The sequence below is a fragment of the Vicia villosa genome, linkage group LG1 (assembly GCF_029867415.1).
Source record: "Vicia villosa cultivar HV-30 ecotype Madison, WI linkage group LG1, Vvil1.0, whole genome shotgun sequence".
Classification (NCBI taxonomy): domain Eukaryota; kingdom Viridiplantae; phylum Streptophyta; class Magnoliopsida; order Fabales; family Fabaceae; genus Vicia; species Vicia villosa.
Window position 1 is genome coordinate 183,444,179 of NC_081180.1, and position 72,089 is coordinate 183,516,267.

Sequence of the window (72,089 nt, forward strand, 5' to 3'; positions counted from 1 at the left end):
GGATACGTCAGCCATACAGGTAGCCATGAGTATCACCAGACCAGAGGACTTTTACCTCCCTGACTGGGCTAGAATGTCTTCCCTCCTCTCTCCTCACAGCCCATGGGAGTTCTTCCTGTCCGCCATGGTTATCTCCGGGGGAGGATTCAGCAAACTCATCGTCGGATCTGTAAAACGGAAGTTCGACGAGCTAATTTTAGCGAATTCAAGTAAAGCCGCTACCCTCGACCTCGCTAAGGGAAGCTCCTTCCCCATAGCTTTTTACCGGGAAGAACTGTCGGGTGGTGCTCCCAACGCAACCATCCCTCTCCTCATCCGGGCTCGAATGACCAACTTCGACGTACGCCGCATTATGGTCGATCAAGGGAGCTCAGTGGATATTATGTACACCCAGCTATTTAAAACGTTGCAACTGGATGACCGCCATCTCACCCCCTACGTAGGCTCCGACCTACAGGGCTTTAATGGCACTGTGACGAAACTGTGGGATTCGTCGAACTTACCGTCTCGGTTGGGTCAGCAGAAACCGCAAGGGTCGTCAAAGTTTCATTTTCAAAAATTAAATTTTTACTAGCATCGAAAGTTTCACAATATCAACAAATTCCAATTTCAGATACATTAAAAAAAATTAAAAGGGAAGAAAAATGTATCTTAAATAGATGAACAAACTAAACTACTACACACCATAAATTTGAAGTTCCTTTTGCTGCAAAATTTGACACCTTTGGATAAATAAAAATGTACATCAAACAAAGAAAATGAAAAAGTATGATTAGGTGAATGTAAATTGAAAACAAATAGAAAAATTAAGTTAAACGCGAAAACTTATCTTAAAATTGATTACAATTTTGTTGAAGATTTGAGGATGAAAAAAATGAGATGGTGTTGTTTGAAGTGAGAAATGAGGAAAATGGATAAGGAAAGCATTTATGGAAAAAGGGAAAGAAGCATGTATTTGGAAGTGGAGCGATGTGAATTATTTAGGGCTGAACTTGCGACGGCGCCCCCTTAGCAAGCTAAATGGTCATAATTGGCTAAGGGCTACCCCTCCTAGATGATTAACAACAATAGACGAATCTTAATACAACTAACATGTTGAGTGATGATTTGACCTAACGATAGATGGATCTCAAACGTTGCGATAGGGCACCCTTCATACGATGAACGATAATAATTAACTAGATGCTGCCCCTTGCAAACACACACTTTTGTATTCCCAATAAAATAAATTAATAGTGTCATTTCACACCGCGATGGGTGACCTCTCACAATGCTCAATTTCAAAATTAAAAAAAATTCCCTCTATAATATTTGGAGGGTGTTTGCACAGATTTCTGGCAAACAATCACCAACCTCTTATTGAAGTTAACTTGCAGGATCGGCTACAAAATCCTAGAACTTAGTGTTACGTTTCAAATGGTTTTTTGTGTTTGCATTAGATATGGAAGCTGGGTAAAAACTAAAAGATGTAGATAAAAGAAGTAAAGTAAAACAATTTTGACAAAGTAGAATGCAAGATTAAAGATTGAAACGTAAATTGCTTTGAATTGAAAGTGGAACACATGCATACATTTTCAAAAGTTACTCATTTCTCATAGATTGCAGATACTTTGAGCTTTTCTCCCAATTCGACTACTCACTTCGACTCTCTAAATTCCCGGCTAACATAGGGGTAACCCCACACAATGTGATTTTATAAAAAAAAATTGTTTTCTACATTGCGAGGGATTTAACCCCAAATAATATATAAATTTAGTGAGGGACTTAACTCTAAAATTTACCCTAAAAAAAGGTTTTTTTGTGTGGTTGGACTAATATCTATTAGTAATATGCAATATTTTAAAAAAAGGACTGAACCAGACGGTTCAACCGGTTGGACCGTGAACCGAAGATGAATTCGGTTGTGTCAATCTTCTAAAATTGTCAGTGGGTCAAAACTAGAGTAGAACCAGAAAAACCGGATTGAACCGTCCAAAACCATTCGAACCATAGAATCGAAGTCGGTTTTGTAAAACGGTCCGGTTCAAAAAAATGCATTAAATTGGTCTTTTTTTTAAATTTAATATGTAAATATCAAAACTTAAGATACATTCTCCAATCACAACAAAGAATTATGTGTTTTTATTACAAAGATATAAATTTTTAAATTTTGTCATTCTGTTATAGTTTTTCTTTCAAGTTTCAACCACACTCCATATATTCGTCGTAACTCAACTCAAATTTGCCTTTTATTGATCAATTAAATATGTTATATTGTTTTTTTTATTCTATCTTTTAGTTTATGTATTATTAATGGTCTGAACTTTATTTTAATTATTAATTATTATGTTGTATTACTTTACTTTTTGAATTACTTTACTAATATGTTATATTTTATATTTATCATTAAATTGAATTTTTCAAAAACTTTCTTTAACTCAAATCTTGAGGTTTAAAATTTTAACTTGAATGTTTAACTTCCACCCAACACATCAAATATCTCTCTAATTTCTAAGTATTAAAATAACAATAGTTGTCTATTAATCTAACTTTATGAGAGTAGTTGACCTTTATAACATATTATATTTAGATCAATATCTATAATTAAGCATTAACCACCCAATCTGCCACAATCACAACGTGCTCTTCCACTAAAATCTTCCCCTATTAACAAACTTAAGTTAAATTAAATATATTCATCATGACATATTCCCACACTAATCAAACAACCAATCACACATGGCCAAATTGCCCTCACACAGGTTCGTGTCCAACCACCAAACCATGAATCCGTTTTTCCAAACAAAACCAACCCTAAATTTAAAGAGAATCACACACACCCTTTCATTAATATTCGGTCTTTTCTAATTTTCTATAATTATACAAAAATAATAAAATATTTATATGTCATTGAGCATTTGTGTTGCCTCTGATTAAAGGCTTCTTTCAAGAGAAAGAGAGAATCAGAGGCCATTTCTTTCAAAAAAGAATAAACCTCGTTTCTTTCTAAAGAATAATAAAAAACTTGATTCTGTAACTTTTCATCTCAAGTTTTTGTTTGGGGCACCCTAGTTAACAACACCACATAGGTTTGTTATTCGGGTGCCTCTTTTCATTCTGAGACTCAGAATCTTGTTCTACAGCGACAGGTAATCATGTGATGTGATGCATGCAACTTTTTTTTTTCTTATTCTCTTGTTTTTATGTTGTTGAAAACGACAATTTTCTTATGATAAAATCCAACATGGTAATTTTTTACATTTTTTATTCAGAATCTGATGGGTTAATTAATTGTTTGGTTTTGTTTTCAGGTTTGCATAGTTTGTGGTTGTGTATATTATAGCGGTTGAAAATGTTGGGGGATTTCATCAATCGTATTCTCATGTATGTTTAATTAATTTTCATATAATATGGAATCAATATTTTCCCGTTTATTTTTTGAGTTATTGTTGTGTTATATATTTTTAATCTTCAATTTTGAATTGCAGTCTTCTTCTTGGGTATGCTTACCCGGGATTTGAATGCTATAAAACCGTTGAGAAAAATAGGGTTGATATCGAAGAACTTCGATTTTGGTGCAAATATTGGTATGTAATAATAATATACATCTTTTTTCAAATCAAAATTTTTTAAGATAGATGACATAAATAACTGCAATAGCAGCCGTAATATTAGATATTGTTAAAAATTGTCGTCAAGTATTGATGACGCGCCTCAATCCTTTGTGGGGATGTCGTTATATCGCGTCTCAACCCTGTGTAGACACATCTATATCGTGGTTTAGATTATGTTATGTTATGTTGTAATTTGTGTGTGATTTATTTGTAGGATTATTGTGGCACTCTTCACTGTATTGGAAAAGTTTTTGGATATATTTATTGCATGGTAAGTATTGAATTTTTCAATAATAATTATTGTTGCATTCTTTAATAATTTAACTTCATCTTTTGAATTCAACCTAAACTTCTATGAAGGTTGCCAATGTATGGAGAGGTGAAGTTGATATTCTTTGTCTACATGTGGTATCCTAAAACAAAGGTAAGGCCTATTCTTTATATGTCGCCGATCTAGGGTTCAATCATTGGCTGCTGTAGTATGTATTGTAAACCGTTGGTTCAGAGTAAAATTGTCTAAAGTTTTAGAAGGTCGTTTTAGAAGGTTCTGTGTAAATTAATCACGAATTGAGTGTGGCAAATAAAATAGAGGTTCTATTTTGTGGTGGTTTAACGCTGACAAATAGTTTATGAAGTCTCTTTCGCCACAGTAAACGTGTCAAATTTTGAATTATGTGCAGTAGCCCACTTTACACGACTCTGATATGAGTTCAATACTTGACTATTAATTGTTATAAATGTGCAGGGAACAAGTTATGTATACGAGACAGTCTTGAGACCATATGTATCAAAACATGAAAATGACATTGATAGAACATTGCAAGAATGGAAAGCTAGAGGATGGGATTATGTAATATTTTATTGGCAATATTGTGCACAATTCGGACATTCTGCATTTGTTCAGTTTCTTCAGCAATTGGCTTCTCATTCTTCTAAACTTACCCCCAAGTCCACTATTCCGGTAAATGACATCAATATTTTTTTTTTTGTTATTAGTTACTTACATTAGACACATTTTAATGTAACAAATTTACACTAATCAATTGCAGAAAAGTGATGAGCAAGGTCAAAATGTTGAACAAATATCAACAATGCAATCATCCTTCATGAAGCAAAATAGTTCACTAAGCAAAAGCAAGAAATGGCCAACAAGTCCACCATCATCACCGGGTATAATTAACCGTCACATCTCGGAGACAACCAAGTCGCAAACGACACATGTCAACGTTGATGCTCAAACCGAATATGTAGATGAAGAAGGAGATGAAGCATGGGAGACTGAATCCGTCTCAATAGACGAAGCTCAAGATGAACCGCGCGCAAGTGTGAGCGTTAAGGATAGAATCAACCGAGCACGCGCAAGACTCAGACGATTAGATACTCAAAATCCTCGAACCCCTAAGACCCCGCAGCGTCGACAACTGTAAAAATGTACATAACTACTATATAGTATTTACCTTAATTATTTCCAGCAAAAACAAGATAATGAGGCAAAAGAACTCAAATAGATTCTGTTTCTCTTTCTTATACATGTATTTAATAAAAATTCATTCATTGGCCACTTTGCAATAGTTAGTTAGTTACTTTAAGTTGAGTTTTCAGATACTCATGAATAATATACTTTGATCAAATAAGAGAAGCATGTGTGTGTTTCAAGTTAGGCATAGAAGCAAAGAATTAGTACTTGACTCCTTGTTTGATTGCGGGGAATATTTAGTGGGTTCAAACGACAAAGTTTTGGTGAAATGACAAAAGTTTTGTAGGTTTTAAGCACGACATATTTTGTTAAAATTAGTTCTTTTTTTTTATAAGCAGGATAATAATGGGGGACTATGAGGATAAGAATACTTTAACCTTTTATAGAGACCAGAGAAAACACGTATCAAGTTATTCTCTTAAGTTCTTGCTTTGCTCTTGGATGTGAATGATATCTTTTAAATAGAATCTAATATCTAGTGTTCCACATCATCCAACAAGTTCTGAACCATATTATAGCCTAAATTTGACATCTTGTTTTTATGGAAGAAATTCTCAAAATTGTAGAGATGATTGAACCGAGAGTTATTTATTACCAAATAATTGTTGAATATTATGAAATTCTTTGTGTCGAAACAGTATTCAACAGAGTGTAGTAATTGTATTCGACAGAGAGTCAAATATAATAAGTAATTGTCGAAGTTTGTAATTGTCAAAGGAGTGTACTTTGACAGAGTTGAACTTAACAATTGTTTTGTGTTAGTGTTGAGTTAGCTAGTTAGTTAGAGTTTGCTTGGTGAACAAGAAAACTCAAATATAAATAGGGAGATACTCTATCATTGTAATAATGAGAAATTGATACTTGCAAATAAAAGCATTGAGTTACTCTACAGATCAATACAACTTCTTCTTCCCCTTTTCTCCCTCTCTCAAAATCTTAATTTCTCGTTTTCTTTTCTTCTCAAATCTCTATGTAGCGAAATCATCTTACAACCAAGGTGTGGTTGATTCACTCGAGTGAAGAGTGAAGAACAAGAGGAGTGATCAATTAGAAAGATCGATTAGTGTTCATTAAGATTGATTCAGATTATCTCCAAAATTGAGGTTAATTCCAACATATGGTATCTAGAGCATTGACTGCGATTCTCGGGATGCAAAGCACAATGAATCATCCGAACGGGTATTTTCCAACAAATCTTCCAATCCTAAAAGATAAGAATTATAAGAATTGGTGCAAGTTGATGAACGTTTTTTTCAAAAAGAGATTGTGCTTGCTTGTTACTTGTTCACAAGATAGGTGATTAGTCAAGGAGCTTAGTCAAATTAGAGTTTTGTGGCTCACAAGGTGGCTCAATCTTTCTTATATGTTAAATTGATTTCCCTCATCAATATCCAATTCCAAGTGAGGTTCAAATCAAGATCAACAACTTTCAAATTCATCTGGTACACAATTAGGGTTTTTTTGACCTAATTCTCTGTAAAGTTGACTTTTGATCAAGACAAAGTCTTATGGCTCAAAACATGATTCAAAGATCTCCAAGCCTCATTATAATCCACTCGTAACATTTATTTGGCTAGAAGAGCTTGATTCAATTGATACTTGAAAGAATGTAATTCAATTGGAAAAAGTCAACTGTCTAAGATCACCTTTGACTTTTGAGAAATTTGGTCAACCATAGACTTTTGAAGATCAAAATCATGAATATGAGATTATTGAAGTCATTTTATCAAGAATAATCAATAAAATCAACCAAGGAATCAGAAGTCAAAGTTAAGGTTTTGACTTTTTCATGAAGAAATCACATGTTTTATGCTCAACTTTGAATGCTCATAACTTCTTCATTGAGCACTCCAAAGCTCAAATTGAAGAGGAAGTGAAGATTTACAACCTTTTTCCTTGTGAAGAAATTTCCAAAAATGAAAGGATTTCAAGTTATGAAGCCATGAAGTTGCTAACTTTTTCCATCACTTAGAAAAAATTTCATGAAGGAAAATTTGTTCTTTAAAAGTAAGCAACTTTGAAGCCAGCATGAATGAGTCAGAACATAGAATATGTTTCAGAACACATAATATGTATCAGAGCCATATAGAATGTATCAGAACAAATAGACATAATGTTTCAGATCATATTCTATCATCAGAATATCTGAACATTCTTCCTTCTTGCTTCTGATTCTGAAGCTTCATAGCACTCAGCTTGCTTCAAGAATCCAAGAGCTTGATTCATCTTGTTGCTTCTTATGTTGATCTTGAGTCTTCAATTCCTGCAACAACACAACTTAAAGTATAGAACTTTGCAAGTTCTGTTAGTAAAGCAACTGATTAAATCAAATCATTTATCACATATTTCTCCCCCTTTTTGTCATAACATCAAAAACATAAAAGACTCAGATGAAAAAACAAAAAGAAACACATGGAAGAAAAAGATAATTTTCATTGAAGTTCAAGCAGACAAAAATACAGAAGTACAAGAAGATAAGGAAGAGAAGATGCACAAAACAGATGCAGCAAAAGCAAAAACAAAACAACTAAGACTCAATCTAAGATGACCCTAGCCTCGACAAGATCCTGGCCAACATCTCTTGAACCCCATTGTTGTGCTCATTCTGCTTCTCTATGAAAGCTCTAAACTCAGCATTGACTGAGCTTTGCTGATCCTGGTTCTTCTGAAGAACTTCCAGAGTCCTTGCAAGACGGGAAGGTTCATCAGAAGAAGCTTCATAGCTTCTATCCAACGGGATGGCATTGTGATCTGTAGCTTCCATTGATAGATCATTTGCATGGATTTCCTCAACAGGAACTGATTCAGCAACATGATCTTCTACATCTGCTTCTTGCATAGAAGCATCTCCATACTCTGCAGCAGGAACCTCAGAATCTCCATTCTCAAGTGCCTGAAGAATGGCAGCTAGATTCCTGGGGGCAGAAGGACCTTTAACTTCTGGTGGGTCAACAACTTCTGGAATGACCAAGCTTGGGTCTTCCTTAGAAGGGTTTTCCCTCAAAAAGTCAAAGAGAGTCTTGAAATCTCCGAGCAGAACAGGATATTGAGGTATCCAGACCACAATCTCCCTGCAAGGGTTAGCTTCCAATGCAGCAGCCAGTCTTGCTTCTTCCAATTCATCCACAAACTGCTTCTCTTCCAGGGTATATCTCCCTCCGAGACGAGCAAACCAGAAATCTTCATAACTTCTCAGAATTCCACGAGGCCGTGGAGCAGCTTCTACACAGGCTTCCTGAAGTTCTAAAAACAGAGCATCTGATTCTCTACGTAAGATCCTCCAGAACTTCCTCATAGCGACGTCATTCAAGCCATAACTTTTAGCAATTCTGAGGGTATCAAAGATACTTCTGAGATTCCTCTTTACTTTTTCAAAAATTACACCAATAGGGTAGACAAGGCGGGATTTTATTTTGGTTTTTGAAAAGGCAGGGTTGGGGATGAAATACGGTTGAGGTTCTCTATCCAACCTATAAGAAGATTTTGCTTCATTATCGGACTCTAACACAACCAATTCAGCTTCAGGACGAGGCTTTGGAGTGTAATTGCAGTCACGGAGCAGTTGCTCATGTGATGCAGAGGTTGGAAGATCAGAACCACTATGGTTGTTTTGAGAGGTGGAAGGAATGTGTTCAAAGTTGGCATGAGGAGGAGGTTGAGAGATGGAGATATTTGAGTGAGGTGGAAAGAGAGTTTGAAGAGGTGGTATATCCAAAACAGGATTGATGGTGGGTGGAGAAGAAGGAATGGTTACAGGAGAAGATGGAGGTGTAAGAACATGGACATTTATAGGTGATTCTGATGGGGCTTTTTCTGGTTCAGGGATAGGGGTAACCGCTATTGGTGCAACTTCTGAAATACCAGCAGGAGTAGAATCAGGTTCAGAAATACATATACCTTTGGATGCTTTCTGAATAGCTTTGACCACAGCCTCAGTCTTCTTCTGTTTCTTACTCTTCGGCTCTTCAACAATCTTTGTTTTGCCGCTAGAGATCTCTTTCCTTCTGACGCTCGCCAGAACTTCCTGCTGATTCACAGGCTCTTGAACATCAATTTCTTCATCGGAGTCTTGAATTATTAGCTTCCTTTTTCTGGTTTTCTCCTTCTCAACAACTTCAACAATCTCAACATTGTTATTTGACTTCTTCTTCTTCTTCTCAGCTTCCTTCTTATTCTTCTCAAAATCAACAGAAACAGCTTTAACAACCTTCGCAATGATTTCTTCCGGAACAACTTCCTTCTCAGTGGTAGCAGCAACTTTCTGAACTACCTTCACCTGATTAACAGAAGGATGATCAAACTTTCTTTTGGTTCTTTCTTCCTTCTTTCGATTTACTTTAATAGGAGCACCTTTCTCTTGATCTTTAAGACTTTTATCCTCTTTTTGTGACTTCAGATACCTAGTTCTGACTTCTGGTACCTCACTATTGAAGAAGGTTTCAAATTTAGCTAGAACAGGTTCTCTTCTGATTCTTGTTCCAGCAAGAGGTTGGGGAGTGTTGATGATAGTCTTAATCACCTTCATCTTCTTTAAAGTGAAAGCATTCAAGCAGGCCCCAGAGGTGACAGCAAGGTCTTTGATAATACCTTCAGTTTCCAGGTTCTCAACAATCTTGGAATGAACCAGAAGATTTGTGATAATTCTACCAAAAGGAATGGTGGTACAACCTTTTTCTCTGAAGGCATTTCTGGAATCCTTCACAGCCTTCCACATATGGTTGAAGATAATGTAGATAGCATCAACCTTCTTCTTAGTGGCAATGCAATACAGAATGTATTTTTGCTCATTGCTGACGAAGTCAGAAGCATGTGTCCCTTTCCTATGATAAAAACACCCAAGAAGAATCTTGGTCCAGATTTTGTAGAGGTGTCTCATGTCTTTGACATTCTTTGTTTCATTTACGTCTATGTAGAGAGTAGATAAAACATCTTTCCAATTAGCCCTTTGATCGATTTCAAAAACTCCCTCAGGGTTTCTTAGATCAAACATCATCCTTAGTATATTCTCAGTCACTACCACAAACTTTCCATGGACGAAAGACAAGATTGATTTGGGGGCGACAACTGCATGTACCCAGAATTCCTTGACAAGATCTGGGTAGACTGGTCCACAGAACTCAGCGAACAACGAAGTCCATCCTTGAAAAATTATATCTTCTTTGAGATGAAATTGGTGTTCTTCAATGTTATCAAAATCAACCATGAGTTCACATAGAACTTCTAATTTATCCTTAGGAATGGAGCACGCAACGACTGGAGTGAGTTTCTGATTTGCTTCATCTTGAATATGGAGAGGAGCAGATGAACCAGCATTTTGAGATGAAGAAGCAGCCATTGAAGCAGAATGAACAAATAAGAAGAACAGATTCTGGGTTTTCGGTTAGGGTTTTAGAAGAGACTAAGAAGTTATCAAAAGAAAGTATGCAAGAAGAAAGAGATAATGGGAGCGAAAAAGATAAATGATATGATTTGAAAAGAATATATAGAGACGGATTTAAAACAATATGCAATAAAATTTTGAGAATGAACAGTTACAGAATCAAAAGAAATCAATTACATTAAATGGTGAGTGACGTTAGGTGAGAGAACGTGGTAAATGAAATGATTTAACACAGATACCTAGATCGGCGTCTTTTCAACTGCACGCTTTTTACTAACCGTACAGACACGCGTTCACCATCCGAAATGTATTTTTCTGAAAGAACTTCACGCCTTCTAATTCTGATCACTGCTTCTGATTGTCATTCTTTAGAAATGATCTTGTTCTGATAGGATCATCTTTCTTTCCAAGGATCACATCTTCTGAATGAGCTGATGCAAGTCTAGGTGATCTTCTGACTGTTGGCTCTTCAGAAATCCTGAGATTCTCTAAAGATGCAGCAACTTGATCTTCTGATCCATTGCTTCTGAGACTATCAGCTTCTGCAGCTTTGCTTCTTGGTTCTACTACTTCTGATATATCAATATCAAAATCTGCAAAATTCTCAAACTGCTTTGGTTTTTCAAGACCAAGCTTATCATCAAACCTGATATTGATTGATTCTTCTACAATCAATGTTTCAGTATTGTATACTCTGTAGCCTTTAGAGCGTTCAGAATATCCAAGAAGGAAACACTTTTGTGCTTTAGAATCAAACTTACCAAGATAATCTTTAGTATTCAGAATAAAACATACACATCCAAAAGGATGGAAATATGAAATGTTGGGCTTTCTGTTCTTCCACAATTCATAAGGAGTCTTATTTAGAATAGGTCTGATAGAGATTCTATTCTGAATATAACACGCAGTATTTATTGCTTCTGCCCAGAAGTGCTTAGCCATATTGGTTTCGTTGATCATGGTTCTGGCCATTTCTTGTAGAGTCCTATTCTTTCGTTCTACAACTCCATTTTATTGTGGAGTTCTAGGACAAGAGAAATCATGGGCAATACCATTTTCTTTGAAGAACTCCTCAAAGAATTTTTTTCTCAAATTCACCACCATGATCACTTCTGACCTTTATGATTTTACACTCCTTCTCAGTTTGGGTCTGAGTGCAGAATTCAAAGAACATTGAATGAGACTCATCCTTGTGTTTCAAGAACTTTACCCATGTCCAGCGGCTATAATCATCAACGATGACTAATCCATATTTCTTCCCTTTGACAGATGCTGTTTTGACTGGGCCAAACTGATCAATGTGCAAAAGTTCTAACGGCCTTGAGGAAGAGACAACATTCTTAGACTTGAATGCAGGTTTGGAGAACTTGCCCTTCTGACATGCTTCACAAAGAGCATCTGATTTGTATTTCAGATTAGGGAGTCCTCTGACAAGATTTAGTTTGTTAATCTGAGAAATCTTTCTCAAACTAGCATTTCCTAATCTTTTGTGCCAGACCCATTGCTCTTCAGAAACAGACATAAGACAAGTCACCTTCTGATTCTTAAGATCCTGAAGATCTGTCTTATAAATGTTGTTCTTTCTCTTGCCTGTAAATAGGATTGAGCCATCCTTCTGACTTACATCCTTGCAAGACTTTTGATTAAAGATTATGTCATAACCATTGTCACTTAATTGACTTATGGACAGTAAGTTATGAGCTAATCCATCTACTAGAAGAACATTAGAAATAGAAGGAGAGTTACCAGACTTTATAGTTCCTGAGCCAATAATTTTGCCCTTCTGATCTCCTCCAAACTTCACTTCTCCAGCAGATTTAAGCACCAGGTCTTGGAACATAGACCTTCTTCCTGTCATGTGTCGCGAGCATCCAGAGTCCAGATACCATGACATGTTGTGCTTTTCCTTCTTTGCAGCCAAGGATATATGCAATAGGAATAATCTTTTCCTTAGGTACCCACATCTTCTTGGGTCCTTTCTTGTTAGTTTTCCTCAAGTTCTGATTGAACTTGGGTTTAGCATTATATGAAATAGGAGGAACAGAATGATAGTTTATGTTCTGAGTTCCATGATATTTCTTAGGTTTTGTCACATGCTTCTTGGTGTGTGTTATGTGAAAGCTTTGAGTGTGTGATGTGTGCCTAATATCATGGGAGTGGCCAAATTTAAATTGGTTATACAGAGGCTTGTATGATATTTTCATATCATCCACAGATTCAAGCTTGTATGGGATTTCACCCTCATAACCAATGCCAGCTCTTTTGTTTCCTGACACAGCATATATCATAGAAGCAAGTTGACTTCTGCCAATACTTCTAGATAAAAACTTTCTGAAACTTAAGTCATATTCTTTCAGAATATTGTTCAGACTTGGAGTAGATTTTTCAGAGACAGAAGGAGATCCAGTATTTTTGGATAAATTTAAAACTTTTTCCTTCAGTTCAGAATTCTCCACTTCAAGCTTCTTAGTTTCAAATTCAAATAGCTTTTTCAGCTTCTTGTATTTGATACTAATCTGAGACTTGAGTTCCAGAAGTTCTGTTAGACTGGAAACTAACTCTTCTCTAGATAGTTCAGAAAATACCTCTTCAGAATCTGATTCTGATCCGTCGTCCATTGTGGCCATTAGTGCCAGATTTGCCTGCTCATCTTCAGAGTCTGATTCTGATTCTGAATCATCCCATGTTGCCATAAGACCTTTCTTCTTATGAAATCTCTTCTTGGGATTTTCCTTCTGAAGTTTTGGGCACTCACTTTTGAAGTGTCCTGGCTCATTGCATTCATAGCACACGACCTTTTTCTTGTCATTTCTTCTGCCTCCAGAGGATTCTCCTCTTTCAGGCTTCTTTGAGCTTTTGAAGCTCCTGAACCTCCTTTGCTTGCTTTTCCAGAGTTGATTGACTCTTCTGGAAATCATGGACAGTTCATCATCTTCTTCTTCTGATTCTGATTCTTCAGAATCTTCTTCTTCAGCCTGAAAAGCGTTAGTGCATTTTTTAAAATTAGATTTTAATGCAATAGACTTACCTTTCTTCTGAGGTTCATTTGCGTCAAGTTCAATCTCATGACTCCTAAGGGCACTGATCAGCTCTTCCAAAGAAACTTCATTCAGATTCTTCGCAATCTTGAATGCAGTCACCATTGGGCCCCATCTTCTAGGCAAGCTTCTGATGATCTTCTTTACATGATCAGCCTTGGTGTAGCCTTTGTCCAGAACTCTTAATCCAGCAGTCACAGTTTGAAATCTTGAAAACATCTTCTCAATGTCTTCATCATCCTCCATCTTGAAGGCTTCGTACTTCTGGATTAGTGCAAGAGCTTTGGTCTCCTTGACTTGAGCATTTCCTTCATGAGTCATTTTCAAGGACTCATATATGTCATGAGCCGTTTCCCTGTTAGATATCTTCTCATACTCAGCATGAGAGATAGCATTCAGCAAAACAGTCCTGCATTTGTGATGATTTTTGAATTCTTTCTTTTGATCATCAGTCATTTCGCTTCTTGTGAGCCTTACACCAGTAGTTTTAACAGGATGTTTGTAACCATCCAACAGAAGATCCCATAGATCAGCATCCAGACCAAGAAAGTAACTTTCCAGTTTATCTTTCCAATATTCAAAGTTTTCACCATCGAATATTGGTGGTCTAGTGTAACCATTGTTACCATTACCATTGTATTGCTCAGTAGAGCCAGATGTAGATGCAGATGTATTTGTTGGAATTTCACCAGCCATATTTTACTGAAGCGTTTTTCTCTTCCTGAATCTTTTCTAAACACAGTTAAGTGCTTGCACCTTAGAACCGGCGCTCTGATGCCAATTGAAGGATAGAAAAACACTTAGAAAGGGGGGGTTTGAATAAGTGTAGTCTTAAAAACTTGAACGATAAAAACAAATTGCACAGTTATTTTTATCCTGGTTCGTTGTTAACTAAACTACTCCAGTCCACCCCCACGGAGTGATTTACCTCACCTGAGGATTTAATCCACTAATCGCAACAGATTACAATGGTTTTCCACTTAGACAACTTCTAAGTCTTCTAGAGTCTTCTGATCACAACTTGATCACTCTAGGAACAGCTGCTTAGAGACCTTCTAAGACTTCTCTAGAGTATACTGATCACAACCCGATCACTCTAGTCCTTTACAATTTAATGTAAACAAATTCTAAGAGTATTACAATTGCTTCTTAAAAGCGATAATCACAAACTGTGATATTTCTCTTACAGATTTAAGCTTAGACTCACTAAAGTATTACAACAGCAATGTAGTGAGCTTTGATGAAGATGAAGTTTCTGAGCTTTGAGTTGAACAGCGTTTCAGCAAGTTAATATTCACAGAAATTGTCAAGAATTGGTAACCTTGCTTCTCATCAGAACTTCATTTATATAGGCGTTTGAGAAGATGACCGTTGGGAGCATTTAATGCTTTGCGTATTCCGTACAGCATTGCATTTAATGTTTCACTGTTTTGTCAACTACCTCGAGCCTTGTTTTTGCTGTGACTACTGACATTGCCTTTAGTAGCTTTTAACGTTCCTTTTGTCAGTCAGCGTAGCCTGCCATCTAGTACTTGATTCTGATTTGTTCTTTGTAAATACTACGTTGAAAATCATCAGAGTACAAACAGCTTGGTGCAGAGCATCTTCTGATCCTTTGATCTTGATATGCTTCTGAGCGTGATTCCATGACTTCAGTGCTTCTGCTTCTGAACTCAAGTTCTTCTGATGCTTCTATAGACCATGTTCTGATTCTGCTTGACCATCTTCTGATGTCTTGCCAGACCATGTGCTGAAGTTGCATACTGAACCTTCTGAGTCAAAGCTTCTTAGCGCTGATTTGTGCATACTCTTTATATATTTCCTGAAAAGGAAATTGCATAGGATTAGAGTACCACATTATCTTGAGCAAAATTCATATACATTGTTATCATCAAAACTAAGATTATTGATCAGAACAATTCTTGTTCTAACATTGTTGATAATAGGTAGCTGCAAAAAGGAGATCGAAGGCTTCAAATGTGATATGAGCAAGGAGTTTGAAATGTTTGACCTTAGAAACATTTCATACTTCCTTCGTATCGAATTCTACAAGAGTAGTACATGCCTGATGATGCATCAATGAAGATATGCAAATGAGATTATCAAAAGATTTTAGATGGAAGACTGCAATGCAACTTCGACGCCTATTGAACCAAGATTCTAACTGTCGAAAGACTCATTTGAAGATGATGGTTATCCAACATAATACAAAATATTCATTGGATCATTAGGACAAAGCCTGATCTAACATACACTATGGGTATGGTGAGTAGATTAATGCGAAAGCCAAAGGTATCACACCTTGCAGCCACAAAGAGGATACTAAGGTATCTCCAAGGAATTCTCGACTATGGCATTTTGTTTCCTACAGTAAATGAAGGAAAAGAATGCAAACTAATGGATTACATTTACTCAAGTTGGTATGATATTGATGATGATGATGATGATGATAGAAACTCCACAAATGGTTGTGTGTTTATGCTAGGTGGTGCACCAGTTGCTAGGAACTCAAGAAAAGAACCAGTAGTAGTGTTGTCATCATGTGAGTTTGAGTATATAGATGCCTCTCTCTATGCATGTCAAGAAATATGGATATTAAATTTTTTCGAAGAAATCACAGGGAAGAATCATGAAGCAATAATCATGAAAATTGATAACATGTCTACTATCAATGTGGAGAAGAACCCGATAGCACATGGAAGAAGAAAACACATCGAGATTAGGTTCCATTATCTTCGAGAGCAAGTAGCAAATGATAAGTTGAACTTGGAACACTGCAGAGCTGAGAATCAGATTGCAGACTTCTTGAATAAGGATGTGTGGGTCGAACTGTTCAAGAGATTGAGAACTATGATGAATGGAGATAGCTTAGACACAATGAATTAGGTGGTGTGTTGAATATTTAACTTATTGAATTAGGTGGTGTGTAAGAATTATATTAATCCCCTAAATTAGTGTGTCTAAGTTATCTTCTTCGCCTGGTGTGTCCATTCGCTCTTGTTCGATACTTGGAGAAACTCCATATATCATTTCATTATTATCTCATATTTCCTTAGCGGATTAGCAATTATAAACATATGGAGGAATTGATTATCATCCAATGACATAAGTAAAACATTCTTAGTTTTGAAATCAATTTTCAACTTTTTCTTTTCCTCTATGGTCCAAAGGAAATTGGATTTATCTACTACTCCATTTATATGGTGAGTAGGGATAAAGAAACCATTGATTATAGTTTCTCATAACTCAAATTCAATGCTTTTGAATGAAATTGTAAATCTAGCTTTCCATGGTCTAAAACTATTACCAATAAACAGTGGAGGTATGTTTAGGAAAGATCTCTTGTTAGAAATGGAGTTGGAAGTAATCCTCCTTCTAAGACGATTAGTCTTTGAATAGAAGTTAGGCTCTGGTTCCGTTTGTTGAGCATGTGACTCCACAAACATGAGAGAGTGAGTGGTGGTGATTTGTGGGAGTTTGAAAAATGACAATTTAAAAACAAATTGTTTTCTAAATCATAGTTAAAAAAGACATTTGAATAAAATGTTTGAATATCGCAGCGGAAAATCAATTGAAGGAAAATAAACGAAAAGTAAAAAGATGGGAGTAAAGAGATGAAACCAAAATTTATAGAGGGTCGGTCTAATTGAAGTGAGCTAATCCTCTCCCCAAGACTTGATCTTTAGAGCATTCAGTAATGCTTATGAGCTTTTGTATTTTAATCTCATGAGCCCCCTTATACAAGGAAAATGAAATTCCATATTAACTTTCAATCAAACAGCGAACAATGGACTGAAGCGGATGTTTTGAACTAGTTAGTCTCCCAACTGAACTTGGGTTTTACACGGGATGACCATGAAATGAAACCCTCTTGAAGTAGTTCCATGTTAACTTTAATGAGTGTGTTATTCAGCCAAAATACTTTACAATAATGCCCTTATGTTTTTACAAATTATTGATCACTTAAATACGATCAAGTGAGCTCTCACACTTTCTCTCTTTCACACTCTGAAACTTCAAGACTTTACCGAATATACCAATCATATAGAACGTGTTTGAGTCTTCTTGGCGATGATACTTGATATATCTTTAAGTCGAACACCATCATCGATGGTCATTAAACACTAACTCTTCAGCTTTATTCGAAGGAAGAGTTTTGAACAAACTGTCTTATGCATCTTTGACTACTTGACATGCTTTCTTGGATTTGTGATTTAAGATCATATTGAATCTTTATAATTGTCTTCAAAGGTTGCATCTTCAAAAGTTGTCATCATCAAAACCAAATCATGATAGTCATGACTTGCTTTAGCTTTTGATCCCTTCTTGATTAAACTTACAAGCACATAGTTCTGCAAGGATAATATCTGATGAGATCTCTCTTACTCTATCTCTTTATTTATGTCATTTATATTTTTCGCTGCTTAATATCTGCTTCTACCTTTTTCATAGAATCAATCCTTCTTAAAATCAATCATTTTTTTAAATTGAAACCCAAATATCACAATTCACTCTCCAACCTCCTCTTATGTTTGAAATCACTTATTCGATAATACTTTGATGACGGGATAGTCCAAACGGCCTACAAGATTCAAAGAATCCAATTTGTCTTATAGAACCTTGTTTTCCTTAAAAAAAAAAAAAAAAAAAAAGTAGAATAATGATGAAATTATGCAATGGTTGGCTGAGCATGAGGAGACGTTATGAGAATAATAGCAAAACTAGAAATCCACTCATATATTAAGTAGTTAACAAATAGGTGCATATCAAAACTTGTCGCAATTAGTTATCACTTGCATTTCAAGGGAGGCAAAATTTATGATTTTTGTAGGGTGAAGATCTACACTGGAAATTGTAGGAAGCCACAACAAAATGGTGCAATGGATGTCGAGTTAAAACCTATAGCACATTCAAATCAGAAGGATTTACAAAGATTAAAAAACATTGGTTATAATGGATGAAGTATTAGACAGATTTAATTGGTGTAAAGATTTCTTTTGTTTTGGGTTTATTTCAAGAGTTGGAGTAACCTTTGACTAGAGTATGATTTGTACCTAGTCATTCATGCTTTTTGTAACCATCTTTTGGGTACTAGAAGACTTCGTGACAGTTGCAATGAATTATTTTAGTCTTGGAAGAAATTTACATTTCACATATTTATAAAAAGTAAAATATCTATGACAAATAAGTCTAAAAATTGTATTTTAGATGTTGGGGAATTTTGTTATGATTCAAAACACACACCAATTTGACTAGGAAAGACTCTAATAATTGTGATAAGGACGATCTTTATAGCTTCTACTTTCATTAATTGTCTAAATGTGTTTAGATATTAATTTAATTGTCAATCTTGTTTGGATGTTTGTCGGTAGCTCGATGTGTTTATATGTCTCTAGTTTATGAAAAAATAAAAAGAAAATCTTAATTACAAACTTATCATTTAAAAATAATAATTAAAAAATAATTTTGGATTTTAGTGTTAGAAACATAATAATATTATTTGTATTATTACAATTAAAAAATAATTTTGGATTTTAGTGTTAGAAACATAATAATATTAATTGTATTATTACAAAAGTTCAATAATTGAAAAATTAAAAAAATCGGCCCATGCAGGTCTCGAACCTGCGACCTTCGCGTTATTAGCACGACGCTCTAACCAACTGAGCTAATGGGCCATTTGTTTTAATTTTTGAATTGGACATTACTTGTCTCACACAAACTGGTAGAGAAACACTATGAAAATCCTAAAATGTCTTTACGAATCTGGTAGTATATTTCTAGACGCACTCATTTACACTAAAATCATGTTCATATGAGTCACACCTCTTTTTTTACCAGAAATTAGTCCAGAGTTACAATTTCATATTCATCTTATATGCACCTCATCCATTCCTATCTAAGACACCCTCATTTTGACATAATTTTGTCCAGAAAGATAATAAATTTTGATTTTTTTTTAGAAATTCACTTATGTAATTGACCATGTATTATAACTATATTGTCATACAAAAAATTATAAATTAAACCATACACTTATATAATAAGATAAAATTCCATGTATAAATAAATCAACTTCGATCCATAATATAGTCAAAATAACAAAGTAACAAATTATCCATAATACAAATACTATATTATTGCGTATGTTGGAATCCCCTGCTCCTTCGTGGCCTTTTGTACTGCAATATTGTTTGTGACTCAATAAGAATAGCATCTACAATAACCCTCCCATAAGAGCCTTCTGGAAAGTCTCCTCTGTTTATACTCACTCTCTGTTTCTACTCACTCGCGAAAGATCCATAATACGATGACATGCAAGTAACACATTAACAGCATAACTTGTCCTAGCTTACTCCTCCTCTAATATATTTTGATGACTTAGCCTAGATGGTTCTCCCTCTGTATCTAGTATCATATAAAGATGTGACACTCTAAAATACCACTAGACATAGTCATTAAGAAATAAGGGAATTTTGCATATAGCTTTAAAACAATTTTGTAAATTGCTAGTAGTTGTTAAGAGATAAGGGAATTTCTTAATACACCTTTAATAGGGGTGAGTTTGGAGATGCATCTCCGAATTTGTGGTGAGAATTAATATAAATTGATAAATTTGAATATGTATTTCCGAATTCAAAGAATATTTTAGACATTTTGCATGGGGTCCGTAAGAAAGATAAAAGGTGCGTTTAGAGTTTTTCTGAAAATGATGTACTTTTTAAAACGAGCTAATGATGCTTCATTAAAATAAAATAGTAATAATAAAATATAGGAACAAAAAAAAAGTCATGAAATAAATATAAATAATGATAAAAAAAAGAAAAAAGGGGCAGCAGTGTCATTTTAGAAAAGATGTTCTTCTCTTCCCACTTTCTTCGCTATGTTGAGAAGATTGAAATAATTAGAGGTGACAAAACGGGTCAGGTTTATAGGTTCAATCCGTTTAACTCATCATTTTTAGCGGGCTGAGCAGAAGTTTTTGGCTCGATTTTTTAAGTTGACTCGCCCCGCCTAACCCGCTTTAGAATCAGCGCGGAATTTTTCTTTAAAATTTTTTATACTTAAGAGTAAAAATTGAATAATGCGTTGAGGAAGTCAATCTACTAATTTTGTTTCTTTTTATTGATAAAAAACAGAAATTTGAGTACTTACATCTAACGTCGTCATAAATTAAAAAATTTGTTTTCTTGTTATTTGACTTACATTGATAGTGGATGCAAGTTGCTACTATGAAACTCAATAATTTATGAGAAACGAATTACAAATTGTAGAAGTAATGAAATAGTAAACTTTTTTTATTATTGCTTAGTAAAATACTACAATTTTTTTACTTATTTTATTATTTAATAACTCTTAAAGATGTGCATTATTGTTTGGATGGTCATAGCATATGATCTACAAGATAATAAATTATAGTAGTAAATTATTTAAAAATTTGTAAATAAAATAGTAAACAATAAAAAAAATTATAAATAAAATAGTAATCAAATTGAAAAAAAAAACAATTAAATGACAGGTCACCCGCCAACTCATTTGTAAACAGGGCGGACTTGACTTTTGAAAATTCATACATCTAAATTGATCCCCCTACGGGCCTAAACGGGACGGATCGCCCGCTTGCTACCCCTAGGTATAAGCCATGGATCCCACACATTTATCTCTCTACTCATTCTCTCTTTCAAACCCCCTTAGGAATAAGCATGGGTCCCACACATTTATCTCTATTCAATCTCTCTTTCAAACTAAACAAACAAATTTGAGTACTTCTTTTCAACTTCTCTTCTCTAACTTTTCTCTCCCTTATTTCACCTACACCAAAAATACCCTATAAGACCTGTTAAGTGTCTTTTTAAGTAAAACCCTACTTCAATTCAAATCTCATTCAAAACCGTACTTAACTGTCTTACTTAAAACTGTCTTACTTCTAACATCGGATTATCTTTCCAAGTACACCCTCTCATTGAGAGTTTATGATAGATTCAACTAGCCAAGAAAGATTCCTCATTGAGAGTTTATGATAGATTCAACCAGCCAAAAAGATTCCTCCCAAGGTGAAAATATGTGTTTCCACACAATTACGCAATGCGGTGAATATATTCCTTCAACTACTTTCAAATTGGTTTATTTCTAAGTATCTTTTAAAATTGGAAGGTATATAAACCGAATGCAAATTGGAAGAAAATTATAAATAAATAACATAATGTAAATGTTGTTTTCCTACTTAGTTTAGGAGCCAAAGTTTTGATTGATCTTACTGAATAAAAAAATAATCTTTTTCAATAAAAGCAAACTCAAGACCTTCACAAGTTCTCTCAACTAAATTTGATAAAATGAATACAAAACAGCAAATGATAGAAAAACCTACATATGCTCTTTCAACTCTAACGTACAACAAACATTGAAATACAAAGTGTTTTTGAATCCGCGGTGTGAATGGTGGAACCACAGTAGTGCCAATGCGAGCTGTCTCACATAACTTAGTTGTCACAAAATATCACTGTGAAAACACCTACCCCAAACACAAGCTAAGTTGGATGCTGCAAATACTGGGGCTTACGGGTTTAACCGCTTCCGAAGTTCCTCCACAAAATTTCCTCTAGGAATGTTTATGTTCACATCACTACCTGACTCGAGGCTTTTCAACTGCACTGTGCCTTCTTTTATTTCCTGCTCGCCAACTAGTATCATCCAAGGGATTCTTGATTCTTTTGCATAGTCAAAGTGCTTCGGTCTCCTCTTGTTGACCAAAAATTCTGCTTTCACCCCAGCATCCCATAGTTCACCAGCTAGCTCTCCAGCTAGTGTCACGTCATTCCCTAATATGCTCACTAGGACTTCTGTCTTGGTTGGTCGGGCCATCTAGCAAAAACAAAAAATTATAAGGAAAATAGTGGTTGTCTTTCTATGTGATAATGTAACTCGGTCGTTCATAACTTGATAAGGACATGAATTTTCTGAAATTATATTCAAAAGGAAACAACTAAGATCAGTTTTATCATCATTTCCACACCAAAAAAGCAACAAAAAGAAAAAGAAAATATGTAAAAGTGAGCTGCAAACATCCCTAGTGAATAGATGCACCCCACTGAATGAAATTAAGTCATCAGCCAAACATCATAAGAAATTGTGTGAGTATCTATCTGATGGGTTTAGGAAATTATCAGTGACACAATTATGCAATGGCAGTTAGGGTTAGAAAAAAAATTAGATGTTGAAATGGGATTTGATATAGAGAACAATCATGGAAGATTTCTCTTTTTGACATAAAACAATAAAAGTTAGCTATCAAGCATTATGATCACCTGGTTCTGATCCTTCTGCTGTTGCTCCATTATGGCAAATACTCTTTCGATTCCCAAACTTACACCAACTGCTGGAACTTGCTTTGAACCAAACATTCCTATCAGATTATCATATCGACCACCAGCAGCAATTGAACCAACCTGTGTAAAAACCATCACTAAATATAAGCAAAAGCTTTCAGTAAAAACTGTGTAAATGAAACAAGACAGAGGAGAGTATATGCAATGAAAAAACATGACTATCATAAGCCATCCTAAAGAATCAAGAACTTCAAAGTATTTCGTTATATATAATACATATGCTTTCTAGATAAGAATAAGGCAAATGCTAACAAGTGTCCTAAGGAAACGTGTTAAAAAACCAAAGGTAAAAACTTGTCTTGGAATTTGTGTTTAAACTTCAAAGAATTAAATACATAAATTCCAAGATAACATGTGCCCTAAACCCTGGGTATTTTTAGCAAAACCCTAAGAATAATTGCAGAAAAATGATAAGAAAATTGTGTTGAGACCCATCCCAATCTTTGCTACTTCAAGTTAAAATTAGCGCTAATCACTGAACTTTTTCTACAATATAGAATGAACAGAATTGCAATGCCCACTGATACAACCATACAAAATGGACTTTTTTGCATCACCTTTCTAATTTACTAATCATATATAGCAAAGGTGCTAAAGTAGTTTAACCATTATATATATCCTACATAACATGTTTAACTACATTAGAAATTAAAATTAAAATGCCACACAACAAAAAAAGAAAGGGCCTTGAATTTTTAGGAATGCAGGTTGATTATTTAAATTGTAGTAGACAACCAGTTAGACAAAGTCTGACTATAACCCATGTAAGTTACAAGTCGAGCTATAAGAGAATAATGAATTAGTAAAAATATATTTGCAGCAACTTTGCTCGGTCTTGATTATGAGTTGATCTCGGGATGAAATGATCATCTAATTGCTCAAATTTGGTTTTTAAAAAAGGAATATATCATTGAAGGGTAAGAAATACTCCTACAGCAGCAAAAGATAAAACTGAGATGTGAGAACAAAGAGAATCATCATTTCAAAAATACTCCAATTTCTCTGAACACCCGAGTGCAATATACTCCTTTTCAAAAATCAAGGGTTAAAAAGCATAGAAACCAGCAAATTTATTTTCTAACAAAAGATGAAAAACAAATCTTACTATGCACAGATTTAAATCCCACAGCAAAATTACCAAACCAGTTCTTACTTAAATTCACCGCAAAAACCAATGAAAACTAAATCCTAATTTAGAAGGTAGTTTGTTAGAACCCATATAACCAAGAATTGAACCTTAAATCCCACTCTCTCACCTCCTATATATCTTGTCCACTAAAACCATTAACAATCTTTCAATCTACATCTTTCATACAAAAGTTTCCCCATTAAAATTAATATCTGTCTAAAATGCTAAAACTTCTGCTTTCTAATTTATTTCATCTCTTTTCAATCCTATTTCTAGTGTGCAAGCTCCTTTTATTTAATTCTTCATTACTAATTCCTCATTACATCTTTTTTTATTGCTAATTCTTCATTACATCTAAAGTTGCACAAGGGCTAATATAATGAATTGTGCCCCTCAAAGAATGAAGGGACTAGAGAACATCAATAAACATTTCAGAATGGAGACATGATTAAAGACATGAGAATTACCTGAGCACCCCCTTTAAAAACAGCTTCAAATATAACTCCAGTATAATAATCAAGACCTCTGGCAAGACTTAAGTCAAAAACCACCTTGTCAAGGCGTTTTGATTTATCCAGAGCTTTAAATAAAATTTCCAGATCATTCAATGCATCAACAGATCCAGCATTTTCTAAGAAAGCACTGCCTTCTTGTTTAAGTTTAGATAATAATGTTAAAGGATGTCCTTTTTCTTTAACAAAAGTTCCAATTCTGTCAGCTGTCTCAGCAGTTAATCCTTTCTCTTCCACCTACAGCGTGAAAGTCAGTAAAAACCACATTACTAAACTTAAGAATGGCTTTACAAAAGATACCTTCCAGAGTTAACAGTTTAGAGTGAATATTAATGTTATAAAGAATTGTCATCAGACAACAGACATATTCTAAAGGGCAACAACTATCGTAAGTCTCAAAATCCTTTGCCAATGTAATGCAACATACTTGCATAGTTCTACGAACATTTAAATTGTGAATGCATTTTTAAATAAAAGAAAATATTAAAAAATATATATATTAAATCACACTACTCACAATATTTGTTCAACTCACTCCAGCCCACATCAGATTGATGAAATGCAAGTTAATCCTCCAAGTACAATAAAATGATGCTATCATATATTTCAAAAAAAGAAAAAATAATAACACAAGATTTAAAAGATAAACACTCAGTCTAATGCATTCAATAAGCCATTTTAATTTGATCAAGTTCAACATTTGAAATCATACAGGTTACCAGTAACAGCAGAACAGAAAATGGATGCAAAATCGAAAAATAATGCAATCCAGACACTCCTCATAAATGAAGAAACAACAATAGAAAATGTTTTGGCATAGTAAGTATCCAATGACGGGGTGTTGGCATCCTCAATAAATCATGCAACAATATTTACCAAAAGAATGCAAAGGCACCAACTTGAATTCCATCCCTAAATCAAACTATTTCCCACTGATAAAGCATAAACTATAGGCATTTAGAAATGAAAATAAAATAAAACCCTACATCTTTCAAAATGTGCAACACAGAGAAAAGTTTAAGCACAATAAAATTGGCACACTAAATCAAAATAAAAAAAATTATAAAGGAAATAGAAACAAACAACATATGTCCTCACCATTTCTTTTCTTATCTGTTCAAATGATTGTTTGTCTAATTTGTCGATACTTGAACATATAGTCCTAAACTTTTCAGGAGGCACTCCACATATTTGCATCATGCCATCCAGTAACTTTCTATGATTCAACTTTACCTGTGAAATAAAAAGATTAACAGAAAGGTCATAACAAAACACAATATATAATTTGAAGACATTATTAATTAAATATGAAATTTAACCACTGAACTGGAAAACCCCGGTCAATCATCAGACATATTCAAATGAATGATATTATAAAGTTAAATTATAGCAAATAAGATAGGATGAGTAATCTAGTCAAATTTAACAAGATCACAGGAGCTCGCAAAACTCAATCACCAGGCACATCCAGAGTAATGATATTATATGGGTAAGTTACAGCAAATAAGCAGGGATGAGTAAAGTAGTTACATTTAACAAGATCATTACGAAGATCACATTAGCCAGCAGGTAATCTGATCATTGAAACGAGTCGGGTTGATTAAAATCATTCAGCTTTAGCACGACATTGCAAAAAGATATTAAACTAGTAGGTTGATAGCAACACATGTCTAAGACTTGATGCCGACAAATATGCTATTAAAAATTCTACTTCAAATTAAAACTTAAAAGCCTGGCACATATACTAATACATATTATGATATAGTCCTATGTGAAAAACTGCTCACCAAAATACATATAGACAGACCATGAAAAATAGTAATGGTTAAAGAACTATAAAACCACGAACTCAGGCAAGTCTAAATAGTTAAATAGATCATTTTTATGGATGGTGGACCATGGTGTAGAACCCAAACTACAACATATGGCGCTGCCATATCCGACGTATGGCATCATGGCCCCGCCTTCCTTCACAAATTTTTGGCTGTGGCAGAGAGCCAAAAATCTGCCGCTAATATCCGCCATGACCAATATTATCAACTAGTGGCGCCATGGCCACTATGGAGGGATACACATGGCGGTTTTTCGGCTCTCCGCAATGGTAACTATCAGCTGATATTGCAGGTTTTTCTGCCGTTATCCTCTATAACAGCACCACAAAGCAGTCGGTATGGCAGGATTTTGGCTCTCCGCCATCGACAACACTGGCCATGACAGATATTTGACAAAACTGCTACAAATCCAGAAAACCAATATTTTTTGTAGCTGGAATGTTATAAAAATTTACCTCAAAATCCCCAATGTTCAGCTCATCAAGCAATTCAGTCAAAATTCTGACAACCTCAAAATCTGGAGCCATTTTTTCAGCTGGACCAGCAATATCAAAGTCACATTGATAAAATTCACGGTATCTTCCTTTAGATGGATTATCCCTTCTGTAGACCTTAGCTATTTGGTACCTTTTCAAAGATGTCAGACCATTCATAGCTACAAACCTAGCAAATGGAACAGTCAAATCATACCTCAAAGAACAGAGCTCCCCACCCTGTCAAACAAGTTGATTACCAGTTAGCTTTGAAATGAAATTCAATTTTATTAATGATTTTGGTGGGAAGTAGGAACCAATCTGACCGAGAACCTTAATGGTGATCTGTCTTAAAAAGCAGATGTCTAGATTCATGAAAGCGATCAAAAATATCAGAAGTGAAAATTCTACAGATCAAAAATATACAAATTTGTTCACTATTTTGAATGCTTGAATTTTTTTCGCATCATTTTTCTTTGGAGAAAATTTTGTCATAAATCAACTCAACTTGTCAAGAAGTGAGCAAGCAATAAACATATGTACCTGATCAGCAAGATCATAAATCAACTTTGAGTCTTCTCCATATTTTCCCATGAGAGTTTCTCGCAATTCAAACACAGGTGTATCCAAGGCTGTGGCGCCATGCCTCTCAAAAACTTCTTCTATTACTGAAAATGCCTTCTTTCTAATTGTCATTTGTTCTTTAGCAAAATCACGTGTCCCCTGATATGGTCACATTGTGATACTTAAGGTAAGACTACCAAAAAAGTAATAAAGTTAAGAGAACTACAACATGCCTAACACAGTCTAAGTAACACAAAGTCAATCTTATCCATAAAATAAAATTACCTTAGGAATCTTGGGCAATCTTCTGCTTTCATTGCTTTCTACGACATCCTTTACTTTCAATAAAAATTCATTGAATTCAGGTCTTGCCAAATCAAAAAACAATAGAAAATCAGCAACCCAAGTCTCCAATAGCCGCGAATTCTCTACATCACTCTTCTTCTCACTCTGCAACCTATCCTTAATCAACTGCAAAATCGAACTAGTTCCTTTTCCCAAAACAGCCTTCTTCTTCTTCTTTTCTACTTTAGAACTCTCTCCATTTTCTGTAGCACCTCGAATCTTTTCATTCAACTCAGCAGCCTCAAGTACAGCATAAGCAGTCACAAGTTCCCATGCCACAATTTTCCACACAAGCGCAAACAACACATTGATTTCATGTGCGAACTTATCATACACCTTTCCAGAATACAAACTAAAAGATTCATTAAAACTACTAGCCAAACTAGCATCAGTTGGACATTCCTTCCCAAAAATTTCACCAATTTTCGATTTCAAATCATCACCACCAATCAACAACAAGTTACTTTGTGCACGAGCAAAACTACACTCACCCAATTCCCTCAATGCCATTGCCAAAGGCAACAACACATTACACACAGTCTGCTCACTCCCAAGCTCAACTTTCCCCAATTTATGACCGGAATTCAATTCAACTCGCATCCTAGAATGCACTGATTTCACCTTCTCCCTAATAATCCCATGAATTTTCGGAACTTTCACAACTGAAGAAATTATTTCCTTCCCCACAAACTTAGATCCATTAAGCAAAATCCTCATATCACCAGCAACTCCAACTTCCTCCTTAGAACTATGTCCATCACCGGAATCCATCAAATTGAAAACACTCACATCAGCTTTCAACGCCTCGCAAGAAAACGCCGCAGCCACATCTGCAAAAGCAGACAGCGCCGTCGATTGATGATCCAAAACCGCGGAAACACCGAGCAACCCTAAACACGCGTTGTTGATCAACAATAACTGTTCATCTTCCGTCACATCAAGTTCTTTGAAATCAAAACTCTTCTGATTCGAATTAAGTGCTTCTGATATGCATAACGGAGCGTGTTTTGACGAGTTAGAGAGGAGGAGTTTGTTGAGGAGGACGATGAGGAAGGCTCTGGTTTCTTCTAGGGTTAGGAATTCGGGGATGTTGATTTTCTGCTTTAGCGACGGCGTTGAGGTTAACCGGTCGAGTGCGGATGAGTCTATCCGGGCTTGAGCTTGGCCAGTGGCGGTGGCGTAGACGGAGGAGGAAGAGAGAGATGAACCCTTGCCGCCGAGTGTTACGGCGGATACCTCCTTGTGAGTCATTGTTGGAAGGAGTGAGTGACAATCGAGGGTTTAGCCTCAGTTCAGACAGTAGAGTTATTTCTAAAGCTAAACTCTTTTTGTTTTCCGTTTATAAGTAAAAAGATATATTTTTTGACAAAAATGTAATGGAAATTTCTTATCTTTTTTACGAATGTATAAGTTTCTTTTTTATAATATATGGCTACGGTTAAATTGATGAATAAAAAAGGAGGGGAGCGATATATGATTAAACTAGTAGAAGGCTTTGATTGTTGTTGATAATTATAAAATAACTAATATAATGAGAGAAAAAGAAAAATACACTGAGTGAGGCAATTATAAGAGTTTTTATTGATTATATGTGTAAAATTGTCTTACACTAACCGTACATTATTTTTAAACTTATATAATAATTATATTTATAAATATTTTTTTAATATTTATTGATATAATAAAAAATTAAGTATGAAACTTCAACAAAATAGTTATAAATTTAATAGAATATTAAATTATTGAACTCATTTAATTTTAAAATATTTATAATTTTATTATCTATTAGATTTTAACTTATTTCTAACTATTCATAAATATTTTTCAACTTCGTTGTAAATATGTATTACATAGAGAATGAATTCTATCCACATGTACTCCAAAGACATTCTAATATACACTTTTCATATATTTCAGCAAATTATTGAATAATCTTTTTCACTATCCAATATTTACTACTAGTACTTCATAAAATTTTCATTTATATGAGAGCAACTTAAATCACAAATCATCAACGTAGGAATCACTGCCTCACTAAATCAAATTAAATTGACTTAATCACAGGCAACGCCCACTTTACTAACAAACTTCTCTCACATCATCTTCCTAGAAAATCATCCCAAACACCAATATTCATCATACATACAACCAATTTACCCTCTCTTTTCTACTAATTTCAAAACATTTAAGTACATTATTAGGCATACTAGTATAAAAATTATAGGACTTAACACAACCATGTACAATACTTGATGAGTCTAATTGAAGTTGATGTAATAGTAACAAAACATATGCCAGCCTCTCCTTTTCAGGATCAATTTTACAATACTTTTAAATTCAATGTTAAGCCTTCAATATACTAACTCAAAATTATTTTTAAAAACAAATTAAGAAACAATTTAGAAAAACTCAATACAAGCATGCATTATCATGAACGAACTATCAACAAATGTCAAAGAGTGACAAATAATGACAACTTCATAAATAAAACATTGTAACTTTTAAGATGAGCGGTGGTACAAAATATAAAAACAGATGTTACATAATCACTAAAATACTAACTCAGTACATGTCTTTAAAATTATGTTGAAAACAATTTGCTACATCTTCCAAAAGGCATATTGCTCAACTATACTAACTAATTAACCATGTGGTCAAGCAAAAAAGATTATCTTTAAACTAATTTAATTTCAAGCTTAATCTACATGAACATGCAAGAGAATAGTGCCAAATTATATATCTAAAAAGGTACATATCAACTCATATTTAATATTTTGTAATAATAGTAACTTGGATTTGTAACAAATTAGATAACAAATTAGAAAAGGATTGAACTAAGAGAAACAAAATTGAGATGGAACTAAGTGTTTGACATACATTAAATGTTGATTGACAGGATGTATATTTTAGCAACGGGCTAGCTAGATATAGTGATGTAATACTCAGCACTGGTATCTAGGAGTTGTTGTGCTGATGTTGACATAACTTTCAAATCGTACACATGGCTGCATTTCAACAGTCTATGTTGAAATGCGGTTTTTTTAGATGACTCTTGGTCCTTGCAGAAGTAGTAATGTAAATCAGTCAATTTAAGATATTGTAGAATTCTTTATGTGTTAGGCATGATCCTTACAGGTACAAAAACATGAAAGTGAGTTATGAAGATACCTTGTGAACCTAATTTCAACTTTAAAAGATAGTAAGTTGATAACCAGTAACTCCATTCATAGATTTTGATATTAATACAGTCCATTTAAATTTTGTAAATGTTAAAGCATTTGAAATGTGCTGACATGTTTGATGAATTATTTTTAAAAAAGTAAATAACATTGTCTATGTAAATAATTAGTGATATGTAACTTAATAGTGCTAATCAAACTAAAAACCAAAGAATGGTAGTTGGCATGTAATGAATAGGTTAGTTTCTTGAAAATGTGACAAGAAAACATAGGAAATTGACAAAATTAGGGAAATGTGTGGTTAGTGGCTAGCTATGATAGGTTTTCCAATCTAATAGAAGACTTAATGAAAATTTAAAGCATAGTTGAGTTGGATGATTTGAAATGTTTGACATAGGAGAGGTAAATATTAAATGCTCAATTGTGAAAAATAAGCATAGTACAGTACCTCCTTTACCCTTTCCAACATAACGAGTCTCTGATATCATGAAAAAAATGGTTATGCAAGAAAGTAACAAATCAATAATGAGTCCCTATTTGGGTGAAAAATGGATTAAAGCAGTTAAAAATAAGAGAGAATTAATGAGTCCCCAAGAGCATGAAAAAATAATTGAAAAGTCACCAGAATAAGAAACCATGAAAGCTTTGTTCAAGAAAAGTGTTATCAATGATACACAGTATGCCCCTGGTTTAACTTTTATGACTTGGACAAATATACCACATTATAAAGCCAAGAGTTAGAGCTATGTACCTGCAGTGCATAATGTAACACCCCGATTTTTTATTTAGTAATTATTTTATTATTTAATTTCTATGATAATTATTATTTGATGGGTTGAATAATTAATTATTTGAGTTTTGGTGAATATGTGATTTAATTGGATTATTATGTGAATAATTGATTAAATAGAATATACGTATGTGTATTATATATTATTTGGGTTTGTGAGTGTGAGAATATAAATAACTAGTTAGGCTTAATAATGAGAATAAGTAATTACAGTGTGAGTGTGTATTACTAAGTCCATTAGTGGATTTAAGTTAGTAAGGGTTATACAAAACAAGAGAGATATAGAATTAGAAAGAAGAGGAGAGAAGATAAGAGGGAGAAAAGAGGGGAAGAGAAGGAAGAACCTTATAAGTGTCTCCATCTAAGGTAAGGGTGAATATTCCTTGAATGTTGGGTTTATATAATGATGGGTGATGGATAAAAGCATAAAAATAGAGATTTCGTTCTTGAAATTGCTAGATTTGAAATGTTAGGGTTTAGATTTTGATTTTAAACTTTTGTGTTAGAAATCATGTTTTAAGGCTCCTAATTGTTGATACATATTAGATATAGGTTGCTATGTATTTAATTTGTATTATAGTGATATTTATATGAGATTTTGAGGGGATTTGAGTGGGAACCCGAGAGCTGCTCGCAAGAAAAATGCAGGATTTTTGTAAAACTTTAAAAATTCATGACTTGAGTTCCGGGTGTCCTTTTGAATCGCCGTTTGAACCTGGAGAAATCTAACACAGTGTACTTTCTTATAAAAATGGTTTTGTGTTCTAGAAATAAATCTATTTGGTGTGTAATAAGGTTTTGTGGTGTTAGTGTTGTAGCGGTGAAATTTGTGAGACTAAAGCCATTGAATTGACTTAGCTCATATGTTTTAAACACATTTTCCACCGTGCTTTATTGTTTCCAAAGGAAATGGGAGAAAGAGCGAATAAAACCCACAAAAGATTTTAAAATCAAAACTAATAAAATAAACAGAGATTTGGTTAAAGGGGGTTTGTTATGCAAGGGGAAGGTTTTAAGCACCCCTCACATCTATGGTACTCCATAGGGACCTCATTGAAAATATTATTGTTGTTGTTATAAAATGACTTTTTGTGTTTTTGTTTAAATAGAATGGGAGGATGAGAAAATAAGGTTTTAAAAGTGAGCTCGATAAGATATCACATCTTAAACCTACATACCCCTTAAGTGCAGTAGGGAAGTCAGAGCTTTTGTAGTTCCTCTTAAAAGGAAAATAAAAGAGTCAAGTGGCCAAACTCTTTTTGGGTGTTGAGCTTTAACAATACTCAGCGGGTTTTTAAAAAGTTAAGTTTTAACAATACTTAACAAGTTTAATTAAAGAGCCAAGCTTTAACAATACAAGGCTAGGGTTTTTTTTGAAATAAAAGCTTTATATTTCAAAGGGAGAATATACAAACAGTTATGGCCAAGAGCCAATTACATAGGGACTAACTAATTACATTAGTAACATAGCAATTTTGCTTCTATAGATGGTATGCTTCCATCCTCTATAAACAATAGCATCAACTATATTTTTAACAATTCTATCACTATCTATAGTATAAGAATCTTTATGAAATATGTAGTTGTTTCTTTGAGTCCATATAGCATAGATTGTCTCTGCTGCCACAACTTTGAAGAGCCCTTTTCTCTAACCCTTGCCATGAGTCCAAGTCTTAATCCAGTTGAGGTTAACAATTCTGTCATTTTAATTGCATCCATTTACATATTCCTGTCCATATAACAGTGGAGTGTTTACAATTAAAGATAATATGCTCAAGAGATTCAACATCATGCCCACATAGCTCACATCTAGTATCTTGCAGCAGCCCAATTTTATAGAGTCTATCTTTTGTCGCCATACGGCCATGACAGCATAACTAGAGGGCCAACTTTGCTCGAGGTCTGGCTATATTATGACACATTAAGTGGTGCCAATCAGTAACAGTGTTCTCATGTATCAGGCAGTGGTAGGCTTTAGTCATAGAAAACTTTATGTGACTCACTATGCTGTCCCAGATTTGGCTAATAGCTCCAATATCAGATCTCCTATTCATGATACTTTTTAATATCCAAGTACAATTATCCTTGGCAGCTGCATTCAATGGTTTAAAAGAAGTTGGTTGAGTTTAACAATACAAAACCAATGATTGATTTTAAAAAGATTGAGCTTTAACAATGCAAAACCATTTTTAAAACAAGTGGGGTGCAAAGCTTTAACAATACTAAGCACAAAGATAAAAGAGATTGGAAGAGATATTGAGTACCATGACAATTTTAGTCAATACCATTCTTATTCCTTTGGATATTTCAACAATAACTTAAGAAATCAATCAAGGATACCTCAAGTGTGTGTGTGTGTGTGTGTGTGATAACATGTGTCACAAAAGTAAACAAGTGAGTATAACAAAGAGATCAATGCAAATTCAAATGATAATGGATAAAAGGATGTTTGTACCTTTGGAATAATTTCATGTATGAATGAATATGATGGATGATGGATGGATAAATATCTCATGCATATGGTTAGTAAACAAAGTATGATAATACCATGAATAAAGTACAAGTGTACAAGGATGAAAATCAACAAGTATATGTACAAAGGCAAAGAAAGAGATCAAAGCAACAAGTTATATCAATATGAAGATTGAAATTCTGGTAACAGATATGTGATGTCGAATGAGATGTCACGGCACAAATATCTATTGATAAAGTTTATGGAACAAGATGACAGCAGTAACGATAAACAGTGTAGAAAGGTAAAAGACACAAGGAATTGTTTACCCAGTTCTGAACAACCTTCCTACTCTGGGGGCTACCAAGTTAGGGATGAAATAAATATACGATAGTATCAATTCCAAGTTAAACTCCCCCGTTTACAACTTCTCACTTCAAATCACTACCCTTCCTATGACTTCTACCTAAGACTCACATAGGTATGAGGCCCTCCTCAAATCCCCACAGTCACAACCCGTGACAAACACCATAAACAATAAACAGTAGAAGACACTCTTCCAAAACATACAATTCTCAATGCTTAAAAGTTTATGAGAACGACACTACTCACCTTGCTTAATAGCTTCGGAGATTAAACAACATTCAACACCTACAGGTTTGTGAATGCACACACATGGAACTTACAACACAACTAACAATAAGGATTCCTAGAACCCTAAAAATATAAATACCAGTTTCACTTAAAACTAGGTATAGACCAGTCTATTTATAGAATTAGCATTGACTGAATTGGGCCTAAAACCACAGCAAGGAGGCTGCACAAAGTCTGTTGCTTGATCTCCCAGAAAATAGGTTTTTAATCCAATATTTCCTAAATTGTTTCCAATTATAGAGATTGTAAAAACCAACAAATATATCTGATTGAGTCGATCTTGGATACACATAAGCTAACCGAATATTCTACAATATTTTGTAGCTAACAAAACAATTGATATATCTTGACATATCAGCTCCAACAAGCACGCCCCAGTAAACAGAATGATATACCTGTAATGTTGTGACATTTTGTTCGACATATTGAAAACTGAATGATATGGCTTTTTATTCAATATGTTTCAGCTAGGTTGGTTTTACCAAAATGCATGTCAATCTTAGAGAAACTACAAAGATGCTAAAGATCAAAGATTTAAATTAAGGTTTTGAAAATTAAGGTTTTAGAACCATACCTAAATCTAATTTATTTTAAAAAATGATTAAAGTGCCATACCCTAAAGGAGAGTAGGTCTAAGGGTACATGGTAGCATCAAAGAGACTTCAACCTAGCCCTAAACAAATTCACACAAAAATATACAAGAGTCTACTTGATGAAAATAGTTGTCGCCTCGGTTTTTTTTGTGGGATGCGAACTGACTCTTCTTTTATTTTTGAGTTGTGAAAATCAGAGAGTCGCCACCGACTTTTATTTTATCCAATTAAGGAAAGGTTTATAAAAGAAACAGAAAAAAACATTAAAGAGATTTTGGGTTCGGGGGGTAGGTTATACAAAGGGAAGGTGTTAGCACCCTTTGTATCCATGGTTATCCATGGGCTCTTAATTGCTTAGCTCACTTGTTTGAATTGTTTGTTTTGCTTGAAATGCTTGTATGTGGTTTTAAATATTTTGTAAAGAGTTAACTTTGTAATGATCCTTGTGCGGATGTATAAAAAGTATTTATCTTTCGAAAGATGTTTTGATGGTTTGAAAAAGATTTATAACTTCGTAATGATCCTTGTTTGGATCTGTACAAAGTGTAGTCTTTTGAGAGTTTGTTTTGGAAAAACAGTGATATGTGAGAACTTTTGTTGTTTTTGATTGAGCAAGCAATTAGGAGGTATACCCTAAGTTTATAAGGTTTTTTCCCATTTTATTTAGAAAGTTTTCTTTGACTGGATACAGAAGAAAAATTTGAACTTTTGCATTTGAAATAATATGATTGGTTTGAAAAAGAGTAACAGGGATTACCCTAAGAGGTGCAAGTGTGATTGTGTTTGATTCAGATATTTTTTGTCTTTGAGTTTAGTGATCTAGCGCTTCAGTTTTTATTCTTGCCATACACGCAGTTTGATATGTACTGAAATTTAAAGTGCGGGAATGTAAAATGTGGAAAGTAAATCTACGCTATTACATCGATTGTGCGAGAAATGTAAACTACGCTATTTACATGAATTTGACAACCTATACACTTATCTATGAATTTAAATTGCAATAAGATAAAGGGAAAATATTTTTGGATTTTTGGATTGGTTAATTTAATTAAAATTAAGGCATAACTAATTTAATTAAAAAGGTCAAGAATTAGAAATAAAATTTAAACCTAAAAATTAAGTCTAAAAAACGTCCAAATTGTTGGTTAATTAATTTTCAAATAAAATTAATTTTTTTGTGATTTTTGAAATTGTTTTGGAGATTCTTAAGTTCATCAACATATAATTATACAAATAATATTACACATAAATTAAACTTAAATATAAAAAATATTCTAATTATGCACAAAATTAGTTCATGATATGTAAACTTAATTTAATAAAAAGAAAATATTTTTCTGATTTTTTGATAGGCTAGAAATAATTAAAAGATAAATATATAAATATTATCTAATTAATTAAACAAAATATTTTAATTATGAAGAAAAATAAAATATTTTTATATCAAAAATTAATATAATATTTTATCAACCTAAAAATACTTTTAGTATAATTTTCTGATTTTTTAAACTATTTTAAAATAATTTTGCAAAGAAAATCAAATAAAAATAAAAAATATAAATTAAGTGATCATGTGTGGTTGATTGGAGGGTCTATGGTGTGGAAGGCGTGATCAGGTGCGTTGGATCTTAATCAGATGGCTGATAACTGAGGGAACATGGCAGGCTCGTGGACTGCAAAGCACAGGAACCGGGGAGGGTAAAAACGCGCGCTGGTTTGAATGAACCAATCACGTGGCTCCACGCTTCATCTTCTTCATTCCAAAATCCTGCAACCGTAGGTAAAGGTTTTACCTACGGTTTTTTTCCGTCACTAAAACTCCTGCAAATCAAAAATCACAAGACATGCAATATAAATAAAACATGAGACCATGGATCGACTGCAAATGGTCCACTGATCACAACCATGACCTTAGTTTTGTCTGATTTTGCCTTAAACGAAAAGCCCCGTTTCGAGCTTCAAGAACCCTAAAATGGCATATGCTTCAAACATCCATTAAAATCAAATTAAAGCTCCAGAAACGATCAGAGCATCTAACCAAACACAAATATGCAATTACATCTTGTTAAACATGCATGTATGATTGAATTCGTGTTAGTTTTTGTTTGGACAAACCGTGAGCTATAGTGCTTGGTTCAGGGTGTTTTGATTGTTGGAAATGATTGGGATAGCTTCAGAATTGTTTGAGGAATGTGTTTGGATGTTTATTTGCACTTGAATTTAGCTTAAACTCAGAATTCGAATTTTGAATTTCTTTGAAAATTTCAAGTGTGATACAAGTATATCTTTGGCTCTGAATTCGTGTGTGTTTGATACTGATGGACTCAAGCTACTTATAGGCAATATTGAATGCTGAGAACTTAAGCAACCATGCCTTTCTTCCATACTTGAGTGCTTTTGAATCTTTGAATTTTTTATTAATAAAACCTTTGAAAATCTTGGCCATGGCTTCAATTTTCTTCACCCCTCTTGCCATAGGTCTTCTGTACATCTCTGCCCCATAATTTGAATCAATCTTGGTGACTCATACTAGAGACAAAACCTTGGATAATTGTCTTGGATCATTTCTTTTTTAATTTAACTTTAAATGAAGTAAAATTAAATCAAAAAAGCAATAAAAATGTTATGGGCCTAAGATTGGTCGTGGGTGGCCTTAAACATCCTTAGGAACATGTTTGGATCACAAATGCTTGGGCCCTTTTGGAAAAAAAACAAATTTGATCAATGTTGGTTTCATGCATTTTCCCAAAAAATAGCCAACTTTAACAAGGCATAACTCCCTCAATTTTGATCATATGAAGGAGTTCTTGTACTTTTTAGAATCCTCAAGATGTCCTCTACAAGCCACTTTGGAAGCTTTTTTGCATTTGGAGAAGTTATCTTGATGTTATGGGCTTTGACAAAAAACTGCTTTCTGTTGACTTTGAAAATGACCTGTAATGTCTTGGCTCATATTTCCCAAATGGTGAATCCAATGACCATGGGACCAATTCTATTTGAAATATAATTGAATTTCCTTCAAAATAAGCTTTGGTTGGAATTTTTAGGATGAACGAGGAGAGAGTTATGGCCGGTCAAAGTTCAGTTGACTTTTTAGGAGAAAACCCTAATTTTGAAACTTAGAGTTTTGTCGATTTCTGAACTTTTCTTGATGAATTATGATAAACCATTGATCAAATGATGAATATTTTGACAAAATGTGGATGTTGACAAAAAATTGCATTTTTGACTGTCTGTTGACTTTTCGGTCAAACTGGTTGTCTGTTGACTGTTTGAGCTGTTGACTGTGCGTCCGAGCAAATCGAAGTTTGAAAATTTGTCTGGTGGTACTTTGAAACATATGGAGATCCATGAAATCCATTTGAGGTCTCAAAAACTCGTTCTCCTGAAAAAAAACAAAAACCCTAGTTAGGGACTGTTTGTGTAGGAGACAGTTAGGCGTACCTGATTTTTGTGCAGTGTTGAGTCTCTGTTGATCTTGTGATTATCAGAAGACTTCTAGAACAAAAATCTTGGAAATTTGAAATGTGAAAGATCGATTTGACTGACGGTACAAATACGGAGAATTGCGCTGTCAGCGATTTGACTGGTAACTGGCTGTCCGAGTATTAACATAACAGTTAAAGTAAAAACCCAACAGTTTAATTTTTTCTTTTTGTTTTTGTTGTGTTAATGGTGAAAAATTATTTACATGGTTTGTTAGAAAAACAAAAAATAAAAAATATACACTGTATGCAAATGAAATTACTGATAATAATATTGAAAAGGATTTAATGCACAGAAATAAAAATTTAACTAGCAATAAACACGCATAATATTATCTCAATAATTAAACGGCGGTACAACAGACAATACAATATTTAATACTGATAGTACAAATATTACATAAAAATATAGCGAACAGTACGACAAATATAATGAACGGTACATTATTTGAAAGCGAAAGATACGACAAACTTTAAGTATGACGATTAAAAATCCATGCTATAAACAACAGTATATAGATGTACGGGAGTGTAAACATCCCAGGTCCGCATTTTTCAGAACTATGCAGACAGAAAAAGGACATGATCACCACAAAAACAGTGATGACCACAAGAAGAAACGTATCCACCCACTTTGCCATTTTTTGCCGGGGAAGAAAAGGAAATGATTAGGAGATAGTATGATAGAAATTTGGGGAGATGAGTGAAATTTGATGTGAGAATTTATGGAAAAAATGAGGGGTATCTATAGAGTAAAAAGAGGGAGATAGAGACGTTGGGGAATGGAGCGGTACCGTAAAAGGAAAGTTTGAATGATAGTAGGGTTTGAAAAGAAAGATGTATAGAATAAAGTTAGGATTTGATTTGAAAGAAAGAGATTTTGAAAAGAAAGAAAGAGATTTTGAAAAGAATAATATAGTACAAAAATTAGTGGGAAACAAAACCAATAATAATTTAATTGTTACCAGTACAGTTTGAATCCCGGACTTTATGCCTGCAAAAATTTAATTCTGTACCAACTGTGTCAGTATCATTTATCTGAAAATAAATCTCAAATAAACAGTGTATGAAGTGATAAACAGTATTTGGCGTTTGTGTAAGAATAAATTCAACAGCGAACCAAAATACCGTACAAAAACATTCTAAAAACTGAGTATTCATAAAATCAGGATAGTTATGAAATAAAATCCAAGATTATATAAAACTCCCAATTTTTAGACAGAAGTCTGTTGCCTTCTCTTTGAAAAAAAAATGCGGGCAAATTTTGGGGTATAACAGTTGCCCCTATTCAATCTTCTTAAACTTGAAGAGACCGATTGGAATCTGAAGGTAGAAGATGATTGAATATTTAGATGCCCTGAAAATTTGCACTTACCTTCACCAGAAGTGATGTTGGAATTTGCATTGAATGCGGCTTGAGAAATGTCTTTTGGCGGATCAAAACATTACCTGAGACGGGCTTTCAGATTCCATCTAGTGAATGTGTTGATAGTTTGTTCATTAGAACGAATCCGTTGATTATATCTTGATGAAGGATTTAAACCTCTGTGTTGACCGTTACGGAACCGTCCGAGGTTACCGCTTTAGATTTTGAAAATTGATCGTTACGGAACCGTCCGAGGTGTTACAGATGTGATACAATAGCTTGGATAACTTCTATATGTTATATGGAAGGTATCTGAAATGGTAGTTTGGATAATGCTTGAGCAAAATGAAAGATTCCAGTTTATGGTTCAAAGGTGCTCTTTAATGGAGGTTTAATGTGATTTTTGGTTTGGGGTGTTTTTGAGGGTGGTGAAGATGATGAACAACTTATAAATGATGTATAGAATCTATTTGGATGGTTGTTTGACACTCAGAAACTCTAGAACTTGAAATGGCTCTTAAAAAACAAATGGCTAAAAATTAGAATTTCAAGTGGAGGGGTGACTTGGAGAATTATAGTGTGTTTGATGCAAGGAGCAATGCTCTCTATTTATAGGCAAGAATTAGGATTTTTGGGTGAAGGAATCATAACAATTGGTGATCACATGTGAAAGTTATCCAACTTTGCTTCTTGGTGAAGTAAGCTTGAAGTTATGGTTCCCATGGTACTTGCAATGCTTTAAACATGAGCTTAGGGTGATTATTCTGAGTTATATAGTGTTACTTGTTGGTTTTGGTTTGCTTTTGGTGCAGAGGGAACATGTATTGGCTCAAGGAGAGTGGACTTTGCATAAATTTATGCTTTTCAAGAATGGAAGTCACCACTTTTGGACATAAATGGAATGAACACTTGGATAATGCTTGAAACAATTGGATCATGGCTCAAAAGCAAGTGTAATCTTCTGATTCCGGGGTGTTAAACAAGTTATAGGACCTGTCTTAACTTGATTCTTGCAGATTTGGATAAGCTTGGATCATGGTTTTTCATGTTCATGTTTTGAAATTCAAGTGTTATGGTGTCTTGTTCACAAATCCATAACTCCTAGCTCAAGTGTTGAAATTTCATGCTAATGGTCTCTTTGGAAATCCCTTGCTACATACTTCAATCCATTTGTTGGAAGTTTTCTCAAACTCATTTTGGATCTTGGTGAAAATTTGCCACAAAGTTGGAAAAAATCTAGGTTAAAACACTTAGAAGATTTCTAAGTCTTTTGTTGGAAACTTCATGATCCCATAACTCTCAAATGATTCATTTTTTGGGAAAAAGTTATATGTGACAAAGTTGTTCATTGGATCAAGATATACAACTTTCATGTTGGAAATTATTTCAGTTGCATACTTGAACTTTGAAGTTACTTGCTCATGAAGTTATGACTAAAACACTTGAAAGTACTCAGAATTTTTCTAAGTCTTTGAATTTTCCAACTTTGGCTTTTATTGATTTTTTTATTCTTGATTGATTTTCTTGAATTTTATTGATCAAATGACTTTAATACTCATATGTTGATGATTTTGATCTTCAAAAGTCCATGGTTGACCAAATTTTTCATAAGTCAAAGGTCTGCACAGTTGACTTTTTCCAGGTGAACTGCATTCTTTGGGACTCCAATTGAATCAAGCTCTCCTCTTCAAATAAATGATGTGAGTGGATTATAATATTGAATTGAAGATCCTTGAATCATTGTTTGAGCCATGGAGCTATGTTCTGATTAAAAGTCAACTTCATAGATGAATTAGGTCAAAAACCCTAATTGGTGCACCAGATGAATTTTGAAGTTGTTGATCTTAAATTGATCCATTATTGGAATTTGATTTTGATGGGATAATCATTTGAGCATGCTTGAACTCCTATATGGGTCTCAAAACCCTAATTTTTCCTGAGCTTCTTGATCAACCACCTACCTTGGGAAACAAGCAATAAGCAAAACACAATCTCATTTTTTTGTATATTTTGTTAGCAAATGACATATAAATAATAGTGATGATTATGATAATGATCAAACTATGCACAAAATTAGGTGGGATCTCATGGTAAAAAATTTGGGTACAACAAGTACATGATGTAAGTGTTTGCATTTTCTTTGAAACTATAACAATTCATATCTTTTGAACCGTAATTGCGTTTGAGTCCCCGTTCGAAATGTTAGGAACCTAATGCCATATTCTTTTCAATGAAAATGGTAATGTTGACAATAAATGATTTAATAATAATGTGATTAGGTAAATGACTTTTAATTGTGTTGTTTGGTTTGAGAATAGGTGTTAGATGTGAATAACATTGTTTGGCTTTGTGTTGAGATGGTTAACGCTATGTGAATACATTGTTAGTGAGATAACATGGTACATGTATGTCTGTGGAAATGGTGAGATAATTCATATGTGATGGATTATTGTGAAATGCTTATATGATTAAGATTGAATGGATAATCTTAATTGCATATGTTTGTTGGTATTTGCACATGTATTCATGGGGGGCTTATACTCTAGGTCTTGGTGGTTCTGGTCCTATGGTGGAGATCAGGAGCGGTGAACTATATATTCATATTGGTGGCTCTGATCCTAGTGGGGATCTTGAGCGAGGTGAACCTGATGTTCACGATTGGTACCACATGCATATTGCATTGAATTGCATTTGAGTCACGTGAGACGGTGTGAAGGTTGAAGGATAGAAAAACACTTAGAAAGGGGGGGGGGGTTTGAATAAGTGTAGTCTAAAAACTTGAACGATAAAAACAATATGCACAGTTATTTTTATCCTGGTTCGTTGTTAACTAAACTACTCCAGTCCACCCCCACGGAGTGATTTACCTCACCTGAGGATTTAATCCACTAATCGCAACAGATTACAATGGTTTTCCACTTAGTCCGCGACTAAGTCTTCTAGAGTATCCTGATCACAACCTGATCACTCCAGGAACAAATGCTTAGGCATAAGCTAAGACTTTCTTAGAGTATCCTGACCACCACGTGATCACTCTAATTACAACTGCTTAGACACAAGCTAAGACTTCCTAGAGTATCCTGATCAACACTTGATCACTCTAGTTACTTACAAATTAATGTAATCAATTCTAAGAGTATTACAAATGCTTCTGAAAAGCTATAATCACAACAGTGATATTTCTCTTAACGTTTAAGCTTAATCTCACTAATATATTACAACAGCAATGTAGTGAGCTTTGATGAAGATGAAGTTTCTGAGCTTTGAATTGAACAGCGTTTCAGCAAGTTAATATTCACAGAATTTGGTTCAGAGTTGTTAACCTTGCTTCTCATCAGAACTTCATATTTATAGGCATTTGAGAAGATGACCGTTGGGCGCATTTAATGCTTTGCGTATTCCGTACAGCATTGCATTTAATGTTTCACGCTTTTGTCAACTACCTCGAGCCTTGTTCACGCTGTGTCTACTGACGTTGCCTTTAATAGCTTCCAACGTTCCTTTTGTCAGTCAGCGTAGCCTGCCACCTGTACTTTCTTCTGATCTGATGTCTGTGAATATAATATTTGAATATCATCAGAGTCAAACAGCTTGGTGCATAGCATCTTCTTGTCTTCTGACCTTGAAGTGCTTCTGAGCGTGATACCATGAGAACTTCAATGCTTCTGCTTCTGACCTCAAGTTCTTCTGATGCTTTCATAGACCCATGTTCTGATTCTGCCTTGACCATCTTCTGACGTCTTGCCAGACCATGTTCTGATGTTGCATGCTGAACCTTCTGAGACAAAGCTTCTGAGCGCTGATTTGTGCATACGCTTTATATATTTCCTGAAATGGAAATTGCAATGTATTAGAGTACCACATTATCTCACACAAAATTCATATCCTTGTTATCATCAAAACTAAGAATATTGATCAGAACAAATCTTGTTCTAACAATCTCCCCCTTTTTGATGATGACAAAAACATATATAAATGATATGAATTTGCGATCAGAAAGAGCAGACGGCTAAAGACAAATTACACAGCTATAGCATAAGCATGTGAATATGTCTCCCCCTGAGATTAACAATCTCCCCCTGAAATAAATAATCTCCCCCTGAAATAAATACTCGAAGAACTTTTAATAATAAAAGACTTCCCTGATTATTTCGGTAGAGACGATCACATAAGCTTCTTGCTTCTGATAATTCATAGCTTCTGACTTCTGCTTCCGTTGGACAGCTTCAGAACTTGAATTTCTTTAGATCCCTAGAACACTCACAGCTTCTGATTCCTGCTTCCGTTTAGGACAGCTTCAGAACTTGAATTTCTTTGATCTTCAGAACATTCACAGCTTCTGATTCCTGCTTCCATTTAGGACAGCTTCAGAACTTGAATTTCTTTGATCTTCAGAACATTCACAGCTTCTGATTCATGCTTCCATTTAGGACAGCTTCAGAACTTGAGTTTTCTGGATCTTTTAGAACATTCACAGCTTCTAATTTTTGCTTCCCTCGGATAGCTTCAGAGCTTTGAATTTCTTCTTACATCACTTCATGCTAGATTGTATCAGAACATTGTTGAATGTACCAGAGCATCATCAGAGCATCTCTACATCCTGAAATGTTACAGAACAAAACTAAACGACAAAAGTCAGCATGAATGAGTTAGAACATAAAGTGTGTATCAGAACACAAAATATGTATCAGAGCCATATAAGCCATATAGAATATATCAGATCCAATAGACAATGTATCAGAGCAAATAGACAATGATTTGGATCATATTCTATTATCAGAATTTCTGATCATTCTTCCTTCTTGCTTCTGATTCTGAAGCTTCCTAGCACTCAGCTTGCTTCAAGAATCCAAGAGCTTGATTCATTTTGTTGCTTCTTATGTTGATCTTGAATCTTTGATTCCTGCAACAACACAACTTAAAAACATAGAACTTTGCAAGTTCTGTTAGTATAGCAACTGATTAAATCAAATCATTTATCACATATTTCTCCCCCTTTTTGTCATATCATCAAAAAACAGAAAGGATTCAGATACAAACAAAAAGAAACACACGGAGGAAAAAGGATGATTTCATTGAAGTTCAAACAACAGGTACAAAAGTACACGAAGAGAAGGAAGACACGATGCACAAAAATAGATGCAGCAAAAGCAAAAAAGCAAGAAACAACATAGACTCAATCTAAGACGGCCCTAGCCTTGACATGATCTTAGCCAGCATCTCTTGAACCACATTGTTGTATCCTTCTTGCCTCTCCATGAAAGCTCTAAACTCAGCATTGGCTGAGCTTTGCTCATCCTGTTTCTTCTGAATATCTTCCAGAGTCCTTGCAAGACGAGAAGATTCATCAGAAGAAGCTTCACCGCTTCTAACCACAGGAATAGCATTGTGATCTGTAGCTTCCATAGATAGATCATTTGCAGGGATTTCCTCAACAGGAACTGATTCAGCAACATGATCTTCTACATCTGCTTCTTGCATAGAAGCATCTCCATATTCTGCAGCAGGAATTTCCGAATCTCCATTCTCAAGAGCCTGAAGAATGGCAGCAAGATTCCTGGGAGCAGATGGACCTTCAACTTCTGGTGAGTCAACAACTTCTGGAATGACCAAGCTTGGGTCTTCCTTAGAAGGGTTTTCCCTCAGAAAGTCAAAGAGGGTTTTGAAATCCCCGAGCAGAACTGGATATTAAGGTATCCAGACAACAATCTCCCTGCAAGGGTTAACTTCCATTGCAGCAGCCAATCTTGCTACTTCCAATTCATCCACAAAGGGCTTCTCCTCAGCAGCAACACAATTTCTGAGAGGATGGTAGTATATACCATTATCACCCTCCAGAAGGTAACTAGGGTAACCGGGGGCAGCAGCCACTAGTCTTTTCTGTACTCCCATTGCTTCTACTTGAAAATCCTTGCAAAATCTTCTCCAGAGATTTCTTGTAGAAACATCATCCAGACCATTTAGAAATGCATCCTTCAGAAGGTCTAGACTGCTAATCACCTCATGTCTGAAAAGTTCCAGGTAGGTATAGGGTTCAGGTTCAGGCGGATTGAAGGTGAATTTGTAGTCAGGGTAGAGAAGACAGTAAGGTTTGGATTTTCTGGTAGGTAAGGGATGGGATATAGAAGGTGGAGGTGCGGTGGATGAGGAAGAAGGGATATCTGAGAGAATGATTGATGAGGATGGAATATCAGAAATAATAGATTGAGAAGAGGATGGAGTATTTGTAAAGGGAATTGGTGAGAAAGATTTATCAGAAGGAGTTGGGGGAAGAATACTTAAAGGTGTGGGGTTTAGAATGGGAGAGGAGAAGGATGATGGAGAAGGATTTGGTAAGGTGAAGTTTATTTTTGGTTCAGATGGAGGTGATTGGAAAGATGGTTTAGGGACAGAAGGAGGTGGAGTAAAAACCTGCCTGGAGGTTTGTACAGAAGAAGAAGATCTGGTTCTGCGAAAGGAATCTCTAATCCTTTTATCTCTTCGTTCTTCAGAGTCCACCTTGTCAGGATCATAGGTGACTCTCAACTTCTTGGCTTTCTTAGCCTCATCTTCTTGGGCTTTTCTTTTTAGCCTAGCCTTTAGTTCCTTCTGATCCTTCTTCAGAAGATCAGCCTTGGACGGAAGTACTCTGCCACGGATCCAAGCAGGATCAATATCTGATTGCTTCCTAACACAATCTTCCAGGTAAAGCTTGACAACCTGATGCAGTTCTTTTTGAAACAAAGAGGCAAAACCTTCAACAGCAACTCTTCTTGACAGAATGTCAGGAAAGCTTGTGCACACAGAAGGTACATTTTGAATGAGTTCCAGTCTGAACAAATCCACACCATTGAAAATGGGACCTTGAACTACTCCAAGAAAATGGGACGCATTGAGTTTTCTGATGGAGTCCAGCACTTTGCTTTCAATTAGAATGTCTGAAATCATTCTTCCAAACGGAATAGTCGTTCTTGAAATATGAGGGTACTTCGCCCTTTCGTCTTCTCTTGACTCAAAGATAGAAGTCTTCAGATTCTCAAACAGAATATGGGAGATGTTGATCTCAGTCTTTTTGCCAATGCAGAAAAGAGTGTACTTGTGATCTGGACTGATGTAGGAGGAGGAGAGCATCCTCTTTCTATGGTGAAGGGAACCCAGAATAATCTCAGCCCATACTTTATAAAACGGCCTTAAGGTGCCTGTGTTATTAGAGTCAATTCCAAAAGTCTGAGAGATTTGATGTTCAACTTTAGACCAATCAACTGATGCATGTCGAAAACCAGACCAACCTTCTTCATCATTCAGATTGTACAGATTCCTGATGAGCTTTTCAGAGATAACCACTTCATGCCCTAGCACGAATGAAATGATGGCAGTTGGGGTAACCGTTGCATGTACCCAGAAATCCTTCACAAGTTCAGGATAAATTGGACCAACCAATCTATCAAGATACTTAGACCATCCATGCTCAAAGATTCTTGCATCACATTTAAAGCCATTTACTTTTAAGTTGTTGATGTCCACAGCAGATTCACATAGAACTTCCAGTTCTTTCGTGGGTATTAAGCATGTTTTTAATGGAGCATACTCATATTTGCGTAGAAGGATCTGTGTAGAAGTGAGCCTTTCTTTTGAGTTCGATGAACAAGAAGATGAGTTCATGATGATTATGCTTTGAGATCAAATCAAAAACTAGGGTTAAAAAAAATGCAACGAAGGGGATGCACAAGAGAGAGAGAGAAAGAGAGAAAAAGAAGGAATGAAGATGAAGCGGGTTATTTAAATGATTTGAAAATAAAGAAATCATTATGCATTTAATGAGAAATGACATTAGGAGAGAGAACATGGTAAATGAAATGATTTAACACAGTTACCTAGGTCGGCGTCTTTTCAGCTGCACGCTTTGTACTAACCGTACAGACACGTGTTCACCATCAGATAATAGATGACAGCTGTAATTTTCCTGAATAGACTGTACGCCTTCTGATTCTGATCACTGCTTCTGATTGTCATTCTTAAGAAATGATCTGGTTCTGATAGGATCATCTTTCTTTCCAAGGATCACATCTTCTGAATGAGCTGAGGCAAGTCTAGGTGATCTTCTGATAGTTGGTTCTTCAGAAATCCTAAGATTCTCTAAAGATGCAGCAACTTGATCTTCTGATCCATTGCTTCTGAGACTGCCAGCTTCTGCAGCTTTGCTTCTTGGTTCTACTGCTTCTGATATATCAATATCAAAATCTGCAAAATTCTCAAACTGCTTTGGTTTTTCAAGACCAAGCTTATCATCAAACCTGATATTGATTGATTCTTCTACAATCAATGTTTCAGTATTGTATACTCTGTAGCCTTTAGAGCGTTCAGAATATCCAAGAAGGAAACACTTTTGTGCTTTAGAATCAAACTTACCAAGATGATCTTTAGTATTCAGAATAAAACATACACATCCAAAAGGATGGAAATATGAAATGTTGGGCTTTCTGTTCTTCCACAATTCATAAGGAGTCTTATTTAGAATAGGTCTGATAGAGATTCTATTCTGAATATAGCATGCAGTGTTTATTGCTTCTGCCCAGAAATGCTTAGCCATATTGGTTTCATTGATCATGGTTCTGGCCATTTCCTGTAGAGTCCTATTCTTTCGCTCTACAACTCCATTTTGCTGTGGAGTTCTAGGACAAGAGAAATCATGGGCAATACCATTTTCTTTGAAGAACTCCTCAAAGAAGCTGTTCTCAAATTCGCCACCATGATCACTTCTGACCTTTATGATTTTACACTCTTTCTCAGATTGAATCTGAGTGCAGAATTCAAAGAACACTGAATGAGACTCATCCTTGTGTTTCAAGAACTTTACCCATGTCCAGCGGCTATAATCATCGACGATGACTAATCCATATTTCTTCCCTCTGACAGATGTTGTTTTGATTGGGCCAAACAGATCAATGTGCAAGAGTTCTAACGGCCTTGAGGTAGAAACAACATTCTTAGACTTGAATGCAGGTCTGGAGAACTTGCCCTTCTGACATGCTTCACAAAGAGCATCTGATTTGTATTTCAGATTTGGGAGTCCTCTGACTAGATTTAGTTTGTTAATCTGAGAAATCTTTCTCAAACTAGCATGTCCTAATCTTCTGTGCCAGACCCATTACTCTTCAGAAACAGACATAAAACAAGTCACCTTCTGCTTCTCAAGATCAGAAAGATCAATCTTATAAATGTTGTTCTTCCTCTTGCCTGTAAATAGGATTGAGCCATCCTTTTGACTTACAACCTTGCAAGACTTTTGATTGAAGATTATGTCATAACCATTGTCACTTAATTGACTTATGGACAATAAGTTATGAGCTAATCCTTCAACAAGAAGTACATTAGTTATGGAAGGAGAGTTACCAAGACTTATGGTTCCAGAGCCAATGATTTTGCCCTTCTGATCTCCTCCAAACTTGACTTCTCCACCTGGTTTAAGCACCAGGTCTTGGAATGTAGACCTTCTTCCCGTCATGTGTCGCGAGCACCCAGAGTCCAGGTACCATGACATTTTGCTTTCTGTCCTCTTTGCCGCCAAGGATATCTGCAACAGAAATTATATTCTCCTTAGGTACCCACAATTTCTTGGGTCCTTTCTTGTTAGTTCTCCTCAAGTTCTGATTGAACTTGGGTTTAGCAAAATATTTAGCAGGAGGAACAGCATGATATTTCTTATTCTGAGTTCCATGATATTTCTTAGGTTGTGTCACATGCTTCTTGGTGTGTGTTATGTGAAAACTTTGTGCATGTGATGTGTGCTTAATATCATGGGAGTGGCCAAATTTAAATTGGTTATACAGAGGCTTGTATGATATTTTCATATCATCCACAGATTCAAGCTTGTATGAGATTTCACCCTCATAACCAATGCCAACTCTCTTGTTCCCAGACACAGCTTATATCATAGAAGCTAGCTGACTTCTGCCAATACTTCTAGATAAGAACTTCCTGAAACTTAAATCATATTCTTTCAGAATATGATTCAGACTGGGAGTGGATTTTTCTGAATCAGAAGGAGATCCAACATTATTGGATAATTTTAAAACTTTTTCTTTTAATTCAGAATTTTCCAACTCAAGCTTCTTAGTTTCAAATTCAAATTGCTTTTTCAGCTTTTTGTATTTGATACTAAGATGAGCTTTTAATTCAAGAAGCTCTGTTAGACTGGAAACTAACTCTTCTCTAGATAGTTCAGAAAATACCTCTTTAGAATCTGATTCTGATGTAGATTCTGATCCATCATCTTCTGTCGCCATCAGCGCAAAGTTTGCCTGCTCTCCTTCAGAGTCTGATCCTGATTCTGATTCAGAATCATCCCATGTTGCCATAAGACCTTTCTTTTTATGAAACTTTTTCTTGGGATTCTCCTTCTGAAGTTTTGGACACTCATTCTTGTAATGTCCAGGCTCATTGCACTCATAGCAGACAGCCTTCTTCTTGTTAGATCTTCTGTCACCAGAAGATTCTCCTCGTTCAAATTTCTTTGAACTTCTGAAGCCCCTGAACTTCCTTTGCTCGCTCTTCCAGAGTTGGTTCACCCTTCTGGAGATCATGGACAGTTCATCTTCTTCTTCAGATTCTGATTCTTCAGGATCTTCTTCTCTAGCCTGAAAAGCGTTAGTGCATTTTTTAACAATAGATTTTAATGCAATAGACTTACCTTTCTTTTGAGGCTCGTTTGCGTCCAGCTCTATTTCATGGCTTCTCAAGGCACTGATAAGCTCTTCCAAAGAAACTTCATTCAAATTCTTGGCAATCTTGAATGCTGTTACCATTGGACCCCATCTTCTGGGTAAGCGTCTGATAATCTTCTTTACATGATCAGCCTTGGTGTAGCCTTTATCGAGAACTCTCAATCCAGCAGTCAGAGTTTGAAATCTTGAAAACATCTTCTCAATGTCTTCATCATCCTCCATCTTGAAGGCTTCATATTTCTGGATTAGAGCAAGAGCTTTGGTCTCCTTGACTTGAGCATTTCCTTCATGAGTCATCTTCAAGGACTCATATATGTCATGGGCCGTTTCCCTGTTAGATATCTTCTCATACTCAGCATGAGAGATAGCATTCAGCAAAACAGTCCTGCATTTGTGATGATTCTTGAAATCTTTCTTTTGATCATCATTCATTTCGCTTCTCGTGAGCCTTACACCAGTAGCTTTAACAGGATGTTTGTAACCATCCAGCAGAAGATCCCATAGATCAGCATCTAGACCAAGAAAGTAACTTTCCAGTTTATCTTTCCAGTATTCAAAGTTTTCACCATCAAATACTGGTGGTCTAGTATAACCATTGTTACCATTGTATTGCTCAGCAGAGCCAGATGTAGATGCAGTTGGATTTGTTGGAATTTCACCAGCCATCTTTTACTGAAGCGTTTTTCTCTTCCTGAATCTTTTCTAAACACGGTTAAGTGCTTGCACCTTAGAACCGGCGCTCTAATGCCAATTGAAGGATAGAAAAACACTTAGAAAGGGGGGGGGGGTTTGAATAAGTGTAGTCTAAAAACTTGAACGATAAAAACAATATGCACAGTTATTTTTATCCTGGTTCGTTGTTAACTAAACTACTCCAGTCCACCCCCACGGAGTGATTTACCTCACCTGAGGATTTAATCCACTAATCGCAACAGATTACAATGGTTTTCCACTTAGTCCGCGACTAAGTCTTCTAGAGTATCCTGATCACAACCTGATCACTCCAGGAACAAATGCTTAGACACAAGCTAAGACTTTCTTAGAGTATCCTGACCACCACGTGATCACTCTAATTACAACTGCTTAGACACAAGCTAAGACTTCCTAGAGTATCCTGATCAACACTTGATCACTCTAGTTACTTACAAATTAATGTAATCAATTCTAAGAGTATTACAAATGCTTCTGAAAAGCTATAATCACAACAGTGATATTTCTCTTAACGTTTAAGCTTAATCTCACTAATATATTACAACAGCAATGTAGTGAGCTTTGATGAAGATGAAGTTTCTGAGCTTTGAATTGAACAGCGTTTCAGCAAGTTAATATTCACAGAATTTGGTTCAGAGTTGTTAACCTTGCTTCTCATCAGAACTTCATATTTATAGGCGTTTGAGAAGATGACCGTTGGACGCATTTAATGCTTTGCGTATTCCGTACAGCATTGCATTTAATGTTTCACGCTTTTGTCAACTACCTCGAGCCTTGTTCACGCTGTGTCTACTGACGTTGCCTTTAATAGCTTCCAACGTTCCTTTTGTCAGTCAGCGTAGCCTGCCACCTGTACTTTCTTCTGATCTGATGTTTGTGAATATAATATTTGAATATCATCAGAGTCAAACAGCTTGGTGCATAGCATCTTCTTGTCTTCTGACCTTGAAGTGCTTCTGAGCGTGATACCATGAGAACTTCAGTGCTTCTGCTTCTGACCTCAAGTTCTTCTGATGCTTTCATAGACCCATGTTCTGATTCTGCCTTGACCATCTTCTGACGTCTTGCCAGACCATGTTCTGATGTTGCATGCTGAACCTTCTGAGACAAAGCTTCTGAGCGCTGATTTGTGCATACTCTTTATATATTTCCTGAAATGGAAATTGCAATGTATTAGAGTACCACATTATCTCACACAAAATTCATATCCTTGTTATCATCAAAACTAAGAATATTGATCAGAACAAATCTTGTTCTAACAAAGGTTGTGTTTGTTAGAACAAGATTTGTTGCTACAATAAGTCTCTATGTTTTAACGATAACAATACATATATTTTGAATGTAATAATTTAGTTTCTAATATTTTCTTCAATGTGCATATATTGTGTTCTAAGAGATTCTGGATTGTTGTCCGTGAAGAATCATCAGAAACAAGCAAGGCGCTGTTAGAACAAGATTGAGAATCGTTGTTCAGAATCTGGTTTTGATGATAACAAGCATATATTTTGTGAGTAACAATTTTACTACTAATGGTTTCATTTAGTGTGCAAATACTATGCTATAAGTCCTTTACAGGATTCATCAGAAACCGACTCAGATATGAAATCCAACATCCAGAAGATTGAAGAAGCCAAAATTCATCAGATGTTCTGATTAAGAACATGTAAAACACGCCCACTCAGAAGAACATACAACTACAATAGTATCACAAGGAGCTAAATTTCAACAAGACAATCTTCAAAGAGTTAAACAGAAATATCAACGTTCATATACAACAAGCACATAATCAGAAAGTACATCAGAAGCTTCAAAGGAAATGAACAAGAAAAATCAGTTACAAGAAGCCTTGCAACATCAGAAGATCACGCACGTAGAAGATCAGAAGTTCTGAAGTTACAACTTCTGAAGTTACAATGCAGTGACATACAAAAGGCAAACAACAATAGAAGTCACATGTGAACCAATGAAGAATCTACAGTTCATCATACAAATTGAACAAAACACAAGAGCTTAGAATCAAAGGAAAAAGTTGTCATAAACATCATAATTGGCAAAACAGTTACAACAATTAATTGAAACAACTCCCAAGGTTGATTGAAGAAGCAAGCTACATGCACCGCGTTGGAAAAAGAAGCTTAACCAGAGAAGCACACCACTGAACGACACCATCTTACTAAGGATAAGGTTCTATCGTGAACACATGCAGCCAATCAGAGCAAAGCATTCAAAGCCATCTTCAACCAGATTGCAACGGTTATATTCTAACGGTAACACATCAGGATATATATATATATATATATATATATATATATATATATATATATATAGGACAAACTTCAAACTTGAATGTGTTGAACTGAGGAGCATCCTATGTGTGAGTCCATGGGGATCTGAGGAGTGCATCTACAGTATGCAACCAAAAGAAATATACATGAGAGAAAATCAGTAGAAAGTAACTAGGCATGAAAAGCTTGATTGAAGAAATATGAAGCCATGCGTCAGAAAATACACAAAAGGCAACACATACTCAGTATGTGATGAATTAATCCATAGTATTGTTATACACTAATCATAAGCCTATGTAAAGAAGACACAAGAAGAAGAAGAAGAAATCCCTGCTGTTAAGCAGTATCCTCCATTGGAGTAAGAAGAAATCCACTAATACTTGACCAGGTCTAATATTGTTCATATTGGATGACTAAGGAAACTAAATACACTGAGTTATTGCTCGAAGAGTGTTTCATGTTTACTGATGTTAATCAATATGTTATCAGCTGTAAGAAGTTTCATGATCAGTATTCAAGAAGAAGATGAAGATCTACAAGTAATAAGCAATCAACATAGGAGTTGCTGCTCCATATCTGCTTATGAAAAAGATGGTCTTACAAGAAGGAATTATGTTAAAGAGTTGAAGCTCTAATCTCCTTATTCAAGCCAGAGAAGATCATCAAGAAGAAGCAACCATACAAGAGCTGCTGCTCTTAATCTGCTTACTGAAGAAGAAGATCTCATCCAGAAATTGAAGAAAAGAAGACTGCAGGATATTTTGTTTCTTGTATTAATAGGTAAAACACATAGAGTTGTTTCTCGAAGTGTGTTAATATCTGAGAAACTTCTGATAGATTGTTAAGGCACCAGAAGTGACTTCTAGGCAGTGTGTCATAAACATATGTACTTAGAATAGGAGAAAATCTGCTTGAATAAGAAGCACTTATGTAATCTCCAGAAGATGCCTTGAGCGACCAAGATAAGGTCTGATGCTTAAGAAGACAATGATGGTGATCATTATGGAAATCTCTTGGAGTCCAAGTGAAGGTCAGAAGTCCAGGAGTCAGCGGATGTTATATCTCGTGGAGATCACTGAACAGTCCATTGCAATCAGTCAGAGCAGGTAGCTATGCAGGGAGTTAGTCACAAAATGTTGTTGTGCAGGTTCCTAGATTGATGACCGTTATATCCATAAGGGATCACCTAACGATTCATTCATCTAGGGGTTAGTCACTCGCGGGTAGCTTGTGCAGGGTTAGTCACAGCAGTTGGCTGTGCAGGATAGTTAGTCACGACGGAGGATCGTGCAGATGTAATCAAGTTTGGTTATAGTGGATTAAGACCTCTGTTGAGAGGCAAATCACTTGAAGAAGGTGGACTGGAGGTAGCCTTATTCAGGAGGTGAACCAGGATAAAATTAAATGTGTTCTTTACTTTCTGTACAATTCATTTAACTCAGTTCAAGTTGTGTAAATATATTCAGAATTGTACTGAGCAAGTCAGAAGTTCTGATTATACATAAGAAGTTTAAATGAACATCTCTTTGGTTATGCAACTCCATTACAAGCATGCTTCCGCAACACAAAAGCATATCCAGAAGAAGAGATACAACGAAGAAAGAAAAGAATTAAAAGAAAGGGAATTTTAATCTGATAAAGAACACAATTCAATCCCCCCTTTCTTGTGTTTTTCTCCACCTTCAATTGGTATCAGAGCATGGCTCTGTATTGATCTCAAGATCAAACACTTAACCGTGTAGAGAGATCCAGAAGGAGAAAAACCACAGTGAGTAGAAAATCAATGACATATCTCAACACTCAGTATGATCAGAAGATGTCAAGGCCAAGATCTCAAGACTCTTTGCATATCATCAACACATTATAAGAAGTTTTTGTGGAACAACATCAAAAATGTTTCACAAGATGCTCAAGACATCAGAAAGAAGAATATGCGCTTAATGGAAATATTCAAAGACAAACAATCAAGATCAGGTCAAGGAATTAAGACACTTCAAGACAAAAATCATAAGAAGAAAAAGACAGAACCTCTACATCAGAAGATGCTCAAGCTCAAACAAGACAAGAAGGAAGGTTTATCATTAATATGGTCAGATCTTTCTAAAACTTTCTCTTTTATAATCCTGCTAACTTTAGCATTAGTTTATTAATAAATGTATATAAATCTCTTTTGCACGTCGAGTATTTATTGTTACCCACTCTGCTGTCTGTTCTATTCCCCACACATGCACTGTAACTCTAATTTAGCTTTAACTTCATATTTATTATTTAAACAACCACCTCGTGAATAAGTCTAGGTCAATCTGAAAAATTAATGTCAACATTAACATATGTCAGCATCTCTTGTCTGCTCATGCATGCTCACTGTTTAATAAGAAAAGACTAACGCTCTTAAGTGTGCATCAGTATCCTGTCATATCATGACTAATGTTCCCTCATCTTTTTTCTTTATATACTAACCTTATATCCAAATAGCTCTCACCAAAACATCCTAATCTACCAAAAACCTCTGCATCTATCTCTCTCTTTTTCTTTCCAAATCCTTTTCACCCTAATCAAAAGTATATCTTCCATAACCTACCGTGGAGATATAAACTACCTAAAGATAATCTATGAAAAGGATCCTAATTTTGCTTCCTTTATGGATAGTTCAAGGGAATTAATTTGAAGCTCTCAAACCCAGTACTGGGAAAACTATTTCAAAATGCTCCGAGGTCCTATTTTTCTTGTGTTGGTAAAAGAATTCTGGAAATTCGCCAGGATCAGTGATGATGGAAATACAATCCTCTCTGAAATCTTCAAACTTCCCATATTTGTTACCATTCCATCGGTTGTCAAAGCCACAGGTTGTGTCTCATCTGGAGTCACTGTTGAAGAGTTCCAATCTGACTTAAGATTGGTAAAATCCTTCAGAACCTTGTTTGATGACTCTGTTCCTTATGAACCAAACAATCCTAAACACCTCCTCCCTTATCCTAAAATATGGTTCAAATTCTCCCTAACAAATCTTCGTCCCAGTACGCAAGCAAGGAATGTTGTAACCCATTATGATCGAGTTTTTGTGTTTCTTCTAACAGACCACTATAGGATCGATCTCCCTAAAACAATCTTCAACCATCTTAAGGACAAGTAGGACCTAAGCAGGCACTTACTTCAGAAAGGTGTGACCGGGTGAAAAAGATTGAAGAACTCGAGGACTAATTTCTCTTACGGAGGAATTAACTCAGAAGTTCTGATCAAGGCATCTTAGATGCAAGCCTTCCAAGACCAGTGGAAGAAGCAGTAGTTAAAATTTTGTAAAATCCTAATCTAAGTCTAAGAAAATGATGTGATCATTGTTATATGACCAAACTTAGAAAAGATTTTGTTTTTGCCTTTAATCATTCAAATTTCTAAAAGAACAAAATAATTCATCTTCACAAAATCATTGAGACTCTAATATTAAATAAGCGTTAGAGAACCCCAATCTCTCTCACTTGTCTAAAATAACACTTAATCAAAAGTCATTAATTTCCCTCCCTAGGAATCATGCGGAGTAGTAATAATGTTGACCTCGATGAATTGAAAAATATTAAAAACCCCTTAGGCTTCTCCCATGCGCCTCTGTGTAATGATTATCCCTCCACACTAGGCTCATCTCCCTTGAAAATCACCACTCCTTGAAACCTTTCCACCTCTATAAAATACTTTAGCTTTCAACCCAAATCTTCACTGCTCCTCTCATCAAAAATATTCCTCTGTCTAGCAAAACTCATGGCTGTTAAAACCTTTCTTGGAAACAAATGCATGCTAAAAATCATTAATGAAAAACGCATCAGTGAGTCAAATGATGAATACTATCTTCACAGATGCTTTCCATATCAAGGCTGGAACGGATATATGGAAATTCTAAACAAGCCAATTTATCCTAATCTTATTAAAATCTTTTGGCTATATGCATCAATCAACAATGATGGACTCAACATTTCATCCAGCATACTCAATTGTGAAATAGTCATCTCCCAAGCCTCTATTGCTGAAGCCATTCAGTGCTCATTCGATCGAACACTCATGACTTTATAATACTGTGATTACCTTGATAGAAATTAATTTTCTCAACACTCCAATCTTCCAGTCGCTGTAAGACGATTCCTCAACAACCCCAAAAGTCTGAAGCCTATAAGTCAAGCCTGGAATATGTTCTCAATGTCTAATCTTATGCCTCGAGGAATTTGTCTAAATACTTTATCGGTAAGGGATAGATATTTAGCTTACTTCCTCCGCCTAGGCCATAAGCTAAACTTGCCAGCTATTATCTTCACTCATCTGAAAGAAGCTATCAGGTTTTCCAGATCCTCCCAGAAATCTTGCTACATACCCTATGGGCGAATCATCTCTGAGCTAATTGAGAAAGCATGAATTCTCTCTCACCTTAGGAAAACCACACTAGCTAAGAGTAACATTCTGTCTAGATATAGGTGTGAAGTTTTTGAGTTTGATTATTCTCAGCTGTAATGTTTCAAGTATTTTCAAATATTCTGCTTGTTTAAAATGCATGATTATGTTGTTGAATGCTCTATCTTATTCATAAAATTAAAGATTAATGATATGAGATAATCTAAAATGAAGCTAAAATCTCAAAAACATTCCCAACTTGTGTACCAGAAGTTATTGCTTTGAAATAGGAAATCTAAGAATTTCTAGAAGATGCACGCATAGACTGTTAAACATCTATCAATCTTCTGAAGAAACAATCTGGATAAATTATTTTAGGGGGAGTCTTAAATCAGATAATTAATTCATAAGGATATACAATTCAGGAGGAGACTATACATCTCAGGGGAGAAATTATTTCTAAATCTGATAAATCTCATCTAACCCTCTTAAAAGCTTTTTGATGATAACAAAAAGGGGGAGAAAAAATAAGTGCATTTTGATGAATAAGTTGCTTGACTAAACATAACAAAAAGGGGAGAAAGAATTAATTTCATTGAAAAATAAAGTTGCTTGATTGAACATATAAATGGGAACGAAATATACTTGCTTAATTATTATCATCTCATAAAATTGTTCCATCAAAATACATGGTTTTTGTCATCATCAAAAAGGGGGAGATTGTTAGAACAAGATTGAGAATCTTTGTTCAGAATCTGGTTTTGATGATAACAAGCATATACTTTATGAGTAACAATTTTATTACTAATGGTTTCATTTAGTATGCAGATACTATGCTATAAGTCCTTTACAGGATTCATTAGAAACCGACTCAGATATGAAATCCAACATCAAGAAGGTTGAATAATCCAAAATTCATCAGATGTTCTGATTAAGTACATGTAAAACACACCCACTCAAAAGAACATACAACTACAACAGTATCACAAGGAGCTAGATTTTAACAAGACAATCTTCAAAGAGTTAAACAAAAATATCGACGTTCATATACAACAAGCACAGAATCAGAAAGTACATCAGAAGCTTCAAAGGAAATGAACAAGAAAAATCAGTTACAAGAAGCCTTGCAACATCAGAAGATCACGCACGTAGTAGATCAGAAGTTCTGAAGTTACAAGTTCTGAAGTTACAACACAGTGACATACAAAAGGCAAACAACAACCGAAGTCACCTGTGAACCAATGAAGAATCTATAGTTCAACATACAAATTGAACAAAACACAAGAGCTTAGAATCAAAGGAAAACGCTGTTACAAACATCATAATTGGCCAAACGGTTACAACAATTAATAGAAACAACTCCCAAGGTTGATTGAAGAAGCAAGTTACATGCAGCGCGTTGGAAAAAGAAGCTTAACCAGAGAAGCACACCACTGACTGTCACCATCTTACTAAGGATAAGGTTCTGTTGTGAACACATACAGCCAATCAGAGCAAAGCATTCAAAGCCATCATCAACCAAATTGCAACGATTATATTCTAACGGTAACACATCAGGATATATATATATATATAGAACAAACTTCAAACTTGAATGTGTGCAACTGAGGAGCATCCTAAGTGTGAATCCATGGGGGATCTGAGGAGTGCATCTACAGTTGTTATACCCCAAAATTTGCCCGCATCTTTTTTCAGAAAGTAGGCAACAGACTTCTGTCTAAAAATTGAGAGTTTCATATAATCTTGGATTTTATTTCATAAATATCCTGATTTTATGAATACTCGGTTTTCAGAATTTTTCTTATACGGTATTTTGGTTCGCTGTTGAATTTATTCTTACGCAAACGCCAATTACTGTTTATCATTTCACACACGCTGTTTATTTGAGATTTATTTGTAGATAAATAGTACTGACGCAATTGGTACGGGATTAAATCTTTTTGCAGGCGCAGAGTCCGGGGACTCAGACTGTACTGGTAACAATCAGTTGACAGTCAAACCCGCTGACAATGCAATTCTCTGTGTTTTGTACCATCAATCAAATCAATCTTTTGCATTTCAAAATTCCAAGATTTTTGTTCTAGAAGTCTTCTGAATATCACATGATTAGCAGAGACTCAGCACTGCACAAAAATCAGGTACGCTTAACTGTCTCCTACGCGAACAGTCCCTAACTAGGGTTTTTGTTTTTTTCAGGAGAACAAGTTTTTGAGACCTCAAATGGATTTCATGGACCTCCATATATCTCAAAGTTCCACCATACAAATTTTCAAACTTCAAATTCGCTCAGACGCACAGTCAGCAGCTCAAACAGTCAACAGACGACCCGTTTGACCAAAAAAGTCAACAGACAGTCAAAAATGAAATTTTTTGTCAACATCCATGTTTTGTCAAAAGATTCATCATTTGACCATTGGTTGATCATAATTCATCAAGGAAAGATCAAAAATCAACAAAACCCTAAGTTTCAAAATTAGGGTTTTCTCCTAAAAAGTCAACTGAACTTTGACTGGTCATAACTCTCTCATCCTTCATCCAAAAAATTCAAACCAAAGCTCATTTTGAAGGAAATGCAATTATCTTTCAAATGCAATTGGTCCCATGGTCATTAGATTCACCATTTGAAAAATATGAACCAAGACATTACAGGTCATTTTCAAAGTCAACAAAAAGTGGTTTTTTGTCAAAGGCCATAACATCAAGATAACTTCTCCAAATGAAAAAAAGTTTCCAAAGTGGCTTGTAGAGGACATCTTGAGGTTTATAAAAAGTACAAGAACTCCTTCATATGATAAAAATTGAGGGATTTATGCCTTGTTGAAGTTGGCTATTTTTTGGGAAAATGCATGAAATCAACATTGACCAAAAGTGTTTTTTTTCCAAAGGAGACCAAATTTCCATGATCCAAACATGTTTCTAACAATGCTAAGGGCCTCCCATGATCAACCAAAGGCCCATAACATTTTATTTCATTTTTTGGTTTAATTTTATTACATTTAAGATTAAATTAAAAAAAGAAATGGAAGGATAATGTTATGTGGCTTGGATATTAAGCTAAGGTCATCAATAAACATTCAATTCTGCCATAAGAAGCTAGTACAGCAGAAGAGAGTGGAAAAATCAAGCCATGGTTGCTTGAATTCAAAGCTACATATGTTATAATATTCAAAAATTCAACAAAATCATCAATGCTTCCTAGCTTAGTTTTTAAGCACTTTCTTTGCCTATAAATGAAGTATAACACTTCATCAAGAAAAGACACAAAATCAGAACCAAACCTATGCTTGTAACTCACTTGTAACACATTTGAAATTTTCAAAGAAACTTGAAATTCGAACTTTCAAAAAAAAAGACAATACTTGGTATATATCCAAACAAGGATTATTACGAAGTTAACGTTTTTTTTTTCAAAACATCTTTCGAAAGATAAAACACTTTGTATACATCCGCACAAGGATCATTACAAAGTCAATTTACAAAGGTATTTGAAACCGCATACAAGCATTTCAAGGCAAGACAAATTATTTAAACAAGTGAGCTAAGCAAACTAAGAGCCCATGGATAACCATGGATACAAAGGGTGCTAACACCTTCCCTTTGTATAACCAACCCCCTTACCCAGAATTTCTTAAAGGTCTTTTTCTGTTTCTTTTATAAACCTTTCCTTAATTGGATAAAATAAAAGTCGGTGGCGACTCTCTGATTTTTCAAAAACACAAAAGCAAAGAGAAGAGTGTCAGTTCGTATATCTCTCCGCGAGAGGTACGGTAAAAAACCGAGGGCGACAGAACTGGCGACTCTGCTGGGGAATACTTTCTAAAAACAAAATGTTTTCAAAAGGGGTTACCTTAGAGTTTAGATCACTTCGATGTTTTCAATTGCTTGACTTGATTGCTCTATTTTTCAAAGGTTTGTTTGGGTATTTGCTTGTGTGAAAGATTCTAACCCGAATCTCGAGATACCTTAAGTATGTGACAATTGACCAAGGAAACTGTACGGCATGTACCGATATGGTTGATCTGGTAGTCACCGTTAGTGCGACACTTTGGTTTATACTGATATCCCTTGAAAACGATCAAGGAGTATGTTAGGCTTCCGAAATGTCATTAAACACTAATTTGTCTTAGAACCTTTTAGTTGAACTTGACTTGTGGCCTATTAAGTGACTAGCTTTGAAATTGATCGAAGTTAGTTATCCTCAAGGAATATTTTGATCGGCCGTCCGAGCGCCGTATTGAGATGTTACCTCCAAGGATCATAGAACCTGAATACTATTCTAGGACAGGTTTTAACCAACTCAACTTCAGTGGGGAGGGTATCACCTATGAACCTCATGCAAGCCTTTAAACCTAAGGCTATTGTTTGATTTGTTTGTGTGTGCCACATGTTTGACATCATGACATCATAAGCATCATAAGCATATCATTTTCTCACTAATCATTTCAAGGATCGAAGAGTTTACCTTTGTTCTATTATTGCAGGTAATGGCTCCCGCTACCAGAGATTACATCCGAATTAACATTTCAACAGTACCATCTGAACTTAAGGACTTAATATCCGAATTTCCCAGGAATGCTCAATTCACCGAAAAGCACGGTCACCTACTCCATTTGGTTACCTCAAAATTTGAAGAAGACATGATACGGGTCCTTTTCCAGTTCTTTGATCCCGAACATCATTGTTTTACATTTCCTGATTACCAGTTAGTACCCACTTTGGAAGAGTTTTCTGAACTAATTGGATTACCTGTTCGAGATCAATTACCTTTCACTGGTTTAGAAAAGATTCCAAAACCTGAAATCATTGCTGCTGCCGTACATTTGCGAAAATCAGAAATCGAGTCCAATTGGGAAACAAAGAGTGGAGTCCAGGGTTTGCTTGCTAAGTTCTTAATGGAAAAGGCTCGATTACTACTAAAAAACAAAAGTTACCTAGCTTTTGAGGAAGTTGTGGCTCTTTTGATCTATGGGTTGGTTTTATTCCCTAATCCCGACCAGTTCATAAGTGTGCACATCATCAACATTTTCCTAACCCGTAACCCGGTACCTACCTTGTTGGGAGACATTCTACATTCTCTACACACTCGTACCATGAAGAAACGAGGAACTCTTATGTGCTGTATACCACTACTGGCTAGATGGTTTACATTACACCTTCCCCGATCAGTGTTGAGAAATGAACAAAGGATGCAATGGTCTCGCAAGATTATGTCTTTGTCTCATTCAGATATCCGGTGGAACAACTTCTTTCAAAGAGACATTACTATCATTGACCATTGTGGAGAATACCCTAATGTGCCACTCCTTGGCATCAGGGGAGGCATCACTTATAACCCTTCTTTAGCTTTGCGCCAATTCGGATATGCACGAAGAAACGGTCCTCACGACATGATTATCCGTGGCATTGTGTTTGATTACGAAGATGATTCCCACAGACATCGACGAAGGTTTATACATGCGTGGGGCAGTGTCTATAGAATAGAAAGCAAAACTTTAGGGCAATGGAACTCTATTCCTATGGAACCTTACCTCAGATGGGTGCGTGCTCATGCTTAGAAGTTCATCATGCCATATCCCGCTATTCTACCTGTGACTATTGAGCCAGAAGTCGAAGGAGACGAACCTCGAGTTATTCTACATCCGGACATGCCAACTGACCTAGAAGAGCTGCAGAAATCTTGGGTTCAACTAAAAGAGGAAAGAGACACCTTCAAAGCACACTGTCAAGACTATGAGAGGAAAGTGTTGGAGCTCACCAGACAACTCCAAGAAGAACAACAGATCAACACATTCCTGGGTGCAAAGAGAAAGCGTCCATGGGAGACCTGAGGGATCCTTCATTTTCTGTTTTGTAAGCCCAAAAGAGGCAAAAAAAAAGAAAAAATAAATAAATAAATTGTTTAACTAATAAATGTTTGTTTCTCCTTTGTTTTAAACAAATCTAAATTCCAAGATCCTTGAAAACATTGCATATGCATTTCATTCATAAACATTGCATAACAGGTTCACATGATGGGTTTCTCATCTCCTCGCTATTTATTTCAGTTAGAAGAGATGGAATCCGAAACAAGCATCAAGAATCTCGAAGCACAGAATGCCCAAGTTCAGGTAGCAATTCTTGAGCTAGCAAAGGGGCAACAAGAACTGAAAGCCCCGATAACCAAGAAGAAAAAGAAGCCCAAAGGATCTGTAGGCTTGAGTCACCTGATAAGGAAGATCAAAATCCCAGTCAAAAGGCCCAAAAAGCCACCGATCCCTGAAATAGTCGGTGATGGTGAGCAAGGAGACAATCACAGCAACCAGGGTTCTGCCAAACCCTCTCTCTCTTCTAATGAAGAAGATTATCATTCTGGAGACGAATAGGATGATGACAAATACCAGCAGTTGGAAGAACGCATGAAAGCTATGGAGATACAAAAAATACCTGGTTTAGACTTCAATGACCTTGGGCTAGTCTCAGATGTTGTTATCCCTCCAAAATTCAAAGTTCTTGTCTTTGCAAAGTATGATGGAGTTTCTTGCCCAAAACTACATTTGAGGTCCTATGTGAGGAAGATACTACCTCATACAGCAGATAACAAATTATGGATTCATTTCTTCCAAGAAAGTCTGTCGGGTACACAACTCGAGTGGTACTACCAGCTGGAAAGTACAAAAGTTCACACTTGGGAAGATTTGGCTGCTGCTTTCTACAAACAATATCAATACAACGCTGACCTTGCACCAACCCGTACTCAATTGCGGGGCATGTCTATGGCACCGAAAGAAAGTTTCAAAGGGTATGCACAAAAATGGAGAGATATGGCTGGAAGGGTTCAACCACCCTTATCTGATCGCGAGCTGGTCGACATGTTCATGGGCACTTAAACTGGCCCTTTCTACAGTCATTTGCTGGGAAGCTCATCATCAGGTTTCACTGACGTGATATTAACGGGAGAGCGTGTCGAAAGCGGTATTCAAAGTGGAAAAATTCAAATAGGCTCCTCCTCTGGTACTACAAAGAGGCCCATCATTGGGAGAAACGAAGTCAATACAATGCATAGTCAGAAAGGTCGAAAAAGTGAGCATCACCAATCTGTAGGGGCAGTTCTGATCTCTGCATCTGCACCTCAGAAAGATCAGCCGCCAAAGTATACGCGTCGACCAGATGCACCAAGAAGAAACTTCACCAGAATCAATATGCCAATCTCTCAAGCATTGCAGCACTTGTTAAAAGCAAATCTGATTACATTGAAAGACCCTCCAAAGAATGTCAACACTTCCTCTCCAAGTTATCACCCCGATGCAACATGTGCATACCATTCTAACTGTCCAGGACATGACGCAGATCACTGTTGGACCCTGAAAAATAAAATACAAGACATGATAGATGCTGGGGAAATTGAGTTCGATCCTCCAGAGACTCCAAATGTCATCACTGCACCCATGCCGAAACATGACAAGACCGTTAATGCTATCATAGACACTGTTTACATCTATGATGTGAGGGAATTGTCAACTCCGCTCCTTGAAGTCAAAAGAAAGCTAATCCGAGCTGGTTACTTTCTACGTTGTGACCCTGATTGCTTTTATTGTGCACACCTACCCAATGGTTGTGAGAATCTGAAAATAGGAATCCAAAAGTGGATGGATCGCCGTACCATTATGTTTGAAAGGCTCCCTTCTATGGACGATTTATGCGAAGTTTTTTCAAACGGGATAAGAATAGAGGACGTCTCAGTGGTTTCTAACATACCATTGAAAATCCCTACCAAAGCTCCTTTCAAAATTTCTGCTGCACCCAAGGTGGCATCGGTAATCATTACCAGTCCGACTCCGTTTCCATACTCCTCAGACAAAGTTGTCCCGTGGAGTTATGACACTAATGTTTATGTCCATGGAGTTAAGCAAGACACATTGACTGAAGAGGCCATGAATTTTACTACTCCGACTGTTGATAATATTGTGGGTACTAGTAAGATTACGAGGAGTGGAAGGATCTTTTCACCAGAAATTTCTCCAAATGTTGCTACTAATCCAGTCCAGGTCCCAGTTTCTAATCAAGATATCGACGCTCGAGGCAAAGAGCCGCTAGTTGAACCAGTTCAAGTACCGGTGGAAGTCACTGGTGAGGATCCATCAAAGCAAGAAATGGAGGAAATATTGAAAATCATCTGCAAGAGTGATTACAATATTGTCGAACAGCTAGGGCACACTACTTCAAAAATCTCAATGCTGTCTCTGCTAAAATATTCCGAAGCTCATGCCAAAGCCCTGATGAAGTTCCTGAAAGCTGCACATGTACCACAAGAGATTTCAGTCGATCAATTTGAAAATTGTGTTGCCAATATAACAATGAATAATGGTCTCGGTTTCTCTGATGTTGATCTAACCCCTGCTGGAAAAAATCACAATAAAGCCCTGCACATCTCTATTGAATGTAACGGCACCACTCTATCTCATGTGCTGGTAGATAACGGCTCCTCTTTGAACGTGTTACCAAAAGCAGTACTGGAAAAGCTTGACTTCGAAGGAATTGTGTTACAACCAAGCGATGTTGTGGTAAGAGCCTTCGACGGGTCAACAAGAATAGTGTACGGAAAGGTGAAGCTCCCAATCCGAGTGGGCTCTCAGATCTTTGATTCTACCTTTTACGTAATGGAAATTCACCCAGCATATTCCTGTTTACTAGGACGCCCTTCGATACATGGGGCAAATGCTGTAACTTCTACCCTACATCAGAAGTTGAAGTATCCAATAAAAGGCAAGGTTGTCACAGTTTATGGCGAAGAAGAATATGTGGTTAGCCACCTGAGCAACTCCAAGTATGTTGAGTTGGATGACGAATTCATCGAAACTCCCTGCCAATCTTTTGAGGTGGTCTCTCCAGATGTCTCCACTACCAAACATATTTCTGCTCCTCCTGCTACAAAAATAACTCCAATTATGGCTTCTCTCAAAGATGCCAAAGCTGTGATCGAAGAAGGTGGTTGCACAGTATGGGGACAACTCCTCGATGTACCTTACAAATCCGATAAGCTAGGCCTGGGCTATGCTAATGGAAATCAGAAGAACGATCAAAGTCCTCATTCTGGAGGATTAATGTCACATTTCATCAGCCAAGGAGTAAATGCTATTGAAGACGATGGAGTGTTTTTGAACCATATTATTCAGCCATATCCAAATGAAGTTCCACCTGTTGTTATGGAAGTTTGGGATACTTTGGGGGAACCAAGCGGCGGGTATGATTTTATAGTAAAGTATACCGCACCTCAGAGTTCTTTTATTGCTATGGAAGACATTACCCCAACTGGATGGGGTGATCAGTTTGAAGATTGCAAAAGTTTCACAAGTTCCATCACTGAGCAATACCAAGGTCCACCTAGTCCAAAAGAAGTTTGGGATACACTAGGAGAACCAAGTGGCAAGTATGACTTTATGGTGAAGTATTCTGCTCCCCTGAGCTCGCAGATCGCCATTGAAGACATCACCCCAACTGGATGGGACAACCATTTCGAAGAACATGTGACATTCACAAACCCTGACGCTCTTGAAGAAGTTGGGGAGACACCAAATAATGAGAATGATTTCCTGACACAATACCCTGTTCCCCAGAATGCACAAGTCTCTCTTGAAGACATCATTCCAACTAGATGGGACAATCTTATCGGGTATCTCGCTCAGCCAACAGAGATATCTCAGCATGGGCTCTCGTATCCAGCAGAGTATACTACTTATCCCGAAAGATCACCAGCTCATTTCCCCACCGAAGAAATCAATGATGTGGAAGATGAAGAAGACAACTGCAACTGGAGCAGCTGGGTATTCCCTACTCATAACAAAGAATTGAACAACTGGGAAGCTGAAGATGTGATCTCCTTTGATCAGGAGTAAATGCAATTTCCTGTTTTCGTTGTTTATATGTGCAAAGATAAAAATGGTTCCTGTACTATCGAACCATGAACTTAAAAGCCAGGTGCCTTGCCCGAAGCACATTGGTCCTTTTTATAAGGGTTTGTCATATCATGATCATGTTCATTCAATAAAATCATGGGACGTTTGCATATTCAAATTTTGTGATCCTTTTTCTTTCTTTGCTTTCATTCATTTTCAAATAGCTATGTGTTCTTACACACACCCACATAATAAATGCAGATTCACATTCACTCTGGATCCTGTTGATAACGATTCTGCTATTGCAAGTCATGACTTTGAAAATCCGATCTACCAAACTGAGGACGAAAGTGAGGAAGATTGTGAAGTACCAAGAGAACTTGCAAGGCTGTTAGAACAAGAGGAAAAGACTATACAGCCTCATGAAGAACCAATTGAGGTTATCAACTTGGGCAGTGACGAAGAAAAGAAAGAAGTCAAGATAGGGGCTGATCTAGATAAAAGTGTCAAGCAAAGACTGATTCAAATGTTGCAAGACTACGTTGAGATATTCGCCTGGTCCTATGAAGATATGCCTGGCCTTGACACGGACATTGTGGTTCATCGCCTGCCAATCAGAGAAGGTAGCACTCCAGTCAAGCAGAAACTGCGGAGGAGTAGGCCCGATATGTCAAAGAAGATCAAAGACGAGGTTGAGAAACAATTCAATGCTGGCTTTCTGAAAGTTGTGAGTTATCCTCCTTGGATAGCTAACATAGTGTCTGTACCTAAAAAAGACGGGAAAGTCAGAATGTGTGTAGACTACAGAGATCTGAATCGGGCAAGCCCCAAAGACGATTTCCCTTTACCTCACATCGATGTACTAGTTGAGAATACTGCACAATGCAAGGTATTCTCCTTTATGGATGGATTCTCAGGATACAATCAAATCAAGATGGCGCCCGAAGACATGGAAAAATCAACCTTCACAACACCTTGGGGAACCTTTTGTTACAAAGTAATGCCCTTTGGTTTAAAGAATGCAGGAGCAACATATCAGCGTGCAATGGTAGCTCTGTTCCATGATATAATTCATCAGGAGATAGAGGTTTATGTCGATGATGTGATTGCAAAGTCCAACACCGAAGAAGAACATCTGGGTCATCTGCACAAGCTGTTTGACAAACTCAAGAAATACAGGTTGCGACTGAATCCGAACAAGTGTACCTTTGGAGTAAGATCCGGCAAACTCTTAGGTTTCATCGTCAGCAGCAAAGGTATTGAGGTTGATCCTGCCAAGGTCAAAGCCATTCAAGAAATGCCTATACCCCGTACTGAGAAACAAGTCAGAGGATTCTTGGGACGTCTGAATTACATAGCCAAATTTATTGCCCATATGACTACTACTTGTGTGCCGATCTTCAAACTGTTGAAGAAAGATCAAGTGGAAAGATGGAATGACAAATGCCAGTTAGCCTTTGATAAGATCAAAGAATATCTTCAAAAACCGCCAATCTTGTTACCACCAGTGGAAGGAAGACCTCTGATAATGTACCTAACTGTGTTGGAAGATTCAATGGGGTGTGTACTGGGGCAACATGACGAGTCCGGCCGAAAGGAGCATGCAATCTACTATCTTAGCAAAAAGTTTACCGATTGTGAAACAAGATACTCACTGCTCGAGAAAACTTGTTGTGCCTTAGCATGGGCGGCTCGCCGACTAAGACAGTATATGCTAAACCATACCACTTTCCTGATCTCCAAAATGGATCCTATCAAGTATGTGTTTGAAAAACCTGCTCTCTCTGGAAGAATAGCAAGATGGAAAATGATCTTAACAGAGTATGACATCCAGTACACTTCACAAAAAGCAATCAAAGGAAGTGTGGTAGCTGATCATCTGGCTCATCAAGCAGTGGATGATTATCAAGCATTGAACTTTGACTTCCCAGATGAAGACATTATGCAAGTCACTGATTACGAGCAACCAGGACCGGAAGAAGGACCCAAGCCAGGATCCCGATGGACTATGGTTTTTGATGGAGCTTCTAATGCACTTGGCAATGGCATCGGAGCTGTGATCATTTCCCCTGCAGGAGGTTATACACCATTCACTACCAGATTATGCTTCAACTGCACTAACAATATAGCCGAGTATGAAGCATGTATTCTGGGTCTCAAAGCTGCAATCGATTTAAGAATCAAGTTCCTGGAGGTCTACGGAGACTCGGCGCTTGTGATTTATCAAGTCAAAGAGGAATGGGACACGAAGCACCCGAATCTAATTCCTTACAAAGAATATGTGCTGAGTTTGATTCCTTACTTTGAAGAAATCACTTTTGAGCATATCTCGCGCGAAGAAAATCAACTAGCTGACGCTCTAGCTACCATGTCATCCATGTTCAAAGTCAGGTGGGACAATGAGGCGCCGATGATCACCATTTACAGACAGGATGAACCAGCCTATTGCAATGAGATCAATGCCGAAGGAACGGAAGAAAAACCATGGTTCCATGAAGTAAAAAGATATCTCGAAACTCAGGATTACCCTGAAGGGGAATCCATTAACGATAGAAAGTTTCTAAGAAGATTTGCTGCTAAATTCTTTCTAAGTAATGGAATCTTGTACAAACGCAACCATGACTCGACTTTACTTCGTTGTGTAAACAAGAAGGAAGCAGAACAGATTATGGAAGACATACACGATGGTGCTTTTGGTACTCATTCAAGTGGACATACAATGGCTAAAAAGATCCTAAGAGCAGGTTATTATTGGTCTACCATGGAGACAGACTGCCATCATCACTCCAGAACTCGTCACAAATGCCAAATATATGCCGACAAAGTACATGTACCTCCGGTCCCATTAAACGTCCTGACGGCTCCTTGGCCTTTTGCAATGTGGGGTATTGATATGATCGGAGAAATCAAGCCTACTGCCTCCAATGGACATCGTTTTATCCTAGTCGCTATTGACTACTTCACAAAATGGGTAGAAGCAGCTTCATTTGCTTCTGTCACAAAAAATGTTGTGGCCTGATTTATCAAGCATAATCTCATTTGTCGGTATGGCATCCCTGAAAGGATCATCACAGACAATGGCACAAATTTAAACAACAGAATGATTACTGAACTCTGCACACAGTTCAAGATCAAACATCATAATTCCTCTCCATATCGACCAAAGATGAATGGCGCGGTGGAAGCTGCCAACAAGAACATCAAGAAGATCATACAAAAGATGACAGTAACCTACAAAGACTGGCATGAGATGTTACCTTTTGCTCTTCATGGTTATCGCACATCAGCGCGTACTTCAACAGGGGCAACTCCATTTTCCTTAGTCTATGGTATGGAGGCAGTTCTTCCAATTGAAATTCAGATTCCTTCCCTAAGGATTATGAAAGAAGCTGATCTAGACGAAAACGATTGGATTCAGACTCGGTTAGACCAGATGAACTTGATTGATGAAAAGAGGCTCGCAGCTATTTGTCATGGTCAGTTGTACCAGAAACGTATGATCAAAGCCTTCAACAAGAAAGTCAAAAGTCAGGCATATCAAACCGGTGGTTTGGTTGTTAAACGCATCATCCTACCACAAGGTGACCCCAGGGGCAAGTGGACTCCCACTTATGAGGGACCGTTTGTAATCAAGAAAATATTCTCCGGCGGTGCCATGCTGCTTACCACTATGGATGGCGAGGATTTCCCACATCCTGTAAATGCGGACATAGTGAAAAAGTATTTCGCTTAAAGAAAAGCTCGCTAAGTTGAAAACCTGAAAGGGAAACCTAGCCAAAAATAAGCGTCTCGGTGGATTGAAAACCTGAAAGGGCGATCCAGGCAAAAATTAGAGACTAAATAAATACTATCCCGGTAGGCTGAAAACCTAAAAAGGCGGCCTAGGCAAAAGTTAG

General features: G+C 36.0%; 3 protein-coding genes and 1 non-coding gene across 4 annotated transcripts in view; 2 read left to right on the forward strand and 2 right to left on the reverse strand.

Annotated features, from left to right (window-relative positions):
• The window catches only part of LOC131660868 (uncharacterized), a 1,362-nt gene extending 788 nt beyond the window's left edge, over nt 1–574 (forward strand). Inside the window, exon 1 of the mRNA XM_058930227.1 lies at nt 1–574. This exon is cut by the window's left edge and continues 788 nt beyond it. Within this exon, the coding sequence (XP_058786210.1) occupies nt 1–574 (574 nt within the window).
• Nucleotides 575–2,899: 2,325 nt separating this feature from the next.
• LOC131621033 (putative HVA22-like protein g) lies at nt 2,900–5,154 on the forward strand. Its single transcript, XM_058892240.1, has 7 exons — nt 2,900–3,128; nt 3,291–3,363; nt 3,468–3,566; nt 3,808–3,864; nt 3,954–4,017; nt 4,339–4,554; nt 4,643–5,154. Exons 2-7 carry the CDS (start codon nt 3,332–3,334, stop codon nt 5,018–5,020), a joined length of 846 nt encoding a protein of 281 aa, XP_058748223.1. The 5' UTR covers nt 2,900–3,128; nt 3,291–3,331; the 3' UTR covers nt 5,021–5,154.
• A 13,938-nt stretch (nt 5,155–19,092) lies between these two features.
• Nucleotides 19,093–19,166, reverse strand: TRNAI-AAU (transfer RNA isoleucine (anticodon AAU)). Its single transcript has one exon. It is a non-coding gene; the product is annotated as a tRNA-Ile (tRNA).
• Nucleotides 19,167–21,746: 2,580 nt separating this feature from the next.
• On the reverse strand, nt 21,747–29,091 carry LOC131644721 (histidine--tRNA ligase, cytoplasmic-like). The gene is made up of 7 exons (XM_058915286.1): nt 27,670–29,091; nt 27,364–27,543; nt 26,803–27,060; nt 25,614–25,748; nt 24,471–24,752; nt 22,794–22,934; nt 21,747–22,350 (listed from the first exon to the last, which is right to left on the reverse strand). Exons 1-7 carry the CDS (start codon nt 28,978–28,980, stop codon nt 22,045–22,047), a joined length of 2,613 nt encoding a protein of 870 aa, XP_058771269.1. The 5' UTR covers nt 28,981–29,091; the 3' UTR covers nt 21,747–22,044.
• Nucleotides 29,092–72,089: the final 42,998 nt, after the last annotated feature.

Coding starts and splice junctions, on each gene's coding strand:
- LOC131621033 (XM_058892240.1), top strand. CDS start 3,332: ATGTTGGGGGATTTCATCAATCGTATTCTCAT. Junction 3,567..3,807: donor CGATTTTGGTGCAAATATTG/GTATGTAATAAT, acceptor ATTTATTTGTAG/GATTATTGTGGCACTCTTCA. Junction 4,555..4,642: donor CCCCCAAGTCCACTATTCCG/GTAAATGACATC, acceptor AATCAATTGCAG/AAAAGTGATGAGCAAGGTCA.
- LOC131644721 (XM_058915286.1), bottom strand. CDS start 28,980: ATGACTCACAAGGAGGTATCCGCCGTAACACTCGGCGGCAAGGGTTCA. Junction 27,061..27,363: donor TTTATGATCTTGCTGATCAG/GTACATATGTTT, acceptor CTTGTTTGACAG/GGTGGGGAGCTCTGTTCTTT. Junction 25,749..26,802: donor TGAACATTGGGGATTTTGAG/GTAAATTTTTAT, acceptor TTTATTTCACAG/GTAAAGTTGAATCATAGAAA.